At 39.8% G+C, this 72089-nt stretch overlaps 2 protein-coding genes across 5 annotated transcripts in view; one reads left to right on the forward strand and one right to left on the reverse strand.

Moving 5' to 3' along the window:
• Positions 1–16721: 16721 nt before the first annotated feature.
• LOC147619971 (uncharacterized) lies at positions 16722–40501 on the forward strand. 4 transcript variants are annotated; one of them, XM_086772073.1, is made up of 9 exons: positions 16722–17278; positions 17376–17851; positions 18006–18373; positions 18486–18551; positions 18645–18707; positions 18834–18935; positions 39509–39574; positions 39655–39724; positions 39889–40501. In XM_086772073.1, the coding sequence occupies exons 1-9, from the start codon at positions 16923–16925 to the stop codon at positions 40269–40271; spliced, it is 1950 nt and encodes a 649-aa protein (XP_086628199.1). In that variant the 5' UTR covers positions 16722–16922; the 3' UTR covers positions 40272–40501. The 4 variants fall into 4 exon arrangements, 3 of the variants coding, with proteins under 3 accessions (XP_086628199.1, XP_086628202.1, XP_086628200.1); XR_015261701.1 differs by having other exon boundaries at positions 16723–17278; positions 39390–39574; positions 39889–40271; XM_086772076.1 differs by lacking the exon at positions 39509–39574 and adding an exon at positions 39390–39481 and having other exon boundaries at positions 16723–17278.
• A 30284-nt stretch (positions 40502–70785) lies between these two features.
• Positions 70786–72089, reverse strand: part of LOC147619972 (phenylcoumaran benzylic ether reductase IRL1-like) — a 2515-nt gene continuing 1211 nt past the window's right edge. The window contains exons 4-5 of the mRNA XM_086772077.1: positions 72005–72089; positions 70786–71104 (exon numbers count right to left, since the gene is read on the reverse strand). The exon at positions 72005–72089 is cut by the window's right edge and continues 119 nt beyond it. Coding sequence (XP_086628203.1) covers positions 70941–71104; positions 72005–72089 — 249 coding nt within the window. The 3' untranslated portion in view covers positions 70786–70940. The remainder of the gene's footprint in view (positions 71105–72004) is intronic.

The raw sequence follows: 72089 nt of genomic DNA on the forward strand, positions 1-72089 counted from the left end.
CCACCACTGTGGATGAGAGTAGCCTCTCTATCTTAATTACAACAATTTGAGAGAGACAATATAGATATAATTTATCTAGTCAAATGGCTCACTGGTCATGAATATTAAATATATGACCATGAAGATAATGGATTTATCATTTGAAACTCTTATAGATATACACCATAGTAAGAAATTATTTATCTCAACCACTTATAATAGTGATTATGTTAATGGATTTGTGTACTGAAGTTCTCCTTAAGACAACATGATAAGATGTATCAAATCAAATAAAATCTCCAAGCATGTTTGTTATGTAATTTTGTGCAAGTTCAGAAGTTAAGAACTTTAACCATATACTTAGACTATATGTGGAAACTTGATGTTGTTGTGTTTGAGTAGTTTGTTAAGGGTAAGAGGATGTGATATCAAGATGACTAGTTTGTACACCTATAGTGAGCAAGAAGCTTAGTTTTGACCTTCTCATCATAGGGCTTACCTTTGTAGCTAATATTTTAATTTAATAGTTGTAGTGTCTCGTGGTATCTTCTTGACATTTTTGCTAAGATGTCTTTTTTTGCTTAGACAGCAAATGTTAAGGTTACCATGATAGAAACCTTGAGCTTGAAGTATATGCTTAGGCATACATCTTGCTTGTTTGGTGCTAGTAGATTGAACCTTTGGTTATGATTTTTTTTCAGTGTAGATTGTACTAGACCTTGGAGCACACCTTTGAGCCTTTAGTATCTAGATCCATCTGCTACCATTTGTATATCCTTGTTCTTTAACGAATCCTTAGGTATCAACCGTCATTAAGGTTGCAACTTGGTGGACTTCTTGATAGTCTTCCTAGATTTCATCTGAACTTTTCTTGATGATTTCTTAGAAATCCATCTCATAGTAACCTTGAGCCATTATTAAGATCTTGAGTTAGTGTTGTTTGTGTTGGGTGAATTAGTGCTCTACTTTGGAGAGGTTGTGTTAGAACATTGCTTACATTGTTGTTGCAAAGGGTTTAGATTATAGAGGCCTTGATGTTGTCAAACTTTTCTTTCTATTGTGTTTTGTGTAGATAGGGAATGGTTGTTTTGATGACAAGGATTATGCTTTGTTTAAGAAAATTAGTTATGGTTGATGCAAGGATATTCTTAACCATCAAAAGTTGTTAATGCAGAGGTTGGGTCGAGATAGAATGGTTATCATTGGTGAGGTTGGGTCTTTTTAAAATTATGTTGATAACATCTTTGTTTAAGAAAATTAGTTATGGGTTATGCAAGGATATTCTTCACCATCAAAAGTTGTTACTATAGAGGTTTGGTCTTGAGATAGAATGGCTATCATTGGTGATGTTGAGTTTTTTAAAATTATGTTTTCATATAACAACTTGGTAATTATCTTGGCATCAAATTCACATGCTACTTTAGCTTTAAAGTGAAGTAACCAGTTCCTACAATGATATAGCAAGCTTGTGTTTCTTGTAGTAGGGCTAATGGGTCCTACAAATTTTTGTTAAGGTACTATAGATCATTGATACTTATCACAACTCTTCACACAAATTCAGATGCATCTCCAAATAATGTTGGCCATCATAATTTTGCTTATAGCACTTTTCACCTTTGGTTTCTACACCATAATATATGCCTACTATCCCATAGTGTACTTGTTCTTAAACATTAACAAATTCATATTTCCACACATCATCTTTTTCCAATTTTTACAATTGCCTGGTAAGGAGCAGCTTGTTTACTTAAGTGCCTCATGCAATCTTTATTTAATGGCCTATCCTTGATGTAGAAAGTTAGATATTTCTTCACTCCATTCATGAACTAAATCATTTTTGAACAAAGAAGTGTCTAAGAAATCATATTCTCCCCGTGTACTAGTTTACCATTTGGAATTCTTGACATATAATCACCCAAGCACATGTGGACCTTTTTTCACTATAATAATAAAGCCAAATTCCACCAAAAGAAGTAACCAGCACATAATCCGACTAGTTGTACAAGGTTCATTTACAAAAACATAAATCAATTTTTTGAACAAAAAAGATAAATCATCTTCTACTCACATAGATGGTTCACCATTTGGAATTCTTGACATATAATCAGCCACACAAGCACATGTGTGGACCTTTTTTCACTATAACAATGAAGTTAAATTGCACCAAAATAAGTAACCAACACGTAATGTAACTAGTTATACAAGGTTTATTTACAAGAACACAAATCGATTTTGAACAAAGAAGTGTGTGATTTAAATCGTCTTCTACTCACGTAGAATTCTTGATAGTCCATTGTGTATCTCAAATGTTTCGACAAATTTTAACCATTGAGTATCTACCATTGTGCTTCTTAAATAATTATTCCTTTTAGCTTTATAGCATTTATGATTTAACCATAGCTTGAATACTTGTTCCTTTTAGCTGGATAGCACTTATGCTTCGGCCATAGCTTGGAAAATTGTTCCCTTTAGATTGATTGCATTTACGTATCAACAATCACTTTTAAATTTTAATGAACTTTTTGATGATGAATCAGATGATTCACTGTCAAAAGAATAGATGTATGTGATGTAAGCTTTATTAGCATCATAATTCATTTCTACACTCATCATGTTCATAGAAACATATGGCATCTTCACCTCTCCTTCCATGTCTACTATGAGTACTTGGTATCAACCTTGGGCATAACATTGATTGAGGCTATGGTGTATAAAAACTTGCATTTTTCTATTAGTGGGTGAGTACTTATGTTTATTCGCTACCGTAGAGTTAGCCAATTGAATGAATAATGGTAAGCCAACGAGCTTACCCACCATTGATATGGTTGGCTACTGGTGATTAAGGAGCTTGTAGGCTTGTTTGGCTTCTTTTATGGGAGGCTCTTGTGGCACTCTACCTTTTTTTGCAGACGGTTCTTGTGGCTACCTTATTGTTATTTTTTTCTCCTTGTGCAAGAAACAAGTTCTTGTGTCTACTCTCGTTTTTAAGAGAGTAGGTTCTTATGTCTGCCATGATGACCTCCTTTAACAGTGACTACCACAGTGAGTTGACAACAATTTGAGTTGTGCTATTAAGTGTTATGAGAACTCTAGGGTGGCAGTAGGTAAATGTTGATGCTAAAGCTTTGATTGGTAGCTCTTTAGATATTGATGCATCAAATGAGGTAGCTTGTTACATATCCTTATTATTCATAGTAAAAATAGGTTCTTGTGGCTTCTTTGCTTTTGGGACATGGTTCTTGTGGTCTGCTTGTTGTTGCTTTATCCTCGCTACACCATTTAAGACGTGGGTGTGCGTCCTCTTGGTACAAAAGTTTGTTGGCGAGGCTATTCTTTTCTTGATTACTTTGGGTGTACTACACAAATGGTGGAATTACAATCGTAATACCCTTAAGCATTGAGTAGGCATGTAGGCACCCATTTTATGGACTTTGCAATGTGGGGGTTGGTGCCTTTGTTGTCAAGGTTTCTTCCTTTGTGCAAGTTGAGGGGATCTTGTGAATTTCTTTAGAATCCTCACATTTTTATTACCTTCGTAGAATCCTTGTGCTTGTAATAATTTCTTTGGAACCCATGATTGATGAGTTAGAAAAAGAACTTGTCGAGATCTTTAGGGTTTTTGTTGTGGAAGAGGTTGACGAGTACTCCACTTTTTTGGCACTTGAGATTTAGATTGTGAGTGTTATTGTGAGCATTGCCTAGGCTAGTGAGGTAGCTAAATTGGATTGTTACCCTCATAATAAGCTTGAACTACTAATGACTGCTTTTTTACCCACCTTTTGAAACCATGAAGATACCTTAAGCTCCTAATAATTATTTTTTTACTCACCTTTTGATACCATGAACATACGTTAACATTGACTTATGTGGTGGATATATCCTCTTTTGGGGAATTGAAGGTTTGATACCTTTCTTGGCATTAGCTTGCAATGGTGGATATACCCTCTTTTATTGAATTAAAGGTTTGGTACCTTTCTTCGCATAGCTTGTAATAACAACATCTTTTGGATTGGGCAGCATCGATGATAAGGCTTGGGTCTTCATGAGAGGGGTTGTCTAAGGGGTGAGGTCACTTTGATGGATTTACCTTTGTCAACCTACTGCAGTGAATGACCTTTATTGTTGTCGTCATTGATGACTTAGGCTTGTTTTCAAGAGGGGTTGCTGATAATGAGGTATTTGTGATAGAAAATATTAACTCCTTTGGCAAGGTTGGTCAAAGAGAGGTTCTTAGAGTAGAAACTTCTTCATAAGGTACTTCCAACATAGAGGGTAGGTCTTTATTATCAATGGCAGTTTTCTCAAACAAAGAATTTATTGATGTTGAAGGTTGGGGAGGGTTACCCTTGGCAAATTAAGATTCAATATGTGGTGTTAGTGTCAATAGTGTATAAGAAGGCACATATTCTAGAGTGGCTTACCACCCCGCCGTGACGTTATGAGATGATAGAGGTGGAAGCTTATTTTTTTGATGGTGAGGATGGAGCTGAAAGGATAGAGGCTTTATCAAAAAGAGATTTGGATGGAGAAGGCAAGTTTTCAAGTTAGGTGCTTAGAATTGTAGCCTTTTTTATGCTCAGCATCATATAGGCCCTTTAGAACGAGCTTTGGATGGAGAAGGCAAGTTTTCAAGTTGAGGTGCTTAGGCTTGTAGCCTTTTTTACACTCAACATCGTATAGGTCCTTCAGTATCAAATCCTCTTAGTTGCAAAACTGTATTACGATTTCCATGTTATGGACCTTTAAGGTGATTCTATTACTAATGAAAGTAATGTTTATCAATGATCCATTCCCATCCCAGAACTAAGTCTACTTTTTCCAACACCACTTTAATCATGCAAAAAATTGTAATTAAGGGGGATAGTTTGCATATAGATTATTTGTTCAAAAAGTACCCCAAACATGGCATATGTGAAAGGAGTCCACTCAAGATAAGCTTGTAATGCAAGCTGACCTAATAACTCCTAGAGTTCAAGGGTCATGAGATTAAGTTCATGCAATGGATTAAGTTGAGCTTAAATTATGTTAATATTTCCAAATGTTTTAAATCCAACATTAAATCTTAAGAGATTCAAATTAGGGTCAATTTCAGGCACTAGGGTGTCAACCTCCATGGGTTTAGGTGATAAAGATTCCATTTCTAGCAATGGCTCCTCTTCTTGTAAGAGTAATGTGAATGTATTCACTGGGTGTTCTACGGTGATAGTTTGCATTGAATGGTCAATAGAGTAGCAAGAACTATTTACCCAAAATCCACCCTAGATGCTTTCATAAAGGTCATTTTAGGAGTAACCTGGAATTCCTATTCCATGTCAATCCCCTCGACGAGAATAGTGAAATAGCCCCAATTTCTAGGTACCTAAGGGAGTGATTGTAGGTAGCCCAAGGATACCTAAGTTTTTGTGGGTACAATCTTGTGTGACTGGCTTTAGGACTAATGTCACTACTTTTTCTTGTTCAACATTCTTTCCCACAGGGAAATCTAGCCAAACTTTGATAGGCTCCTCCAATGGAATCATGGATATCCTAGTTTCACCTTTAATTTTAGTTTCAATTTCCCATTCACCTTGATATTGAAGTATCAAATCTTCATTCCTTGAGTCATTGCCAAAGAGTTGGTCTAAGTCATGGTTCTCCTTGCTTTGGTTCTTAAATCATTCTCAACAGTACCCAATGTGGTGCTCAATGTGTACAATGGCACTAAAGGTCCCCTTATTGTGTTTTCTAAGACTTGTTTAGAAGCTTGTAAAGACCTTAGAGGCTCATGTGTAGCATTAGAATACCCTTTTATGTAGGCTTTAAGATCTACATACAAGTCACAATTAGATTAGAGGGATGTTAAGATGGAAGTTACCTCATCATAAGATGAGGTTACTTCTCCCACCATTATAGATTTGAAATGAGGTGTAATAATATCCTTCAACATAGACTTTATAGATTTTTAAATCTTATCCTCACTTGAACACTGAATTGCAAAATCATCTAAAGATTCTTCTTTTAGTCTTGCTATCCTTGTCATGGGTTAATGGCTCAGTTTGGTAGTAGATAGTGCCTCTTCCTTTTGAAAACAAAATTGGTATTCCTCTTCTTGTTGGTTTTGGGAAACTCTTTTGGTTATTTCAAGATTTGTTTTGATCTCAACTAGAGCTAGTCAACACCTCAATAAGTTTGAGCATGGTATCTTAAGCATGTTGTTTACTTAAGAGTTTGGTTCTTATCTTGTAGTGGTGGGTTGGGTCAGTGCTTTGATTTGACTTTGAGTTACACAAAGTGAGGTGCTGGATCTCATTTCTTCATATTTATTGGATCACTAGGAGGTTCCCATTGGTCTTTCCCATGTGACAAGAACGAATCTTCTTTTGAGAGCTTGTATAGCAAGTGTAGTAAGTGTCGCATACATTGGGTCCTCGGTCTTAGTGCTTGGGCATTGTGTTACTTTTACCTAGGTTTATGTTTTCTTCAAGCCTATTTCCCTTGTCTTGAGATTTAGACTTAACCTCTTGAGTTTGTGTAGCTTTTGCTTGCTTGGATTTAGGATGTTGTGAATCTTTTTTTTTAGTTCTTATTTCGAGACATTCTCCGCTACCCCTTGTGTAGAGTGTTCTTTTGCAAGTTTTTTGGCTTTTGCTCACACTTTGGCTTGCAACTGTGTGAGCACATTGGGTGGAATCATGGACAAGTGTCCATTTTGCACATTGAGAGTTGGGTATTGTAAGATAGTTGGGTACTACCCGAGGAGAGATGCTTGCAATAAAGCATCTCTCCTCGGGAAATCTATGAACAAGTGATTGATGGCACATTATTCACACATGGGTTATACAGTGTCAAGAACTTCAGGTTGCATTCTAGATTGGATAGTCTACAACCTTGTGCAATCCACGATAATAGAAGCAGTGCAATATTTATTTAACTACTTTCTTAGCAGTTTCTATTCCTAGGTTTTGTATCTATTTGAGTCAAGGAGACTAAATATGTGCATGGGGCTCCTTGGTTTTGAGATGATGGTTATGCACTTGTTACATGTGAATACATACATTGCAAGGTATCATGGCCAAGAACCTTACAATGACTAGAATATATAAAGAGTGGCTTAGGGTATGTGCAATGTGGATTGGGTTGGTGGTGTATATAATGTGCACAAAACATTAGGTTTACAAGAGAAATGGGATATAAAGATTGTTTGCAATTTAACTCATCTCCTTTCTTATAGTGACTTTCTAAGTTTTTAAGTAAGGCATTATAGAATTCTACAATGGACATCTTAGAAATTAATGTCTCTTTACTCCTTGCCTTCAAGCTGCCTTCATATCAAAGGTATGTTCCATCATATTATCATCCAAACCAATTGCTTCTTTGCAACATTCATCAAAAGAACTTGGTTGAGACTATGATCGGATTTCGCAAAGTGTTTTTCTTTAACCCCACGAGGAAACATCACTTTATTTGTGCATCATTAAGTTTCTCCTAGTTTGCACAATATAAGTTTATGGTTTTAATGCTTAGAATGTAATCCCATACAGTTTCCTCAGCTCTCCTCTCTATTATATACAAGTTTTACACCACTCTACCTATGACCTTGTCTCGATAATCCATAGATAAAGGTGATCTTCTTAGAGTTTTAAAATTTGCCCAATGTGATGAACCACCTACTTGCCTTGCCCACCACTAAGCATAGATTGAGTGCACGCACCTTGGTAGGAAAATCCGTATTTCTAAAAGCTTCATGTTGTTACTCAAACGTTTGCATGAATTGAACAAGATCAGTAGATCCATCATATTTGCCCATGAGCTTAGAAATTTATATGGACATGACTCTAGATGGCTCCTTTGGGTCATGTGTAGATCTTTTGGTTAAAGCACCATGCAATCCTTGTGTAAACCCCCCTTCCTAGATTGTTCAATATTTATAGAGTTTAGGTATCAAGGGGTTACGAGGTTTATGGGGTACCATCTCTAAGCATTTACAAAAAAGTCAAACCCATTGTTGCATTTGGCATAGGACCAAACACTGTGGGGATTGGAGTCACCAAGGGTTTCAAAGATGGTGGCACAGTTGGAGGCATAAGATTGCTCCAATACATGCTAGCAAATATGACTGGGGGTTGTACTTGAGGCATGGACCTCAAGGTCATCTATTGGATTAAGTTCTGATATTGGCACGTTCAACCCAACCTAAGTTAACCATTTCAGCCACCACCGTTCTCCTTTTTTGGTTCTTTGATTTCTTTTTCTTTTTTTTTTTGAGTTTCCTTATAGCCCAAAACGACCTTTGTATGCTTTGTCTATTCTCTTATATGTTCGTTAGGGTCCATTTGCATGGATTTTCCTTTAGTGTTAGGGCATGTGAACACCCTCTTATGGAATATTGTTTTAAGAGGAACAAAAACACTTGCACTGCTCTGAAAACATTGTTACATGTCCGTCTCACTGTACCACGCATACTCAGCAAAGGTCACAGTGAAGAGGACGACACACAACTCAAGTCAAAGACAAGTGATTGCAAAACACAAACTACAAGGCATACTCAGCAAAGGTCACAGTGAAGAGGACGACACACAACTCAAGTCAAAGACAAGTGATTGCAAAACACAAACTACCACGCATACTCAAGTCAAAGACAAGTGATTGCAAAACACAAACTACCACGTATACTCAGCAAAGGTCACAGTGAAGAGGACGACACACAACTCAAGTCAAAGACAAGTGATTGCAAAACACAAATTACAAGGCATGAAGAAAGATATCAAGGAACGTCCAGGAGCTATGTCCTTTAGGATGAGTCGAGAGACTAGGTATGCCTGCCCAACAACGGTGGCATCCTCTATTTCTGGAAGATGCCCTCAGCATAGCGGTGTTAGGTAGTTGGAGTGTCAATGCGGTGTCTCCAATGCTAATGCATTGTGGCAGCAGCCTTTGGTAGAATCTCCTATCCTTGGGAGATGCCGTTGGAGTAATAATACGATGGCGACCTTTGGTTGTTGAAGTGTTAGTGTGGTGCCTTCAATGCTGATGTTGCTTTGTCTGGTTCCTTTGAGTTGACCCACTATGAGCACCCTTGGTGGGCTAATAGGTAATGGGTGCTCTTTTTGATGCACTTTTGGATTAGGTAGATGTGATAATTCCTTAATCACCTTTTAATTACTTTTGTACCAAGCTTAGAAATAGGCTGGCATCCAATGAATATTTGTAATTCTTTCTACACTCTCGTTCTCTCTCTCACAACGTCATTATGTTGTCATTAATCCTAATCTCTTGTGATTAGTTAACCTCTTCTCCTTAACCTAATGTTGCCTTCACCATGAGTTCAATCATCATGTTTGATCCACCATGAGAACCAACATGGTATTAGAGCTAGACCTATAGTCATTATGCTTACATTAATCCCTTCACTTCATTTACACTAATTATAATTAGTGACTAATGTCTTTCTTCTCTTTTTTACCTTATGGACATCTCCCTCTCCTACCCCACAACCCATTAGAGCTTTGATTGCTCTTCACACAAGCAACCAAAGCTCAAACCTCTCCTAGGCTAACTTCCCACTTTAAAGGCACACATCCGAGTGCGCTCAATGGTGGTGAAAACACTTCAAAGCAGCTAGGAACGAGTATTTACAGTCGCTTTTAATTTTGGGGGAAATCTCTCATTTGTTGGTCTTGGTGCAAATTGGCTTGGATGCAGCTACCCCCAAGGGATTTCAACCATTGCGAATCCACCTGCATCATTAGAATTTCGAATAATGGTCGGTGGCACTCAAATAGAAGCATTATTAGTAAAGTTAATATTAACCTTAATTATAAGGGGTTACTCTTGTGTATATGAGCTTGTGTGTGTGAGCTTAAATCTTATCAGTGGGAGCTGCTATTACTTGGTTTATGCTTACTTTACAAAAGCCCCATCATTTGGCGCTTTGATTTCACTCTCCAACTTGACCCATTCTTTGTAGTGCAAATAAAAAATTGCCTTCACTAATCAGCACTAATCCTAGTAGTATTTATTGACTTGAGGGATCATCCTTAACCATTGGGGACTTGCTATAGCTTGCCAAAGCTTCATATCGAACTTGATTTTCCCTTCAACGGTGCTTTATAAATCAAGGTATTTTTTGCACACTTAATTGAAAATTACTTTCACTAATACCTTGATTGGTGCTAATGATTTTAGATTTTTGAGAATTTTATGTTTATACCTACATATTTAAATGTTTCTAAACCTCTGTAAAGCTTCAAATCATATTTTCCCTTTGATTTGAGTGGTCAATTTGTTAATCCAAAATATGATATTAATCTGCACAAGCATTGCTTGGGACAATAGGATTTTTGAGCTTGTATGCATCATGTAACTCATAAATCAAATTTATAAGGGCAAGACACTGATCATCATTGATAAGGCTTAAGACCCCCTTATGAATATTTATTGTCTTATCATCTGAAAGGCATGTGCATCATCATTATGTAAGGCTTCATGAACATATTGAGAAAATGATTTATCTTTATGTGCATGGATTTTAAAACAAAATGAAATCAAGGATGAAGAGGACCAATAGCTACCTTTACATCAAGATCTACATTGACATGAAGAAGATCAAGAGCTACATCGACAAGATCAAGATCAAGAAGGAAGCATAAGAAGCAGAGACGTCAATAGAGGTCAACTTTGCTCAAGATGACTGAGCTTTTTAGACCAGCTAGAACCAACCCACCTGTGGTGGTCACTCCTCTATCTTAAGTGAAGTGTAATCATAACTAGATGTCTAGTAGTGTCATCATAACTGGCATTGTAAAACTCCTTGAGTGAGACCTATGGGCTCTTGGTTGGTCATCATAACTAGCATTGTAAATAGTAACTAGAGCTAGCATTAATATCATAGTAGCCATGGATATTTTGTCGAGAGAGGGTGTTTAAATAATACACCAAAATATCATGTGACGTTGGGAATATGGATATAGTTCTATGGTCTAAAGGAATGATTTGGCACAAGTTTTCTAGGCACGACCACACCTCCAGGATAGCATGTGTGGAAAGGGTCTTAGGTTACACTCCATTCTAGGCAATGGGTGCTCTTTTTAATGCAATTTCGGATTAGGTAGATGTGATTATCCCTTAATTATCTTTTAATTACTTTTGTACCAAGTCTATAAATAGGTTAGCATATTTAATGAATACTTACAAGTCTTTCTACACTCTAATTCTCTCTCCCACATTGTCATTATGTTATCATTAATTCTAATCTCATGTGATTAGTCTTAACTTCTTTTACTTAGCCTAATGTTGCCTTCACCATGAGTTCAATCATGATGTTTGATCCACCATGAAAATCAACAAACTCCATCCCTGAATCCAATGCCAAACCCTAATTTTGTTCCATATGGAGACACATGTTACAAAGTGTGGATTCAAAGATACCTTTAAGGATTATCCGAAACAGAGTGAGAATCACACAGTGGTCTAATCATCAACTAATTTGACAAGCCTTAACTTGTTAAGTGTACAAGGCATATTTATTTGTATACTCCCTTAAACATGCCTTTAAGGATTCTAATAGAGTGACAATCACCCCAATGGCCTAAGGATCAACCACTTCAACAAGCTTTAACTTGTTAAGCATACAAGGTGGACTTATTTATACATCCCCTCTTAATGCCATCACAAGGCTGTAAAACAAGTCAAGGGCAGCTAAGAAGTAGAAAGATCAAGCTTCAACCTCAAAACCAACAGCCAAGGAGCTTTCAGGCACAAGCCCCACAAGCTTCTAGCCCCTGAAAAGGCTAAAGGACCGGAACCTAAAGTCCAAAAGAAGAAAACATCGAAGAGCATGCAAACACACAAAGCACGATGTCGTGACCATCAAAAATGGTTCGGATGAGAGCTCCAAAGTTGCCTCCCTCGTGGAGACAATGAGTAATATCTCGCTTAAACTAGCTCTTCTGAAATAGAAGAAACCATTGACTATGCAAACTTCCAAAGAAACACAAGGAGTATCCCAACCCTGTGTTGGAGAAAGAGAGAATGAAACAAGCCCAAGACCTTGTGAGGAAGGTAGAAGCTGAACTAGAGCCAGTACTAGAGAAGGTAGTTGAGTACAAACCACTAACCTTGCCTAAGCGTATCCTTGACCACATTCCAATACACAAGGCACACCTTCCGCCCATTGCCCATGCACATCACTTGCATCCTTCACTACACCACAAAGGCCAATCTCTAATTGCCTCTATCTAAGCAAAGAGAGCTCTTCCTTCACCCCTCAATAGAAGCAAGGAGCATTACCATGTGACAATGGAGCCAGGACGTCGCGAATGAGCCAGTGTGCCACGTCAGAGAGTTGCATTGCGCTCAAAGGCAAGATCCAATGACACATGATTCAATAAGACTAAGGTAAGCTCTTGGCTTAAACAAATAACATTGACGATATGCTAAAGTCACGGAGCAATCTCTAGCACACAAGAAGCAACGAATAAAAAGTGAAGCCCAACGTCTTTGATACCATATTGAGGATATCTTAAGCTGCGATACAAGCTAGGTGCACACGTGTGTTAGACAAGGAGGGTTTACCTATTCTATAGTTTGGGGTGTCATGAGAATAAGGACAAACAATGAAGAAAAGCATGGGAATCTTCGCATGTGGCTTGTTTTTTATGACTTTGATAGATTAACCACCATTTCTTTAAGAAAGTGTAATGTGAAGAGATCCATAATTACTATGCTAAAAAATTTGTGCTTAGAGGCATAGTAAATTTACATATCCATAGAGTACAACCCATGCCAGGAGGACGTGTGAAAATATGGCATAGTAGACAATATGAGAAGTCTCTTGACCACTGTGCAATAGAGACAACACGAGAAGTCTTGACCATCATGAAGTAGAGACAGTACCATGGCTTGTACAAAGCACTCTGCCCTACCATGGCTTGTACAAAGCTCTCTCAATGTATCTCTCTATGCATAGTAATTGAGGCTTGTTACCTAGGCATTATAAGAAGGCTTTACAAATACTACCAAGGTTTCCATCCATGTGGTAGTAGCAAGAAAAACCCACAGATTTGAAAGCTTGGAAAATAGTGTTTATTTGGTTAGCTTATACACTTGTAGTTTTGCCACCTAGTTGCATACACAATAATCTATTCGAATCATGCAATATATAATAGAAAAAGTGCTTTATCGTGTTTGGTACAATGAATTGTTCAATACAAAGAAGGGAAACAGAGCTTCCAGAGGAAGTTGTAGTTCTCTGATGTGAGCAATGAACAGGTTTTAGAAGATGTAGTAGGGCCATGTGTTGTATTCCTTCATGGATGGGTTTAGTGGGTACAAACTAGGTGGTAATCCACCCAGTCGACTAGCTCAAAGGCTACCTTTGTCACTTAGTGGGGCACCTATGTCTATGTGATGTTTCCCTTTGGTTTATACTATGCTTCAACCTCTCTTCAACGCACAACTATAAAGATTTTTCAGGAATATCTCAATGACTTTCTCTGCATTTTCTTTTCTAAATTCAGTGGGGGTAAAAGGACATACCAATGGTGGTGATGCTTGAGGAGCACACATCACTTACTTTGGTCTTCAGCAAGTGCATAACTTCAGGTATCCAACTTCCCCCATAGCCAGTTTGATGATGTTATTGATGGAGTGGGCATTTGCTTAGATTGCCGAGCATCAGTGCTTGCTGAGTTGGCAACTCTCTCTTATTCAGGAAGTAGCATGAGTTAGGGAAATGTTGAGGAAAGCATGTTCATGGAGTCTTTCAAAATGTCAAGGAAAGTCATTTGAGTAGGGGAAAAGTTGAAGGAAGTAGTTGCATTGTTGAAAAGTGTCCAAAGAGAGTGGAAAAGTGTCAGAGATATGAAGAAAGCAAAAGGGAAAGAGAAGAATAAATCCAAAGCAATGTGACATAGTTTTTGAAATAGTAAATCACCAAAAGAGGGCCAAAACTTCAAAATGTGAATAACTTACGCTTCTACACTTGTAGAAGTGCCATGTCACTTCTTTGTTCTTAACACTTCTTTGAAGTCATCAACACTTTTTCATCCCATAGGAGTCAACAGTTCTTCCCCCATACATGTAATTGTTCGTAAAATTACTCAACACATCAGCATAAAAGTGACTTCTTTGCTCGTAGAAGTGCCACATCAATTCTATGAACATAGAAGTTATAGCCCACACTTCTGCATCTGATAGAAAAATGCATATTTTAATCCCCTCTACTGAGAAAAAAACTCAAAACCTGTACTTCTTTGTTCTAGAAGTCAGTGATTCTTTGCTAGTAGAAGTATACTTCTAAACCCATAGAAGTATACACCTATGGAATCTATCCATATAAAAAAACAAGCACACTTCTACATCCATAGAAGTTGTCCCTATAAAACCCCCCCAACCCCATTTGATCTTTGTGGAAACTTGAAGAGTACTAAAACTTTAGCAAATTTTTTATTGAGTTCCAACGCATAAAGATATTTGCTAGCCCCCCAAAACTACTTTTCCTAAAAATTTGTCAAAATTTGCCTCCCCTTGCTTCCCACATCAGATAGATTTTAATTGGGCATAAAATAAATCTCTAAGTAGTATATTGTTGGAAAATTGTATTACAACCAAATTTTTCCCAAAATAAATGGTGAATTATAAAATTTGGCATCTTATTCTTTACTTAGCATTTTGAAATTAATGGTTTGATGAGGAATGTAAATTCCATGAAGGTGGCTGTATAAGAATAATGCATACTTTGTTAATCCTTTTTATAGACTTACATTGCTTGTATAAGGATAGACTTTTGACTAACATGGTATAGAGGTTTATATTTTCACATAGGATTGTGGTACTTTTGGAGTCTAATTTCTCTTTACGTACTTACTTATTACTTATGCTTCACAAACTTTGATGCTTGAACCCCACACAATGTGATGCATAAACCTCATGGTAATCATGATATAAAGGGGCAGCAATGTTTAATGCACTATACATGTTGATGCATTTCGATGCACGTTAACAAATGCATGACATGGTGTATATAGTACAAAGGACTAGAAGTGTATAACTTTAAAGTGCATGCAACACTTGAATTTATTTGAGTCTAGGTAGCCATATCTGAGATCAATAAGTTGAGACAACAATCACATGTGGAGACAAGGTTATAACACATGTCTTCCCATAAGGTTGCACAGTGGTTCCAACTTATGGTTTTTTCTAGATGATGGTAGGTATAGATTCTCCCCATCAACTCTATAGAGATGGATTGGTGAAAGACTCGACAAATAAATCTTCTAAGTCATATTTGTTTACTTCTACAATGTTTACTCATTAAGCTAATTTCACCAATGCTCATATGTCTTTACAAACAAGACAAGTGTGATCTTTTGTAAAAGGTTTTAAAATTAATCTAATTGGTCATCTCAATCCCAAGGGGATGTCTATGCAAATGGGAGGGTAAATCTAACACACGCACACACACACGCACATGCACATGCGCGCGCGCGCGCGCACACACACACACACACACACACACACAAAAGAAGTGTTACTGTAGTTAAGACACTTAACTTCATTAATGACCAAAGTTGGTTAACATGTTGTTGTGTAAAGATTCTGTGAGAGGCTTGTTCTTCTATATTCAAGTCTAAAAGCATCCATCTCATTGTGTGAGAGGCTTCTATATTCAAGAGTCATAACATCCATCTCATTGTGTGAGAGGTTTCTATATTCAAGAGTCAGAGCATCCATCTCGTTCTTGATAATTACGCTTGAAATTCTATCCTTTGTTTCTTTATTGAGCAAAATCTCATTCTCTGAGAGGCTTCTATATTCAAGAGTCAGAGCATCCATCTCGTTTTTGACAATTACTCTCGAAATTCTCTCCTTTGTTTTTGTGTTGATGAGCAAAATTGTAAGTACATTGTTATTTATTATATGGCTATGTGACAATTTCCTCTACTTTACTTCTTAGAGCAACGAAAGTGCTATCCTCCACTTTCATCCTTGTTTATTATGTCTTCATGAGCAAAAATACAAGTACATTGTTATTTAGTGTATGGCTATGTAAAAATTTCCTCTACTTTACTCCTCCGAGCAACGAAAGTGCTATCCTCCACTTTCATTAATGAAAATGCTCATCCATCATAGAAAAAGTGTTATCGCAGTGCTGTAGTCAAAACGATTAACTTCATCAACAATTGTTATGTAAGGATTTTGTGAGAGGCATCTTCTTGATTGGAGCATTCATGGCCTTGTTAAAGGAACTATTTAATATGGATCTATCACTTTAAGAGGTGTACAATCCATGTTGTTCTTTAAGGATTTTGTGAGACCATCTTCCATAGTCAATGATTGGAGCATTTGCAGCCTTGTTAAAGGCTATTTAACATGGATCTATTACTTCGAGAGGTGTACCATCTATATTCGATAACCTAATTACTATTTTTTTGGGGGGGGGGGTCATGACAGGGTTGTTACTTAATCCCAGCCCTTAGGGGATGGGAGGAGTGGGGGTGAGCCCATTCGGAATTGACAAACCACTACACACACACCCCCCGCCCCCCGGCCCCCTGCGCGCACCTCGGCGCGAGATAGAGCTCGAAGGGCCTACTCTCTCATCTCCTCCAACTTACTAGTTTGTGTGGGTACCTACTATATTGAGAAGTGGATCTACCAAGCATTCTTCCCCGGACATCTCCAAAAAGGTGGAGAAATTCTTGGAGTGAGTACAACTCCTAGGCATTTGCAAACATGCCACCTAGTTGATTTAGAGTCTATCTCCACCTTGTCTGAACACGAATGCCGCAAAGAAAGCACCATTGTGGTGCCCTTATCTAAGGCCTTATTAGCCATCGTTCTGCATGAGCATCCTCACATGGGAGTTAACGGTGGTGGCCGTCGTAACGGCCCGCCAAATTTTGAAATGCACCTTGGTATGATATGTGAAAGTTCATTAGCAGCATCAGAAGCTGCAGGTAAGGATGTCCTCTTGGGCGGATGAGCTCGACATCGACGACTCAGACATACTGGGAGCTTTCAAGCACGGGGAATCCTCCCAGCGACGCTCGCAGCCACGGCCTGCCGCAGGTCCTCCTCCTCCTCCTCCTCTTCTCTCTCCTCCTGCAATCTTCTCTTCTGCAGATCCACAGCACTCCATAGCTGCATCAGGCGTTCTCAAGCGTTTCCAAAAGCCCCGCCCCTCGCAGAATCCGCCTGCCCTGCTTGAAGAGCTCGACGATTCCGCTAGAAAGCGGAAACAAAGGTTCGATCCACTGCCTTCTCTGGCCCTTAAAGCAGTCTGCAGGGAAAACCCTAGCTCGAGAATCACGACTCGCAGGCAAAGTTCTAATCCCAACCCTAAGTCCTAAATTGAACCCTGACCTCGTACACTCTACCCACGGCGAAAGCCCTAACCTTGAAAATGTTACTTGCAGGGAAAATTCTACCTTGGGATTTCATGCTGGCCGCGTAGAAAACCCTAGCCTCGAACACTCTCCCTGTAGAGAGAGCCCTAATTTGGAAAATGCCACGTGCATTGAAAACCCCAACGTGGAAGATGATGAGGCCTGCGTTGAAGCTTTTGCAAGCAGAGATGTTAACACGCTGGGAGAAGAACACTGCGATTCACTTTCTATTCCAGCCTGTAGAGAAACTTTCAACTTTGATCTGGGAAACGCTGAGTTTTGCATCACTGACAGAGATGAGGAAGCAATGTCTCTTTCTGAGGTGCTGAGAGATGAACCTCACCATGCACATGTGGGCCACGGTGCGGCATCATTGATGCCAGCAACAGCAAGTCAGATCCTCAAGCGAGCATCTGATGATCTGTTGCAGCAAAAGAAAGCTGGCCTTTTGTGGCTACAGAAAAGTGGTCGTGATGAGATGGCCCCTAGCTCCAAGCAAATAGCAGGTATGTCTTGGTGTCATTAACAATCTAGAGAATTCGGTTGACCTGAGTTTCCATGGCTCATCTATGTTCACAGGAGCTTTCCAGTGTGTTCTCATGGTCAACCTACCTTTGCAGTTCCGTTAAGCATGCTCACATGGTTTCTCTATCTTTGCAGGTGTTTCTCAGCAAGCTCACAACCTCGAGGTTATGAATCAAGCATTTCGGAACACTCCAGACAGGCCTTCAGGAGTGCAGTCTTCAGTACACAGGATGTCCTCTCCAGCAGGTCCAACGGACTTGGTCCATGGAGAGAAATCGGAATGCTCAGAGTCTCGAGGTGCAAGGTCACTTCACAAAGACCTGCCTTACCAGATACCAGGTCCTGCAGGTGTGGTTCAAAGGGGTTTAGGCCAGAAAACACATCTGTCTTTTGGAAACAACAGGATGAGAAACGATAATCCAGCATTGTGCCGGGCATCTGTCCTTGATGATGCAGATTTTCAGAGTGGGGCTTGGCTTAGTGCCATGAACTACCTTGGGAAGGTTTACTTCATGATTCAGAAGCTTCTATTATGTCTCATATCTAGTGCATTCAGAAACATTCTAAACATTTCTCCATGTGATTGACCAATGTCTTTCCTTTTGTATAGGGCAGTCTTCTTCCTCAGTGTCAACTGTAAATTCTGTTAAGACATCCAGAACAGAAAATCGGATACCCAAGGTAATTGCACAGGTGGCAGATATCAAGTCAGATTTATTGTATTAAGGATGGTCTTTTGTAAAGCTGATTGTTGCTGTTTTCAACCTTTTGTAGCTTGTAGCTGTCATCAAAACTTGCATTTCCAATGGCTGTGGGGATGTGACAATCAATTTAAAGGTGAGTGTTTTGAATCAGAGTCAGTAAATGCAGCCATTTTTCACTGGTAAGTTGAAATTTGAACTTTTGATATCTTCTAGCAGAAGTTAGCATTTCTTGAAGGTGGTTTTTCTTATGCCATTGCAGGATCGGTCTGATACTATTAGCGGTACTGTGAATAGAAGGGTGATGACGGAGACTGAGTTTGGAAGGCTTATAGAGCCTGGAGCTGTAATCTTGTTACACCAGGTGTGAATGTGCTCAAATTTTGCTCTCCTTTTGATTTGGTAGTAAAGGGAAAGTTTGTCTAAGACATAGTTGTGTGATCATATCATCGTGCTAATTACTAATAGCTGATACAAATGCTGGAAAAGCAGCTTTACCCTTGAGACGACTCACAGCGATTCCTTTTCTTACAAGCTTGAAAAGCTTAAAAGGCGCTACTCTTGTGCAAGATGTTCATTTAGTGTATTGAACAATTTTGTCATTTGATAATGCCCAGCCACGAGTAAGACAGAATTGTAATATGCATCCCTAGGAGCATGGCCCTCCCCCTCGCACTGAATTAAAGCATGAGCAAATGTCACAAGGGACTTCAGCTTGCTGCATTCCACACATCGATGCTCATACACATTGAGTGCGTCATGATTTAAGCTTCTCATAGCTTGCCACTGTGATTTGGAAAGTTGTGTGAGAATAACATGCAGGACAATTAAGCCTGTGTGAGAGGGTTAAGTGTTAGTTGCACAAGGATTGCCTTTTGCCTAATGTCTCCTTAACGTCCTGCTAGGCACACCACGATCCCCCCCGCCCCCCCCAAACACCCCCCCAAAAAAACAAAAATAAAACTTCCACACACATACACACTCCCCACAATGATTACTTTTCCACCTACCATTGCTTTTGGGAAGGCCCTCCCTTCTCCTCTCATATGAACACCCTAAACCTCATGTGACCCAAGATTGAACCATGTCGAGTGTCCTATCCCCTACAAGGCCTGTAATGGCATGCTAATATTACTTGTGAGATGCTTCCTAGAACCGACCACATGTGAACATGCCACTTCTGCATTTTGAAGCAACAAAGCATCAAGAGCAACCAAAAGAGCAAGGTTTCCAAAATTTTGAACACATGCGTTTCTCATGGAGCAGCAAAGATGACGGGAACTTGTTGAGGAACAAAAGACAGAGGAAGCCAAATGCAAAGATGTTGAACGCCGGGCAAAATGCGTGGCGTTGGAGTATCTCAACATAAGCTCGATTGGGAAGCCGTGCAACTCCAACTGCATCAGTAGTTATTGGCAACCTTACAGGCCAACATTTTCCAAGTTGGCACTTGGTCCTAGAGCCTCTTAGCTATATATGTGTGATGACATCATCCACGATGAGGTCATTAGTGATGTTGTTCATGATGATGTCATCCATGATGACATTAACCTATGATGTCATCCATGCATGTTACCTTGATGATGTCACCCATGACATCATCCTAGATAATAATGAGTCAAAAGAGATGGTTCTTATGAACCTACAAAAAGACATTGTACTTGCATCTTTCAATCAGTCAAGAGCATGTGAGTTTGTGCAAAATTTGTCGTGCCATCTCCCTTTTTCTCAATCTCACTTTCTTTCTCTCTTGCTCACTTTCTCTTTCCATCTTCATCGTTGAGCAATAGCTAACGTGCAACCCTAATCGTGATCTTGCCAACACCATCCACCACTGTCATTCGAGCTCAACTAAAGTTCAGTAAGGACCTCAAAGCTAGGTTTTTTCCACCCCACTACATGATCAATTTGGAGGATGCATTTTACAAACTCTCCCGAAGAGCGGGCGAAAGCTATAATCTGTGTCTATCGCACAAAGAAGGGACAACAATTCATTGTCCTTTTTGACATGGGCAACTATGAGGACGCCATCTCTCCGCAGTTGGTGTAACATGCGGAAGCTTATAGATTAGGATTATACTTTGATAAATACTTTCAGCCCCTTTGTTCTTGACGATGAATAGCACAATGTAATGAAATTAAGAGTGTAGAGAGAGAAGCGAGACAAATACATAGGATTGGGTTCCAAACATAGTTGCAAAGAAATGAGTTTCATTCAAATTTTATGAAATGAAATGTTTCATAAACGTTTCTTTTGAATGAAACTCGTTTCTTTTCCTCACTCCTATTATGAGTACGATTTGGGCGTTTTTTAATCCAAAGAGCTCATTTTTCAAAAAAACGTCTATTTGCGCTTGTGAAAACCAACGAAGAAGCCATTGCATTGCAAAAACAAGTCCCTTCCAGCTCCTCCCACACTTCTTAACTTCCGTGCTTGCCATCTCTCACGTTGGTTGTGTTGAATTGTGTAAAAATTTGTGGATAGAGACAACTAAAGAATAAATTAATCAAAGCAACATAAATCAAAACATCATACAAAGTAATCAAAGCACCATAAAGTAATCGAAGCATCCCAAATCAAAAATCATAAACCCATAATTATAAGATAGAAAACTTTGATGTTCACGATATTGAAATTGAATTGTCAAAATACAAAAGAAGCATCATAGTGTCAATAGAAATCTTGGGTGGATTGCTAACATCTTTGACACCGTGTGTAGCTTAGTGAAGTTTGTTACCAAGAGATCCAAGGTCTTGGCAATGTATTGTGCCGATAGTGACCTTGAGCTTTTGAAGCGCTTATAAACCAGGTTTGCATATATGTCATTGTGGTTGAGAGGGTAGTGAGAGTCCCGACTGGGACTTATGCGCACAGTGGTCTGTCGAGAGTGGATGAGCTGTGAGAGATCATGAGCACCCGAGCAGTTGCTTTTGCACGCAAAGTGATGAAAGAAGGTTGGTGGAAGGAGGTAGAAGCTTTGGTGAGCGCTCTTCAACCAATCTACAGGGTTCTTCGCATCATTGACATGGGGGCAACACTCTTGGATTCTTTCACGAGTTCATGGACCGGATTGGAGAAGCTTTTAACCGATGCACTCTCTTGACATACGAGAGGTACTCAACATGTGGAGTTTCAGCTTCCAACTAGTTTTTCTTGTTGTAACTTGTATCTTAGGCTTTAGCTAAGAGCTTTGATTATTCATGGCTAATTTTCAGGGTTGAGGACATTCGAGGGGTTTGGAATGACCGGTGTGAAAAGATGCAGGGGAGAAGAGAGCTTGAGCTCTTGCAAGCACACACACTCACACAAATCCTAGAAGAAGAGAACACACAAGATGAGAGGTTGAAAATTCTTCTTCTTCTTCACACAACAAAAGAGGTCTACAAAGAAGATAAAGTGACTAACACACATAATAGAGTATATACAAGCGGTCTATAATGTAAATACGCTAAGTGGAGTGGGTAGGTGTGGACTAGTCGGTGTAGTCCAGCTGTAGAATCTTTGGCAGAGATATGTCGGTGCTAGCTACCAAACCCGCCAGTGATGTAAATGTCGAACGAACATGCAGGCGCCTCGTGAGTGTCAGCTCATGTTGAGCTTGACATCTTAACACTCCTCCTCAAGCTCAACTCCAGCTCATGAACTCTAAGCATATCTCGAAATCTGCAGAGCTTCTCAGCTCCCAAGGTCTTTGTGAAGATGTTAGCGACCTGATCTTGTGTGCTGACGTAGGCCAAGTCGATGTCGCCTGCCAAGACTCTCTTCTTGATAAAAATGTAATGTACCTCAATGTGTTTCGTTTGTGCGTGGAAAATTGGGTTCCTAGCCATTTGTAAATTGCTAAGATTGTTACAATATATGACAACCTTTCTCCACATGCAACCCCAAATCAACAAGTAGCTTGCGTAACCAAGCTACCACACACGTTGCCACCGCAACTTCTCTGTACTTGACAAGGCAACTGTGGGCTGCTTCTTGTTGCTCCATGTCACAACAGCACTCCCCAATGAAAACATAAATCCACTGGTAGATCTCTTGTCTGAGATGTTACCTGTCCAATTTGCATCTTTGTATCCATATAGCTCCAATGGTACACTTGTTGCATAAAACAATGCATAATCAACAGTGGTCCTCAAATACTGAAGTGTGCGTCACACACTGTCAAGATGTGATTTGCGCGGAACTTGCATAAATTGGCTCTCTAAGCCAACATCGTAACTCAAATTTGGCCTGTTGATCGTGACATAGATCAAACTCTCCACAATCTTCTTGTATATGATGGAATCCTCCAACACATAACCTATATCTATACTAAGCTTGCCATTTTGATCTAATGGTACCGAGATTGACTTAAAATCAGCCATCCCATACTTGGACAACATGTCTAATACATACTGTCTCTATGAAAGCCAAATACCCTCACGTGTGCGAATGATCTCAATTCTCAAAAAGTAGCGCAGATCTCCCAAATCCTTCATCTCAAACTTCCTTTTGAGAAGACTTTTCACATTCTTAATCTCATCCAAGTTGTCACCCCAACAATAAGATCATCTACATAGATGGTGATGATCATAATACCCTTATCACTCTTGTGCTGTAACATGCAGCGGAAGTCTTCGTATTGGAGGATCCTATCACACATGCTCACACCGCCTTTTGTATCTTGAGTTTCGTGAGTTTAGCAATCCACTTTAAGACTTCAAACTTTAAAGAGATATGAGAGAGAGAGATGAGAACTGTACACTGTATAGGGTCCCGAATTACCCATTGAAGGGCATCCTATCCCGTTATCGAGATAGTATTTGCTTTATTATCTTTAAAGAGACTGACGGTGTGACTGACGATATGCCAAACGCAAGACCTATGAAGACCAAGAGTTGGGCTGAACTGTGCACTGCTGTAGAAGCACCAAAGATGTCCAATCTCGAGCCTATGCACTTTTTCCAATGGAATGAGGGAGGGATGCAAAGCTAGGGCTGAGAGAGGGGCTGTTTGGGATTGTTCTAGACTGAGTATGAATGCTGTAAATGAATATGAATGCTGCGTTTTACCTTCACCAAGTGGCTGGAGCAAAACGATGAATAGATGAATGTTGAAAACTGTATGGATGCAGAAAACGCAAGGTTGAATGCTGGCTGAATGTTGAAACTACTGCGTTTTGCTGATGTAGGGGTTGAATGCTCATGCGTTGATGCGCCGAGGGTTGTAGGAGGAAAACGCTGAGAGAATAGGGCTGAAACTGCATTCGCTTATGCTCCTAGTGCTGAGGATGACAAGCGCTTGAATGCTCCTTTGCTGAATATGATGAATGAATGAATGATTATGCAAGAACTCTATTTATATGGACACAAGGAGCCAGTTGGCTGGCTATTGAGCTGGCCGACTGCTCATGTCCAACATAAATGCCTAAATGATGTGTAAAAAGCTGAAAATGATGGAAAAAATACCAGAAAAATCCTAGTAAATATCTTGATAAATACTAGATGATATATGGGGTGTTTTCCATTATTCTAGATGCAATGGATGAGTGATGTGCAATATGTAGAATGCTTTCTGATGCAAACCTTAAGGTTTCTACTGACTGTATATGCATGAATGCATCTCTTTAAGTGGGTTAAGGGACTTAGACTGATTGATTGACTTGCTATGGATGAGAATGATCTACGTAGCTCATGCTTGACTTATCGTGGATTGAGGATTACAATGGGGTCGCGGCATACGACAAATATCATCCAACTGGGTTCTAATAATGTAGAGATGTTGCATTGCTAATGGTGAGCCAGTTTGTCACCATGCACTACAGTGCAGAGTGCATGTGACATTCCCTCCTGCTTAGCTTGGCGGCAGGTTCATGGCTTCCAAGTAGTCCGCCAACAACTGGGGGTACTCTTGAAAGAACTTCTCATCTAGCCATACGGCTTCGTGAGGACCTCGATCTCGGAATTTCGTATAGAACTGACGTATCCGTCGACCGGAACCATGCTTCCAACGATGAAGAAGGATCTGCTCGGGCTCGATGATTTTTGCTTCGTCTACCATGTTTGGCTGCTGTTCATCTGAAACATCAAACACTTTTGGACCAACATATGGTTTTAGCCAAGAAACATGGAAAACATCATGCATTGTCCAACTGGTAGGTAACCTTAACTTCATGGAGACATCACTTAACTTTTTGACTATTGGAAAAGGTCCAAAACTACGGAATGAAAGCTTGGGACAACGTTTGTCCACTTGTTTCAATCTTTGTTTCATGATACGCAGATAGACCCTATCCCCTTTCTTGAAGTGGATATCTCGTCTAAACTAACTTGCCTATCTATGAACTGAATAATGGCTAGGTTCAAAATTGAGGGCCAAACTGGGTTGAGTACCGAACTCTACGGAATTGACATACTGATCTTCTATGCTATCTAAGTCTTTTCGAGAGATGTTGAGAATGGTAGACTCCTGACTGGTCTGGATGCTCTACTACTGGATTATGTTGACTAAGGATGTACTTGATCATTTCTCCAACCTGGTGGAAGAGCTGACCTTGTCTAGTGTGTTGATCACTCCATTGGGTACTTGGCATCATCTCGGGAGCCACTTAAGTGCTTGGTGGGCTGTGATGACTGGGAAAATGCGTCCATAAGGAACATGTTTCAAATGTTTAAGAACTGACAGATGTTCTAGCTTGCCCTTGAAAGCCTTGGAAAGACAAGAGGGAAACTTGCTAGGAGGTCATCACCCATGGGGACCTGGAGAAGGAAACAATCAGGGGGAGCTAGAGTGCTCCTGCAAATAGTACAAGGACACCGATTGGCCTCAAAATGCAGTGGTGTCCCTTGTGGTATTTCTTTACTTGATCAAATATGAGTACAAAGTACAACTTGTAGAATCCTCTACCAATAGGATCCCTCAAAGCTTTTCACCCAAGACTTCCAAATAAGAACTCTCGTTATTACAGCAAAGCATTCCATAGAGAAGGCACACCTGTACAACACCTTCCTGCTTGAAAAGGTCTTCTCCATCATGGATCCCATAAACCCTTTCCCAAACAGTAGTAGGGTTGAACCAAACCATATGTCCTTCCCTATCATCATAGCTTGCATGTAACCTCGAGAAAACTATAACCTGTTCACATGAATCCAAAGACATGCTTTCCACCTGAAACCAAAGACCTGTATATGATAAACCAAAGACGTGTATCCGATAAACCAAAGACCTGTATCGCATAAACCATAGGTCTGTATCCTCGATACCAAAGTCCTGTATCTTCTCGAAAAACCAATGTCATGTTTCCATGACAGATAAACCCACATATGCACCATCCAATCACGGTGCCAAAAACCTAGAGAGAGAAAGATAGAGGACGTGTCAAGCAATCCCTGAATACACATAAGTCCAAGATGAAGAGCAACAACACATCTTTGCCAAGAACATCATCTCGTAAACAAAACCTGCTTGCGAAGAGAGAGAGAGAGAGAGAGAGAGAGAGAGAGAGAGAGAGAGAGAAACCCCTTGGCTGTTAGCCCCTCGGTGCCTCCTTTAGCTCACCTCCTTCCAAGAGAGAGAGAGAGTCAAGCGTGCTGTTCACCCCCTGCGTCTCTGTGGTGGCCGCCTGCAGTTCTCCTGGCTGTAGAGAGTCTCCCGCCTTGCGCCCGTTGCTGGCTTAAGCCCATACGTGCAACCACTTGGCGTAGAGAGCCTCCACCTGATACCCGCCTGGTTGCTTTGACTGGCTGCAGCCCACCTGGCGCTCGTAGCGGACTGTAGCCCGCTTGCCTGTAGCCCATGTGCGCAGCAACACCCTGTAGCCCATGTGTGCAGCAGTAGCCCTGTACACAACAGCCGCCTGTAGCCATGTACGCAACAGCCCTGTAGCCCTGTACACAATAGTCGCCTGTAGCCATGTACACAGCAACGCCCTGTAGCCATGTGCGCAACAGCCGCCTATAGCCATGTACGCAGCAGCGCCCTGTAGCCATGTGCGCAACAGCCGCTTGTAGCCATGTGTGCAGCAGCCTGCTGTGGCCCATGCGCAGCAGTGCCCTGGTCACTTGCCTGGTGGCCGCCTGGTAGCCGCTTGGTAGCCACACACAGCAGCACCCGACTCCACACGGCGACCACCTCAAGGGGATGCGCCCTTGTATATTCCATGCGCCACCCTTCACCTTTTTAAAAGAGGTGATTTGCTTTTTCTCAAAAACGCCAAAAGCAAAGATTAAAAACGCATGCTTTTAAAAATGAAATATTTTTATCATCAAAGGTTATTAAACCTTATGAACAATAAAATCCCTTTTGTCCCCTTTCACACTTGCGCTGGCCACCATATATGGGTTTTCTTTTCATATCCAACTTGATGCCGTTCACACTGGCCATCCCGTGCCTGTGCCCACCTGCTTGTTGTCCCCAGAGGGAAAAACACGGGGTCATAACAGGTACACCTCTACATCATTCCAGAGGGTTACACATATGTGTGGGACATGCACCGACTTCGTGTGTGGGACATGCACACTTGACCATGACCCTCTACAGTGGACCCTTGGCTAACTTGTCTCGAACAAGGACCTACAATGAGCCAATTACCACTCTAAGTTTTGCACCCGCTGTACAGATATGGCATCCAAGTGTGGGATGCACGTGATAGTTGGCTACAAAGATGGGTTGTACCTTGTAGTCACACAATTTAGTCGTGGATGCGTTCACACTTGGTCTAAACCATCAACACTGGTGAAGGTGTCCTGCCACCAATCAAGAATGGGCACATATTCTCGAAACCATTGGATGCCGAGAATCATGTAATAGCCCAAAAGTGCTGAAACAATGAAATCTCGTTGAAATGGGGTCTTTTGAACATGAAACTCAAACTGTTGAGATTTGTGAGTAATGAGTGTGCGAATCTAAGCTTGTCATAGTTCGTTGGGGATAGGAACATTTTTGGAATCCTACTAATTTTGCATGTACAGGCCCATCGAGCAATAAAAAAAGGACATGAGTGTGCGGTGGTCTATGTCCGCGCCCAATAGCCTATTGTTCAACTAGCAACACTCTTAGAGAAAAAGTTGGTAGGTTTCCTTCCATGGTTCTTAGAGATCATGTTGAGGGATGACCTCCCACCCATTCGTCCTGAGGATCATTGCATTGAGTTGGTCCTCGAGGTAGAGCCGCCTAGTAAGTTTCCCTATCACCTATCTAAGGCATTGGAGGGTGAACTCGAGCAAAAATTATATCAAATACTCCGGGTTGGATTTATCCGCTTATCATTCTCACCGTTTGCTGCACCCATCTTATTCTTGCAAAAGAAAGACAAGACTGCATGTCTATGTGTGGACTAGAGTGTACTGAATAATCTCACCATCAAAAATAAGTTCCCAATACCTAGGATTGAGTACATTCTGGAGCGTCTCAATGGTGCTAAGTAATAGACCTCAAGAGTGTCTAGCATTTGGTTCGGATTTTTACGACCGACATTCCAAAGATGGCTTTTTGGACAGAACGTAGCCATTATGAGTTTGTGGTGATGTCACTCTGTCTCACCAATGCACTAGCGACGTTCAATAAAATGATACCTTGGGTATTCATAGAGCTAATTGGAAAGCATATATTCATCTTCTTGGATGATATACTTATCTTTTTTGCCACTATGGAGTAGCATGAGCGGGATGTGGAGGAGTCTTGCAACTTTTGTGGAACAATGAGCTCTGCATAAATGAGAAGAAGAGCGCATTTGGCCTAATAGAGGTCTATTATTTGGGATACATGATCAACGCTTCCGGTATTCATCTTGACCTAAAAAGGTGTAGGCTATAGTGGATTGGGATGGATGTTCCTAAGAGTGCTCAAGAGATTAGATTATTTGTGGGTCTTTGCTAGGCCTACAGTACCCATATGGATAAGTTTTTTTAACCTTGTGGCACCTTTCATAGATTAGCTCAAGGGCGTGAAGGTGTGCCAACAAAAAGTGTTCGTTAACGGGTTTGAGATCTTCCATGCATTAAAGAAAGTGGCCTTAGAAGCATCAGTTCTTAATTTGGCATCGTGGGATGACCCATTTGAGGTTATCACTGATGCTAGCAATCTTGCCATCGGTGTTGTTTTACAGCAAGAGGGCAAGCTCGTGGCTTATTACAACCTCGAGCTGAATAACGTCGAAAAGAATTATTCTGTGTATGACAAGGAGCTATTAGGGGTGATCACGGCTCTCAAGCATTGGAAACCTTTCCTTTATGGGAGGGAATTCACCATGAAGATTGATCACCAGTCACTTAAATGGTTTGGAGGCATGATTGAATATGTCCGTGACAAGAATAACCTTGTTGTTGATGTATGTGGAGTCGGTAGAATTTGGGACTCCATACAATATGGCCCTTAGTTCGGAACTGGGTCATTTTACAGTTCTAGATGGCTAGTTGATGTATGCCGATTCGGTAGAATTCGGGACTCCATACAATTTGGCTCTCAGTTTAGAACCGGGTCATTTTAAAGTTCAAGATGGCTAGTTGTTCTACAAAAATTGGCTATGTTACTAACAGAGAAAAGACATGCACTTCTTCATGATGCCCATGATTCTCTTATTGGGGGTCATCGTAGTATCAACAATACCTTGGAGAAGTTGGAGCGGTTGTTTTATTGACCAAAGATGAGAAGGGATGCCTACCAATATGTCTAGGCATGCCATAGATTTGCCAAATAGTGAAGGTTCCACACTCAAAGCAAGCCAAGTTTTGCATGCTCCTTCCGTGCAAGCAGACGGCCACAATAGAAGATATTGCTCGTCTGTTTATTTGACTTTGGTATCCCGTTTGTGGTTTACCACGGACAATTACTTCAGACAGAGATCCCAAGTTTATTCACATTTTTGGAGAGCATTATTTGAGAACTTTGGGACTAAGATGGAGTTGTCTAGTGTATTTCATCCACAGACAGAAATATATAACCAGCTAGCCTTTGATGTTATTGCCACGACAAGCGGTCGAAATGGGGACAATTTCTTCCTTTGGTGCAGCCTATCCTAAATGGCACTCATTCATCTAGTATTGGTAGGATTCCATACGAGGCAACATTTGTCGCCATTTCTCGTCTCTTCTTACGAGGATGATGTTGCCATCGTTGGAGGCCAACAAAACTACAGAAACATTTTTAGAGGTTATTAAGTCCGTGAAGGAGCGCCTAGCCAAAGCACATGAAGCATACACCAGGCAAGCCAACAAGTCTAGACGAGACGCCAATTTCAAGGAGGGAGATCGGGTATTTCTTCGAATCATGAAGCAACAGTTAAAGCAAGTGGACAAGCGTTGTCCCAAGCTCTCTTTTTGAAGCTTTGCCCTGTTTCCTATTGTAAAGAAGATCAGTGATGTCTCCATGAAGTTGAAGTTGGTGGACTATGCATGATGTCTTCTATATCTCATGGTTGAATCCTTATATTGGACCATCCTTGCAAGAGGTTTTGGATGAGTAGCAGCCTGAAGTGGTCGACAAAGGAGAAGTTATCGATCATGAACAGATTCTCCTCCACAAATGAACGCATGGTTTCGGTCAAACACCAAGTTCAGAGACCAAGGCACTCACAAAGACGTTGCCCTCGATGTGGAATTCTTCCACGAGTACCCAGAGATATTGGTGGACTACTTGGAGGCCATACAACTACCGCCAAGCTAAGCAAAGGGAATGTCACATGCACCCATGCACTGAGGTGCCATGTGACACAATGGCTCATCATCAGTGCAATATTTACTTGCACATTATTAGTACCTTTTTTAAGATTATTTATCATACGCCGTGACCCCATTGTGAGTCCTAGTCCAGGGACATGTTACGTAGGTCTTTCCAAGCCTTAGGTGTTAAGAGTTTGATACTTAACCCACTTGGAGAACCTTCAATTCATTTAGGTCATCCTAGCATAGGAGTCCATAGCAAGCCAGGTTCATCAATGCTAAGCATTGATGGTGTCCTAGATGAATGTGCATAGTACAAGGAGAGTAACACATGACATGGAAGAAGTTCCCAAGAGCTTGGTTGGTGGTGTTCCACAACACCCAAGGGGAATGATAGCCCTATGAGTCGGATGCCACTTGGGGCACATCAATAAAGGCTTTCAGGAAAACGGCTCCAAGGAATGATGATCATCCAAGGGGTGGAGTGAGGATGCTAGACTCAATACTTAGGAAAAGAATACCAATGAAAAGTTTTCAAGGACAAGGCATGAAGACCTTATGTATCCTAAGTTTGTGAGTCTTTAGCAATCCACTTTATCACTTCAAGCTTTAAGAGATGAGAGAGAGAGATAGAGATTTGTACACCTTATTGGGTCCCAGATTACCCACTGAAGGGCCCCCTCCTATTGCTAGGATTATTTGCTTTTATTACTTTGAAGAGAATGACTGCATGACTGACTTTGGGGCTGTAGGTAAGCCAAATGCAAGACCTTTGGAAGACCAAGAGTCAGCTGACTGTACATTGTTGTAGAAGCACCAATGACGACCAATCTCGATGCCAATGGACTCTACCAAGGGGTTGTAGGAAGGCCGCAAGATTGAGGCTGAGAGATGGCTGAATTGGGACTGTTTCTATGGTTGTGAATATGCAAGAGGATGACTGAATATGCTGCGTTTTCCTTCACCCAGGAGATGGAGAAAACGATGAATGAATGCTGAATTCTGTTAGGCTGAGAAGGGCTGAAGCGCTTCTTCACAAGGCTGCGTTTCTGTTGGCCAAATGCTTGTATGCTTCAATCGATGTGATGAAATCTTAAATGAATGAGATGATGCAAAACGCTTGCTGTTTATATGCATATATGGGCTGGTCGGTTGGCTATAGAGCTAGTTGGTTGAGATAAATATGCTACACAACTTGATAATGTGATATATGTTGAATATTATGCGAAATAATGTTGGCCGATTGGATATTAAATTTTGCCGATTGGATGATAATAATGAATAAATGTGGCTTATGCAATGGTTCACGTGCACATGAGATGAATGCTATGCAAATGCAGACCATGAACTAATACAAACCCTAAGGCTTCTACTGACTTATACATGCATGAATGATTCTCTTTAAGTGGGTTAAGAGACTTGATTGACTGACTGACACTACGTAGCTTGTGCCTGACATACGCCTGATTGGGGCTTACAATGGGGGCCATGACATATGACAAAATCATATCCTAAAAGGTCCTACTGCTGTACAATGATGCACTGATGATGAGCCATCTTGTCACCATGCACTACAGTGTAGAGTGTGTGTGATATTCCCTCTTGCTTAGCTTGGCGGCAAGTTCATGGCTTCCAAGTAGTCCGCCAATAATTGGGGGTACTCTTGAAAGAACTCCTCGTCTAGCTAAATAGCTTCGTGGGTACCTTGATCTCAGAACTTCGTGTAGAACTGATGGAGTCTTCGACCGAAACCATGCTTCCAACGATGAAGAAGGATTTGCCCAAGCTCAATGACTTTTGCTTCGTCAACTCACGCTTGGCTGCTGTTCATCTGAAACATCAAAAACTTCTAGTCCAACATATGATTTTAGCCAAGAAACATGGAAAACATCATGTATCATCCAACTGTTAGGCAACTTTAACTTCGTGGAGACATCATTGAGCTTGTTAACTATAGGAAAAGGTCCAAAACTACGGAAAGAAAGCTTGGGATAAAGTTTGCTCACTTGTTTCAATCTCTTGTTTCATGATACGCAAATAGACTCAATTCCCTTTCTTGAAGTGAACATCTCGTCTAGACTTATGTTCTTGTATACTGTAAGCTTCATGGGCTTTGGTTAAGCGGTCTTTAACTGACTCAATAATTTCGGAGAATGATTTTGTCGTTACGTTAGCCTCTAGAGATGGAGATACTATTTTCGTCAAAGGAGGAGAGAAACGGTGACGAAAGGTTGCCTCATACGGAGTACGTCCGACACTGGATGAACGAGTATCGTTTAAGATGGCTTTGACTAGATAATGTTTCTATTTTGATTGTTGGTCATGACAGTATGACTTGAGAACATCGAAGGCCAACTGGCTATAGATTTCTGTCTAGCTGTCTGTATGTGGATGAAATGCACTAGACAACTGTAACTTGGTCCCAAAGTTCTCGAATAATGCCCTCCAAAAATGCGAGGTGAACTTGGAATCCTTGTCTGATGTGATGGTGCTAGGCAAACCATAAATGGGGTACCATGTTTGAGAAAAAAGGCGGGCTATGTTCTCGGTTGTGGCCGTATGCTTGCAAGAGATAAGCATGCAGAACTTACTAAAGCGATCCACAATGGTGAAACACTGAGTGTTGTGAGATCCAATGGATGTTGGTAGAGGCCCTACAAAGTGCATAGAAATGTCGATGAAAGGTCTGTCGAGGATAGGCAAAGGTTGAAGTAAACCAATCTTTTTCGTATGTGGAACCTTGACTTTTTGACAAATCTTACAAGCTTGAACATGTGAATAAACATCACACCTCATTTTTGGCCAATAAAAGGACCTTTCCAATTTCTATAGGGCACTGTTGATACCTTGATGGCCTCAAGGAGTCATGGGCATCATGGAGAAGAGCGGCTTGCCTTTCTCGAATAACACAGAGGCGGTTCTTGTAGAACAACCAACCGTTCTGCATTGAATAGTGGTTAGGCTCAGAATTGAGGACCAAACTATATTGAGTACCAAACTTTGCGGAATCGACATACTGATCTTTCATGCTATCCAAGTTTTTTCCAGAGATTTCGAGAATGGTAGACTCTTGCATGGTTTGGATGTTGGTCTTTGACTAAGAGCATCTGCAAGGGATGTACTCGATCATTCCTCTAAATTGTTGGAAGATCCAACTCCATTTGGCTTGCCAATCACTCCGTTGGGCACTTGGCATCGTTTGGAGCCACTATGTGCTTGGTGGTTTGTTTTGACTGTGAAAACTTATCCATAAAGAAAAGGCTTCCAATGTTTGAGCGTTGTGTGATCACACCCAAAAGCTCTCTGTCATAAACCGAATAATTCCTTTTGGTAACATTCAACTTTCAACTGTAGTACGCCACTAGTCTACTGTCTTGTTGAAGAACAACGCCTATGGCTACATTGCTGGCATTGGTAATGACCTCGAAAGATTTATCCCAAGATGCTAACTTCAAAACATGCGCTTTTGAGGTTGCTTTATGGAGTGCATGGAATGCATCAAGCGCCTTGCTTGTAATTGCAACTTTTTGTCGATGGGTTTTCACCCCCTTGAGCAAGTCGGTGAGAGGTGCTGCAAGGTTGGAAAACTGGTGAACATGCGTACTGTAGGCTTGGCAAAGACCTATGAATGAACGGATCTCTTGGGCGGTCTTAGTTGAATCTTTGAGAGGTCCAATCGAATCTTGGAGGAACCGATGATGTAGCTTAAGTATTGAATCTCTGTAATGTCGAAGATAGACTTTTTGGTGTTGATGTAGAGCCCATTATCTCACAAAAGTTTCAAGACTTTCTCCACATTCTTCTCATGCTGCTCAGCAGTGGCTGAGAATATAAGTATGTCATCAAGAAATATGAAAACACAATTACCAATGAGTAATGCGAAAATCCTACACATCATTTTATTGAAGGTTGTTGGTGCATTGGTAAGCCCAAACGGCATGACTACGAACTTGTAGTGACCACGCTCTGTCCGAAAAGCTGTTTTTGGAATGTGAGCTTCAAGAATGCGGACTTGATGGTAACCACTCTTGAGATCGATCTTAATTAAGAATTTTGCACTGTCTAAACGCTCCAAAATGTACTCAATCTTGGACATAAGAAACTTATTCTTGATGGTGAGTTTGTTTAATGCCATGTAATGTACACAAAGGCGTGCAAAACTTGTTCTTTCTTTTGGACAAATAGGATGGGTGCAACAAATGGTGAGGAAGATGGCCGATCCACGGCTCGAAGAAGCTTAGATAACCTCTTTTCTAGCTCGCCTTCGAAAGTCTTGAAAAGGCGATAAGGAAACTTGCTAGGAGGTTTTGTCCCAGGACCAAATCAATATGATGATCCTCAGGACGAGAGGGTGGGAGATCGTCCCTAAGCATAATGTCTTGGTGTCGAGACATGTCTGCCAACTGTGGGATTGAAGATGAAGATGAGACAACCACGCTATTGAAGATAATGTCCTGGTGTTGAGACATGTCTGCTAACTGCAGGATTGAAGATGAAGATGAGACAGCTGCAATCGATGAGATAGAAGCTGACTGAGCAAGAACATAAATCAATGCTCCTTCTGCTCCCTGGATGTTAAGAATGCTCTTATCCCCACGAATCGTGATAGGCTCAGGAAAACCTTTACAAATAGTAAAGGTGTCTTGTCCCCAATCGGGAATGGGTTCATACTAGCGAAACCATTGGATTCCTAAAATCATGTCACATCTCAAAAGAGGCGAGACAATGAAATCTCACTGGAATGAGGCCTTTTGAACTTGAAAAGGAAACATTTGTGTCTTTTGAGATATATGGGTGTGGAGACCATGTGTAAGCCCGTCCACATCCAAATGATAGGGTACTAATGTACAACTCATTTTGGTAGCCAATTGGAGAGAGATGGTGTCCACAGAACTGTCCATGTCGAAAAGGATTGCAAACTGGTGGCCCATAAGCTCGGATCAAGCTTTTTTGTGCAGCATTTCCCTCACCCTCGTGTTGAGCATCAAATACCACGGATGGCATAGGATGCATAGAAGGTAAGAGCAGAACTTCGTTGGTGGTAGTAGGCGGTGTTGGAGGAGCGGGAGATGCTGTGGCAATTGTGAAAGAAGACTGCTTGGAGGCTTGCTTCGTTTGCCATTTTTGACAATCCTTCTTATCATGCTCAATGGTATGACAGTAGAAACATTGGTTTTTTGATTGGTATGTCCTTTGCTCCTCTGGAGGAAGATAACCTCTAGTGATGCTTGCTTTAGCTTTTTTCCTCAGGGGTTGGATTCCTTATCCTTCTTACCTCTTGAACTAGAGCTAGAATTGTTGTACTTCTTAGCACCTTTCGAAGATGGATTACCCTTCCTCGGTTGCGAAGCAGATTGTTGCAGAGACTTGGTACTAGACTGTGGTTGTTTTGGCTTATCTTTCTTCATTTTGAGCGAGAGTCAAAGCCCGGTCATGTGTGTTGGGTTCAAAGTTGCGAATTGTGAACCAAATGTTAGAATCCAATCCACGAATGAATTGATCCTTCTTGGCCCATTGAGATAACGTGCTAAAGTGATAACCTTATTAGAAAACTGAAGCACGGGTCGTTCTGTTTGAGTCTATAGGTTGGTCATATATTGGGGAGGGAGAAATCTGTTCTTTAGGTCATGGACAAAGGTGTCCCAGTGAAAAGCTGTGACACTTGTGGTCGTGTGTGTATGTAAACTAGACCAATGTTGCCACCAAGTGACTGCCTCACCGGTAAGGTGGGGAGCCGCTATGTGGACTTTATCTTGCGGATCTGTCAGCTGCCAAAGGAAAATATGCATTAAACTGATGAATAAATTGATTGATAGCTGAATGATCACACTTAATGTCATACTTACTAAAGCTTGGCTGAGTCCGGATGATGGTCGTTGATGTTGCGGGAGTTTGGCTGGTGGCACCTATGGGCGGAGAGAATGAAGAGAGGGTATACTGAAATTGCAGTTGCATGGCCTTCCTTTCCCGCTTGTGTTCGAGTAACATTCGCTCACGATCGAGCTCTCGTTGGTGCTCCCAAGTTGCGAGGTCAACCTTGATGCCGATCTTCTTCAAGCTTGCGTTGAGCTTCCTCATAGTCCAGTCTGTTTGCTTTTTCTTGTAGCTTTCTTGTTGCTTCAACTTTTTCTTTTCGTCGTCTGGCCTCATCTTCTCATCTTTGTTGTTCCATCTGAAAAAAGAGAGAGATGAAGTCGGAGGTAGCTAGTGGAGTGGGTTTTGCTCCGCGAGTTGGATACGCTCCATGAGAAGTTGGTTTTGAGCTCGGAGTAGAGCTATGGTAGCTGCTGTTGGTGGAAGAGCATGGTCTCCTTCGAGGGAGACGTCTTCTTGCTGATGTGTACTCTCCTCTGTAGACATTTTTTTGGATTCGGTGGAGTATGCCCATCCAAGGATGCTCTCACGCTAGGATGCTTTGTGTTTGGACAAGCTGGATCTAATACCAATGTAACATGCAACGGAATTATGCGTAGATGAAGAATCCTGTCACACAGTCTCACACCGCCTTCTGTATCTTGAGTTTCGTGAGTTTTTAGCAATCCACTTTATCACTTCAAGCTTTAAGAGAGAAATGAAATGAAATGAAATGATATATTAACGTCTTCAAAAGGCCAAAATGACCTATGAGACCAAAAAGGTTACAACAATTGGTGGATCTGATACAATGTCTGTGTAAGGAAAGCTAAAAACAACTAAACAACTAACTGAAACTGAAACAACTATGAGGAAAAGTACGGTACCAGGAACGCCTAATGGATAACATCTAGGAGGAAAACTCCAGCAACAAAGGTAAGCATCATACACATCACTATCCAAAGATGTCTCTCATCGGTCGATGGCGGATATCCTCAATGTCCTCCATGGTGAGTACTCTGACTGGACGTCTCCCATGCCGTGCTAGTATGATCCTGATCCTCTGTTGTAGTCTCCGCCGGTGTCGAGATGGGCCTCTCATCTTGGGGCGCCTGGACCGCCTCAGAGAGAGAGAGAGAGAGAGAGAGATTTGTACACCTTATTGGATCCCAAATTACCCATTGAAGGGCCCCCTCCTATTGCTAGGAGTATTTGCTTTTATTTCTTTAAAGAGAATGACTGCATGACTGACTTTGGGGCTGTAGATAAGCCCAAATGCAAGACCTTCAGAAAACCAAGAGTCGGGCTGACTGTACATTGCTGTAGGAGCACCAATGATGACCAGTCTCGATGCCAATGCTCTCTTCCAAGGGGCTGTAGGAAGGCTGCAAAACTGAGGATGAGAGATGGCTGAATTGGGACTGTTTCTATGGCTGTGAATATGCAAGACAATGACTGAATATGGTGTGTTTTCCTTCACCTGGGAGGATGGAGAAAACAATGATGAAAGTTAGTTGCATTGGTGGCATCTGCTTTCTCACTTCACCTTTCAGATTATCCCCCTCGAAGGGGAATATGGTTGCACATGCCCTCAGCTACTAGAGACATCGCCCTCTAGTGGAGTCTTATGCCATTGCGTACTTTCTCCCCACAAATGATAAGTCTGCATAGGATGTGGCACATCGGGGTAGTTGCATTTAGGGCATTGCTTCAAAATACACTATTTGGGATGGATAGTTGTACTGCGCAATTGTCCTTGTGTGGTCAAGGACGTGTATTTCTACCAAGTGCTTCCTGAGGAGGCACATGATGCCCTTGTAGCAGCCCACTTTGGTGTGGGCCAATCTTGGAGATGGTCATAAGAGGACTTTGGCCTTTTATTGAGGGTGAAGATAAGATGTTTGAAGATAAGGATGCAGCTAAAAAGGCTTTGAAATTAAGGGATCAAAGAGCATTTGGCCTAATAGGCTTTGGCCTCTCTGATAATTTTATCCATCATGTAGTAGATTTCCTGACATCCAAAGAGGCCTATGAGGCGATGGATAAGCTCTTCGGAGCTCAAGGTAAGAACTCTAAAGTTTCACTGCAGATACAGTTCTATGGACTGATCCTACAACTACATGAGAGCTTTGATGCTCATGTGAACAAAATGAAGCCCCTCATGAACTAGCTTGTTGCACTCAAATCGAAAGTGGAGGAAGATGTGGTCGTAGCTTTGTTGATAAAGTCGATGCTAGATGAGCTTTACGGGAACCTCATTGCCACCTTGAAGAGCTTGCTCAGTCTTACCTTGGAAGCAGTCATAACCTCCTTAAAGGAAGAGAAGAAGAAGATGACGAACAAAGAAGCAGGGAGGAAAGGCTCCTTCACCAAGAATAACTACAAAGGTATCAAGTGTTCCCTTTGTGGTATGAACAACCATGCAGAGATTCGAGAAGGGTTGTTGCTCAAAGAAGCGGTGCAAACATTGTGGGAAAAACAACCACAATGAAAAGTATCGCTTCCACAAAAAGGAAGATGCCAACATCATTGAGGAGATAGAGCTTTCCATAGAGGAAGCAAACTATTGTAATGATGAATGGGGTCAAGTTTGTGTTGTTTTCAGTTGTGCTGTGTGTTGTGAGTCTGTGACTTGATCCTCTGTGTGCTCTCTACCATTTGGATCTCATAATTGGCCTGTGAAACTAGAGCCATGTGATTTATTCTTGACTAGGAAAATTGGCATAAGAAACCATGAGCCTAGATTTATCCTGGACGCAATATGAGGTAATCCCTTGAGGGGGGGATTGTTGGGAATGAAGGTCTTGTGTTTGTGCATGTGAACCATCTCTTAGAGGGGTCACTTGTGTGTTTGTGTATGTGTGTGTGAACCATCCCACAATAGTATTTAGATATTTGTGTGTGATGTGACATAAGCAATGATGTCAAGAGAAGAACCTTTGGGCCTTTAAAGGTCTTGTACTTTCATTGAAATAAACACACAACTATCCCATCATTGACTCGTGCAAGTCTCTCTCTCTCTAGAGTGTATTCTAACACTCGCTCTTTAAGCTTTCATTGTCTATGCTTTAGCTTCAGCCATGTTTGTTTATCAACTTCCATAGCCTGCAGCTCAAGCTTCACTATATACGACAGGTCTCACATGAAGTAGAATGTTCATAAGTATATTTGATTTTGAAAGGTCTGCCTTATGCTTGTCTTGCACCTTTCTGACACTCTGGGCCACTGTTGGCACTGATGATGGTAATGAGACGGGTATTGCTAGAAAACAGCTTACTTGGTTCGGTCAGCAGATTGTGCATGAAGACTTGTTTTTTTGTTGTTGCAGTTAGACAGAATTGCTGTCTACATGCCTGAGTCATCATCGAAATTTTCCTGTGCTTATCAGAGTTCTCTTGGTTTGCTTTTTATCACTTTATGGTAACAAATCCTTACTTATCTGAACAGGTTGCTGTTTTCAGTCCAACACCATATGCTCACTACTTGAACATCACAATAAATAATGTGGAACAGGTGGCTTCCCATTTCTCCACAATCATTTTGATGTTGATTGAAAGTCACTGTGAAGCACTGATATGTGGGAAACTTTACAGGTTTTTGGTAAAGGAGTCCAGTTTTCGAAAGGAGAATGTTCACATGCAGCCATCAAAACAGGCTTCACAGGTATCACTTCTCATATGAACACTATTGAAGATGTGCGTTGCGGAACAGTCTACCTGTAGTTTGTGAACTACTTTGAGAACTGAGTGGCATGCATTTGGCTTGTCTTTCACTTCTCATCTTTGGAGTATCTGCGTAAACAATTGACAGTCATTTCAATGTGACAGGAGCAGGCCAAATAAATATTATGGACAATCATTCATCCCAGTTTGAGCCAAGGAGGGTGGGTTTGTGTGAACAACAGACGTCAGGGAAGCAAACAACCTTGAGAGGCAGTCAGCATTTGGAGGAAGATGACATAGAAGTTCTGCCTGCCCCATTAGGTCACATTCATACAGTAGGAGAACCATTACCTAACGAGGTAGAACTGCATTTGTCGCGATCTAGGCAGGTCCATCCTCCCACTCAACTTAACCCTGTACCCATGAACCTTGACACTAGAAAGCAGAGTGATGCCATCTGTTCAGCCCCCCTAAATGATGGTTATGACCAGCTTCTGGATGATACAGACCTTCTCCAATGCCTGCAAATAAATTCTGCAGTTCTTTGATTGATGTTGTTTTGAGTTGAAATTGTGATATGGGTAGTAGCAGAGTGATCCTGCTTCACTCACAAAGCCAAAGATAGCCTGAAAACAACCTATGGCGCAGAATAAGAGTTGTATATAGGATGGACAATTTCGGATGCGTCTTATGCATCTCTAATCCCCCAATGAATAGGTAGTTGTTTTTTGTATAAAGCATTGACATGCCTGATGAAAGAAAAGCGCATGTTTGAGTCATTTTGATTAGAAATAGTTGCATCTTTTTATACAAACATCAATGTCTATGAGGGTGAGTTTTGGGGACAATGTGTTCTTCAACTACTCTAAAGTGGGCTTTCATAAGAAACATTGTTGGTGCAACATATCTATGCCAGTACACCTAGTTACACCTGGGTGTCCCCATGGTCACATACGTTGGCAGGCCCTTGCCTAGGTGGCTAGCTACCAGAAAAAAGATCAATGAGCTCAAACCCCTAAACCTATCTATGTATAATGTGTGTTGTGTTTTAGACTTAACAATCCTATAGCCTTTGGGTTGCTTTTGATTTTAAGATTACACATTAGAACATGATGTCTAAAAAATTGATTGTAACATCAATACATGATCAATCACTTTTCTAAAAAGGAGCCACATGGAAGTCTAGAAAACTAAACCAATTTGTTCACCAATCAAGTTACGGCAATAAGTTGGTTTTGCAAAAAGTAATTGTTGCAATTACTTGCTCATTAGAAAGTGAATTTCTAATAAGATTAGACCTTTGTTTTATGGGAGCTATTGTGTCAAAGTAAGTATGATTAGAGCATTTTGATCTTTGTTAATAATGTGTTGTGGCCATTTTCTTTGATATACTCTAGTTTTTAAGATTAAGTTCGTAATCAAAGATAGTGATTAGTGCTTGAATTAGAAATTGTCATTTTCTTCCAAACACCCTAATTTCTTTAGATTTTAAGTTGGTATCAGAGCCCCCAGCATTGGTCTTAACAAATGAGTAAGGTTATAATTGTGATTAGTGCTTGAATTAGGAATTAATTTTTGTGGTTTAGATATAAGGGATTTTTCTTTGCTATTTTTGGATGCATTAGGATTAGACCTAGAAACAGAGAGCTTCTCCATTGTGATTCTCAGAAAGGTCATGGTAGTAGAGACAATTTCTTGTGTGAAGAACTGTTGGAAAAACATCAAGGAAAGAAAGTCATATAACCTATGAAAGAATTATACAATGGAAAGACCATTTCAGTCTTGATCTAAATCTATGGTCCGGAAACAAAAACATACCTGAAAACATCCTACTAATCTATTGCAATGTCAAGAATAAAGTATAATCACCTTCGTTAAAAGACATCTAATATTGGATACTTTTTCTAGCTTTGGCGAAGATTTTTGAAAATCCTTGATGAACATTCTACCTTTATGACTTGCCTTCTTTCTGAGTTGCTTTGACCTTGGCTATTGTATATTATTTTGGTTGTGAGTGTGTGTGTGAGAGAGAGAGAGAGAGAGGTGGCATCGATTCATCAACAACTCATCTTGAGTAGTCCAACGAGTAGATGACCCACCCTTGAGCAAGAAACTAGATAAGAGGAAAAACTCGTGGTTAAGCTAAAGAAGAAAGAAGGAAAGAAGTACTTCTGTAGCTACATAAGTGCCCTCTCCCATACCCTCTCTAAAACCTCTTCCCCGCCTCTTTGAATCTCTTCCCAGCCTCTCTTGGGAATCGTGAGGAAAGAAGTGCACTTTGGGAAGAAGGAAACACATTAAATAATTGGTGGAGCTATTCAACTTGAGTAGCAAAACATCTGTGATACAATTAGCTTTTAAATAAGCTCAAGGTAACCCATTCTTCAAATCTTCTCCTAGTGGTGCAGTTGTGAAATGACACATGTGAGTAGGAAAACAGTAGCTTAATATCTGTGCAAAAGCCCCTCCAACCATCTATGTGAGCTTTGTGCTATCCATTACCTACTGATAGCACTAATTCACTATAGCTCGATTAGCCAACATCTGCTATTAGAGTTTGTTAAGCTCTATTAATGATAATCACAATTTGATAGATGTGTCATCCACATATTCTTTTGTGTTTGAATATTAAACCTTAAAGAGTTGAAGGCTTGATGTAAAAGCCCTCAACTAAGCTTGTATTCACATGAAAAAGGCTCCATTCACACACAGGAAAATCGTCATAGCATTACATGACACATCATGACTTGACTATGTAGGTCCACGAGCAACCTTAAACAAATATCTGTAGGTGGCATCTCCTTTAGAATCTCATCAACGGTCCCAAAAAGTTTGGCCATAGTTGGTGCCACCATCCACATGGTGTAGATTAGCCCATAAAAAACTACTACAACCATCTAGATTCCCTACCTCCCATGGCCATTTGGGTTTACAAACAAGAGAGGAAAGAACTACGGAGAAGATCAATCTTACCCCTTAGTACATCAAGTGTGAGAGAGAGAGAGAGAGAGAGGGCTGTGGCATCTATTTCATTAACAACTCATCTTGAGTAAACCAGAGAGTAGACAACCCACCCTTGAGCAAGAAACTAGATAAGAAGAATAACTTGTGGTTAAGCTAAAGAAGAAAGAAGGAGAGAAGTAGCTCTTCTATAGCTACATAAGTGCCTACTCCCATACCCTCTCTAAAACCTCTTCCCCACCTCTTGAAATCTCTTCCCAGCCTCTCTTGGGAATCGTGAAGAAAGAAGTAGACTTTGGGCAGCAGTAGGCAACACATAAAATAATCGGTCACTTGAGTAGCAAAACATATGTGATACAATTAGCTTTAAATAAGCTCAAGGTAACCCATTCTTCAAATCTTCTCCTAGTGGTGTAGTTGTGAATGACACATTTGAGTAGGAAAACAATAGCTTAATATCTATGCAAAATCCCCTCCAACCACCACCTATGTGAGCTTTGTGCTATCCGTTACCTGCCGGTAGCACTAACTTGTTGTAGATGGATTATCCAACCTCTCCTATTAGAGTTTGTCAAGCTCTATTTAACAATAATCGCAATTTGATAGACCTCACCAAAGTAGCAACCTTAAACAAATATCTATAGGTTGCTATCTCATTGACGTTCCCAATGAGCTTGGTGCCTCATCCACATATTCTTTTGTGTTTTAATATTAAACCTTAAAGGGTTGAAGACTTGATGTGAAGGGCCTCAACTAAGCTTGTATTCACATGAAAAAGGCTCCATTCACACACATGAAAGTCGTCATAGCATTACACGACACGTCATGACTTGACTACATAGGTCCATGCCCATAGTTGGTGTCACCATCCACGTGGTGTAGATTTAGCCCATAAAAACATACTACAACCATCTAGATTCCCCACATCCCATGGCCATTTGGGTTTACAGAGCAAGAGAGGAAAGAACTACGGGGAAGCTTTAACCCTTCTTCCTTTTATTAGAGAGAGAGAGAGAGAGAGAGAGAGAGAGAGAGAGAGAGAGAGAGAGAGAGAGAGAGAGAGTCTCACAAGAACTAACACCATAATCCACTCACATGCATTCAAAAGAAGAAGAGCAACAAGTGATGCAAGCTATCACCACAAGAGCACAAGAGAACTCATTTATATTAAAGGGATTGAATCTTTTCTCACTATTCAAAATGTCTTATATACAAAGCCTTATATTTACAATGGACGACCACTCATGGAATGTCCAGGGTGCCCAAAACTAAATGTATGTACAAAGAGTTTAAGAGTGAATGTATGTACAAAGAGTTTAAGAGTGGAATCACACATAAGCTCGTAAGCACGTAGGCTTGTATAATTCCTAAGATTAATTACAATACTTAGCATGGATATAGACATCAAAAGGTATGCGCATGTATAAAGGCAATGTTAACTATTTAAACACTTTATGACCAATCACACCCAATGTAAACATCCAAATTACAATACTTAGCATGGATGTAGACATCAAAGGGTGTGCGCATGTACAAAGGCAATGTTAACTATTTAAACACTTTAAGACCAATCGCACCCAATGTAAACAACCAAACTACACTAACTTGTAGAATCTTGCCTTTGGCACCAAGGCACATAGGAGTGACTCTTTGTGATTTGACTAGATAGAAGATATTGTGATTTGAGTAGACAGAGGATATTGTGTTCTTACTTCAAGCAACATTTCTAGTATCATTGGTTATTTTTAAAAAAATTTAGTTATTTCTTATGTGAATGTTTTCTCCTAGTAGGGAGCTTGTAATATGATTAGTTGCAATCACTTACATAGCTCTATCCTAACGTGCTCCATTCTTCTTGCCAACTATGAGCAAGTTGAATCCTAATTATCCCTCGGTATCTACTCCCAACCATGATAGGCTATTTCTAAACTGTGTTAATTTTTCTCCTTTTTGTATATTAAATACTTACCCCTTCCTCCATAGGGATAAGTAAGAAGACCTAACGTGGCAGGTTGAGCTTGAGGTGAAATTCACTTCTATAATCTTGAGCCTAGTGTAGATAAAAATATAACTTTGTTATAGCTTCTTGCATCATATACATATACAAGAAGGGGCTATTTGTATATTGAGTACTTACCCCCCCTCCTCCCCCCTAGGGATAAGCAAGAAGACCTAATGGGTTGAGCTTAAGGTGAAAGTCACTTCTACAATCTTGAGCCTAGTGTAGCTAAAAATATAACTTACCCCCCCACCACCCCCCCTCCTCCCTAGGGATAAGTAACAAGACCCAACACGTCGATCTTGAGGTGAAAGTCACTTCTATAGTCATGAGCCTAGTGAAACTTCTTTATAGGTTCTTGCATAGATGCAAGCTTAATATTTTGTATGTTTAAGCACTCTAAGGTTTATTGCTTTTTTCTTTTAATATTTCTCACCCTACTTGAGGAATTTGGGTTTGTACATTATGCAAGTTATTTTATCGTACTTGGAATTTGGATTCTCCCACTTGCTTCCTCATGCTTTCTAAAGTACTTAATTATAAAAAATGGCTCCAAATAAGAAGACCAACAATGGCTTGCTGAATTTGCTACAATAAAGAGAGTCATGGGCAAGGTGGTGGAAGAACAATAGGAATTCGGGGGGGGGGGGGGGGGGGGGTTGCTCAATGAGAGGTAAATAATGGCTCCAAATAAGAAGTATGGTAATGGCTTGTTGAATATGCTACATTATTTGAGAGAGTCATGGGAAATGTATATAGGGGTTTTTGGGTGCTCAATGAGAGGGAAACAGATAGGGGTCAAGTATCCAGCCAAAGGACCATGCAATTGACCTATTCGTTTCTCATCCTCCAAAGAAGATTCATAACAGTCCACATGCCTCTGAGCTTGTAAGGTTGTACTTTTATTATCTCTTTACAATTATAGAAGCAATTAATGTACCTAGAAACGAGAGGGGACCCTTGAGAGGGTTGGTAATTGGGACCCAATGACAATGTTCTTCTCTCCTTCTTCCCCTTTCTCTTCTCTATTTTTGATTTTCAGCTAGCTTTGTGATGTTGCACATGTGATTAACTATGATCTTTCCAATTACATTGAAAGGTATGTGTAATGTATTGGAAGAATGGGACATTCTATGAGGATGGGGATGGCCATTGGATTCTTCACTAATAAGAACATTGCACTTTAAAGCCTCTATTTCAGCAAATGGAGAAATCCAAGAAAGAAGTCTTATAATGGCTTATTGAATATACTATAATCGAGAATCATGGGCAAGGTGGTGGAAAAACAAATGGTAGATAGGGGATTTCGGGGACTGAATCAAAGAAGGCAAAACAATGGGCAGCACGGTGGTGGAAAAACAAATGGTAGATAGGGGATTTTGGGGACTGAATCAAAGAAGGCAAACAATGGGCAGCATGTAGGGGTGACGTATCCAACCAAACGGCCAGTCTCAAAGCAACCAACTAAGTCTATTCTCATCCCAAAGAAGGTCCATAACAATCCACAAGTTTGGGACAACTTGTAAGTTCTTTCATTATCTCTTTGCAATATACAAAAAATACTCTTGGCAACAAGTGGGGATCCTTGAGAGGGTTCGTTGGGACCCAATGGCAATGTTCTTCTCTACTTGTTTCCCTTTCTCTCTTCTTTTCAGCACGCTAGCTATGTAATGTTGCACATGTGATTAACTATGATCTTTTCAATGAAATTGGAAGGTATATACATCGCATTAGAAGGATGGTGCATGCTAGGAGGATGGGGATGGCCACAGGATTCTTGTAAGGTCATCTATTTACTTCTCTTATATGGGTTCTTTTCTCTAGCCACATATATTATGCTTGAAGTCTTCTTAAGGTATTCCTTTTCTAACTTCATTGGGATCACTCCCAAGTTTTGTTAGGAGATTACGACTCAATAAAAAAGTCATTCATCTCAAATTTGGAGTAGAGTCCTTTCACGTACAAGGAGGGTCCTTGCAATGCTTCCAGTAAAATGTGATGTATTTGACACCCTGTGGTTCAGGGCAGAACCACATCCATTGTCTAATGAGACCATTAGGGTGCTTGCGATAGCCTTCAAAGGAAGGTGCAAGCACACCAATCTATTTATTGGGTTTTTTTCTCGATGAAAATCTTTAAGTCTTATGGTCATTATTTAATGCACAGTTATGCACATAGAACACGACTCTTCTTTTTTTTCTTAGAATTCTCAAGAAACCAATCCTAAATTTGGTTTCTCTCTCTTGATTAGATTCATTCCTTCTTATCTGTGAGATGGCAATCCTTCTTTGTTCCATTTTAACTAAATATTCCTAGTCCTTACTCCTTACAACCTCTAATTCTATGTCTCTACCTAAGAAGCATCTTAAACATTCCTAGTCCTTACTCCTTACACCTCTAATTCTATGTCTCTATCTAAGGAGTATCTAATTTGAATGTTCTGGGTTATCTAGCCCATTCGAAATCTTGCCAAAAATCCATTTTTTAACCTTTATAGGCCTATCTCAATAAGCTTGGGTGATTCCTCTCTCTCTCTCTCTCTCTCTCTCTACATCTTTAACCCTATCTTCTCTCTCTACACATGGGTTATCCCTAATTCATAACTTTTATCCAATCTTCCTAATTTAGCCCAACCTTCCACATACTAATTAAAATTTAACCTAAGCTTGGATACACCTCAACTAGAGCACCTAGGTTAATTTTCTCTCTATGGGAATTATTTAGCCTAAGATTGTTATAAATTATATTAAGGTCTCTACAAGGTTATAAGGTCAATTCTAGACCTTTGAGATCTCTACTTTTGGGGGATGTGCAGAGATAAAGAGTCTATTAATTGAATTTAATCTAAACTTAATTTATCATGGATAGCTGATTAAAATATAAAAAAATGAGAGAAATTATAATTTAATAAAGGATCTATTTGTACATTGAAAAATATCTTGTAAGGGAGGTGATGTACCCTGTGTGCAGATACTTGAAGCTTCCTCCTCCAAAAGGGTCCACAAGTTTTTTTGAGGGCCCCAATGTGCTTGTACAATCTCCAGTTAACACCCTTCTAATCTTAATTGAGTACTTTACAACCTAGATAATGCAAACATATGACCAAAGAACAAGTGCATCATTGAAATCTTTGCAAAAAGTACTCTCCTCCTTCAAGAGGAAAATCATGGATTTCTCTACATGATGCCCTAATTAACTCAAGGTTGGTAGCCCACCCCATGTAATTCAACCTTAGACTTTATGCATCCACTCATTTTTCCATGAACTCAACCAGTCCCACATGCATCTACTCATACATCAAGTTAACTTCTACATTTATGCATGGCTAAAGTTATTATCAGTCAACATGCTTATCTTATTTATTTTACTCTCCACTCCATATTCTAATCTTAGACTTTATATTTTCACCTATTCAACCTAGTTTAATTAAAATGTGCACTTTTCTTTATTTACAAAATTTACCAAGGCTAATGCTCACACACCTTAGCATATTTTATGTGATTAATAATAATTATTTAAATTTTAATAAAAATATAATTCATAAAATTAATTTTATTTTAATAGCTTTCTAACTCCAATGTGCAGAGGTGCATATATGTACATGGGAAAGCCCCAAATAATTTATGCAAAGGGCAACTTGGCCATTAATCTTAGATTTTTTTTCTTAATTTCGTAATCAGCCTTTCGTCCACACTAGACCTATGGAGTTGGTGTGAACTCATGCACCCATACTTGCAATTTTCAATTTACTCACACATTAGCAAACGATTGATCTTTTTCTACTTAAACCAAATTCATAGGCTAGCCCTTCCAATCTCATAGGTCTAGCATTTCGTCCACACTAGACCTATGAAACCGGTGTCAACTCATACACCCATAATTGCGATTTTCACTTTACTATCTCAAAAACACGTTCACACATGCACTCCTTTTAAAACAATCCTTTCATAAATGAAAAACATAACATCATACAATTCTTTTCATATCATAAATAGTTTCAAATATCCATATCACATATAATAGGGTAACACATCAGTGTCCCATCATTAACATAAAACTCCTCACACCACGACTGTGATCCTCAGATCAGGATGACATGCACCAATGAGTCAAAGCACTCGGACCATCGTGATGAGAGAGGAGCCCTACGAGTCTCACATCTACCTCAACACAAGTGTCATAATCCTAGGATGTGCTTCTATCAGTCGTCACCCATAGAAGCATAAACGCTCCTAGTACTGATGTTAGGAGCCACGTATGTCTAGTACTAGCATGCATACCCCTTTCACCACACAGGCACTTCCCTACCCCTTTCACTCTCAAGTCACTTCCTTGTCCATTACACCAATCATGCTAGGACCACACCCACATTCGGTCGTGAGGTATCAAGGTCTCAAATGACCGCCTTTGTATGATGCACCCCGTGGATGAGACCCACATGGTAATCCATAAACATATGTAGTACCTTCACAGGATTCCACAACATATAAAAAATAATGTAAACCATCGCAAGCTTGACAAGACATCACAGCTCTCTAGTTGAAACTTTGAGCAAGTCGAATTCCTTTAGCCACACATATCTTGGCGAGGTCTTCTCAAGATATTTCTTTTCTAACTTCCTTGGGTTTACTCTCGAGTTCTGTTAGGAGATTATGACTCCTTAGGTAAAAAGTCATTCATCTCAGACTTAGAGTAGAGTCCTTTCACATACAAGGAGGGTCCTTCCAAGGTTATCTATTTACTTCACATATAAGGAGGGTTTTTTTCTTGATGAAAATCTTTAAGAGTCTTATGGCCATTCTTTTTTGCACACTTATGCAGGGTCTTCTTATGCACATAGAACCACGGTCCTCTTATTTTCTTAGAATTCTCAAGAATATCTTGACCAATCCCACTCGTTCCTTCTTCTTATTGGTGAAATGACAGTCCTTCTATTATCTTAAGGACTTTGTCCCTTTTTAACTGAACATTCCTCGTCCTTCGTCCTTACAATATCTATCTAAGTACTTTGTCCCTTTTTAAATGAACATTCCTAATCCTTACTCCTTATAACTTCTATCTAAATGGAGTATCTAATTTGTGCACACTATTATGTATATAGGACTTGATTTTGCCAAATTTAAGATATGATTTTGCACTTATTTGGTCAGATGATGTGCTTCTAAACCCTTGATTTTATGGTTCAAATTAGACTTTCTCTCTCTAAAAGTGTATCATCATTTCAAGAGACTTTTCCAATTCTATCCTACTTCCCTCAAAATTAACATTTATGTATTTGAATTTAATCCTAAGGTTTTTGAGAGTAGCATTACCCCTAGCTCATCCATGCACATCTAAGGTATGAGGATAAGAATTCTCTCTCTATAACACTTTTAGATATTCTCTCTCTAGAGTTCTAACCTACCTTTGTATTTCCCTCCCTAGAGTTTTAGCCTACCTTTGCACCTTAAATTTCTATAAAAACAAAATCTAATTTTCAATTAAATCAATCCTTAAATACTTCCAATAAGCTTGGGTGATTCCCCATCTCTTTACTACTTTCCCTCTCTACACCTTTAACTCTACCTTCTCTCTTATCCGTAATTCATAACTTGTATCTATCTAGTCTTCCTAATTCAACCTAACCTTCCACACATATGAATTAAAATTTAACCTAAGCTTGGATACATCTCAACTAGAGCACCTAGGTTAATTTTCTCTCTCCAAGAATTACTTAGTCTAATGCTTCTCATAAATTATTTAAATATTAAAATTTCCTAGGTCTTGAGATACTATAGTGCCCGGCGATGCAATAGCAACGGAAGGGTCAGTGGCAATTGGCGGAGCAGTCAACCCACAACGCACGACATGAGCACCACCTCGGTGTCACACATGTAGAGGCGGTGGACACTGTACACTGTAACCACCTTGGAGCCGTTGCCAAGATCAAGAAGGCACAACTTAAAAGAGTGATCAACTACTGCAGAAAAGAGAGAGATGGTGGATGAGGAGAGTGTGCTGGTGTGTACGTGTGTAGACTCATGGTTTGTGTACTATAGTGTAGCCTTGTAAGCTTGCAATGTTAAGTAACTGTCATATCATGGAGCTTGTAATGTGTCAGAGTCTTACAAATGTCTTATGTCCCACTTTGTAATACTTTTGGAATGGAACAAAAGGCACACTTGTTATTACTCTTCCTTTTCGTGTCAATTGTTACTCTGTAGAGTGAATGATTATGTTGTAGTTCTACTTGTGTACATGCTAAGTGAGAGCTGAGTGAGGAAGGGAGTGATGCATATTACTACACTCAAGCCTACCCATGAGAGAGAAGACCGGAGCATTCCCCGCAACCACTTTAGAATTGGTGTTTGAACCCTGAACCTATGGTGGGAGTCTTCATGTCTCCCACGACATTACCTGACTAGTCTGCCACACCAAACTGTTGTCTTGCCATTCCACTAATAGGAAAATTAGCGAGAAACACCTAGTGATCCTGTTGGGAAACACACAACAAACCTCTTGGTGTAGCAATCTGCACCATTAGAGGTAAGGGTAAGAGGGCTTTGAAGCAAACACATGGTGAAATCATAGTATGGAGGGAACCTTCTGGAAACCTCAACATGAAGAGCTGCTCATCGCACAATCTAGCCACATTCAAGTATGCCGTTCTCATATGTAAGAAGCCAGAAGAGGTGAAAAGTAATGCCTCCCAAAAGACCCTCTAGGAAGCACGCAGCTGGGAGTACTTCACATTGTCAAGAACATAGTGTGGAAATATTTGCTAACCCGCGCGAGCAAGAGGAAGCTTCAAAACTTAGATACAATTCAGACCAAAAGAAAGAGAGGCAGCACACACTCTTGGTTTGGAAAACCCAGGAAGGGAGGAGCAACCAAACCAACAAGAACAACCACAGGTAAACCCCCGGAGAAGGTTCAAGGGAGCCATGGCGTCACTAGCCAAAAATTTCCTAGTGTTTTTAGGCGATAAAGGGGAAGATGCAGACCTGCGTGTGAGGAGGTTTGAGCAATATTGGAAAGTGGCCAGACCTCAGGATTTAGAAGAACCAGAGCTAAGTGAAAATTGCGGAGATGCCTTCATGAATACCTTCAAGGACAAAGCAACAAAGTGGGTGTCAAGATATCAGGACAACCACTTCCAGACCTATGAAGAAGTCATGATTGCCTTTCTGGAAAGATTTCGCACGATCAAATCTGGCAACTCAACTCTGTGATCAAATGAGAGAGCTTCGTCTTCAAGAGGACATGGATGTGGAAGCTTATGCAATGAAGCTATTGAGCTTATTGTTGCTGACTAGTTTGTCCAAGGGCTTAAGTTGGACATTCATGCAGCGGTCGGCACAAAGCAAGCAAAAACTGAAGAAGAATTTGAGAAATTGGTGGAGTTAGCCAAAAGGGCAGAAAAAAGAAGTTGAGAAAGGAGACAAAAGAGAAAGCCCAGGAAGAGCGTCACCACTGAAGAGGTCGATTTAAGTGACTCTTCACAAGACACTCCGATGGCAGTAGCAAAAAAGAAAGACAAAAAGAAGAAGTCCGGAAAGGTATATGCAATTTTCAGAGAATTAATGAAGTAGGTAAAGTAGCCGGTATACAAGAAATGAAAAAGGGTAAAGGAGCAGATTTCTAGAAAAATGTGTTCTGCTCACAATGCAAATAAGAAGGCCACCTCAAAGAGGAATGCACAATACCTCCAACTTGTTTAATATGTAACATGTACAACCACAGTACATGGAATTGTAGGTACAACATGAAAAATAGAGCTCCCATGGCGAATAACATAGAGAGCGGAAAGAAGACCTCCTGGAAGGGGAAGGTTTGGGAATAGACTCTTGCAGAAATTTTTCTATAAGAGAAGAAGCCAAGGAAGTTACGGAGGAGGAACCACTAACTTCACATGCTATTATTGTTAACAGCCCAGATATACCAAAGTAGAATGTGCCATGAAGAAAAAGCATAACTAAGAAGGACAAGCGAAATCGATCCAGCTCAAGGAGAATCCACCAAATGCCAACATGATGTAGAAAGAAGACATGTAATTGGAGGTGCACGACATCCTAGCAGTAACAAGGGCTAATAAAACGAATCTAAGGTGGTCATAACTCTGATGATTGATGGTCAAGACTCACCAAAAAGCCACAAAAAGGCAGTTGTGGATTGGGAACAGTAGGAAAAAGTGAGAATCCAAACTACAAAGGAAATAGAAAAAAGGCAAGGCAAGCAAAAGAAGGATGGCCCAAAAGAAATGCCTGTAGATATTCCAGAAACAAGTGGAAGTAAGCATACAGAGCACTTCAACAAGGAATACTGGGAAGAGAACTAGAGAGACGCTGACTGGTTGCAATCAAATGTAATGTCATTGCTGCGCTGGTGGATAGACAAGTTCAGCTAAAGTAACTACTAGACTTATGCCCAAGGTTTAAAGCCAAGATCTTATTAGCAAGCATTGAAGGACATAGCAAAGAATTAAAGCACATGGTAGGAGGAAGAGACCCCGAAATGTGGCAATATGCAAGAAGAAGAATCGCCATCATCTAGAGATGACGAAGTGCCTAAAGTCACAATTCAACTCAACAATGTTCTCATTAATGATGCAATACTGGATGGAGGATTTGGGGTGAATGTGGTCACAGAAGAAATCGCATTAGGTTTAGGCCTCAAGTGGGAACCCATTCAATTCAACATAAGAATGGCTGACAACAGAATAGTGGTGCCAAAGGGAATTATAAAAAATGTATCAATGAGAATCAAACAAGTAGACTTCAAGGTGAATCTAGTGGTGATCACGATAGAAAATCACACTGGGTCTACCAAGTATTACTAGGAAGACCCTGGTTAAGACATGGTACGATGAAGCAAGACAGGAGCAGAAACAAAATTACGATCAGAAAGGGTAAGCAAAAGGTGTATGTTGATCTCACGCGGATACTAAGAGACCACTAAAACCTACCTAGAGGCCAGTCCATGCTGAAACATACATGTCAAAAGGTTTTGATGATGATGAAGAAACCAAAATACTCCATGAACAACCAAGCTTAGTACCATTGTACATGGTAAATGTGGAGGAAGCAATAAGGCAACCCACTAAAACAAAGGCCGGAAATGCGAAGTGGTTAAGGATCAATCAATGAAATAAAAAGCAAATTAGGGAAAAAAGCTCAATGCTAAGCAAGACCCTGTAGGAAAAAGCCATGGAAGAAATTAAGTGGGCTCGGAACTCGGAACAAGAAGAAGAAATCCAAGAGATCCGAGATTGGGTAAAGAAGCAAAAAGGAAACCAAGGAAACAATGCAGCTAAGGTGAGTCCGGACAAATTACAGGAAGTAAATCTAGGGGAAGGAAGAGAAGAAAAGAATGTAAAGATCAGCCTAGAACTGGAGGATGAAATCAAACAAGAGCTAATATCACTGCTAAAGGAGTATCAAGAGGTCTTTGCTTGGTCAAATGAAGACATGGATGGCATTGACCCTAAGTTCTTCTGGCACAGCATCAATTTGAAAGAAGGAGCCATACTAGTCAGGCAACAAAGGTAAAGAATGAACCCAAATTATGCAAAACAAGTAAAAGAAGAAATTGATAAGCTATTGAGGGTAGGTTTCATTATACCCGTAGAAAAATCTGCATGGATATCTCTGATTGTAGTAGTCCCCAAAAAGAGCATGAAGATCAGAATATGTGTGGATTATCTCAAACTAAATGCAACAACCAATTTAGATCCTTTTTCGCTCCCTTTCACGGACTCCCTGCTTGATGAGGTTTCCGGAAAAGAGATGGATTCCTTCTTAGATGGTTTCAGTGGATATAATCCTCTAGAAAGGGGAAACAAACAGAAGGTGAAGACCAGAGTCTAATACAGGCACTAAAGTCCACCACCTGCTGGAAGGCGGAACATTGGGAGAAGGAAGCAAAGAAGTTGGTGCAAAGGAACAAGTTATTGAGCAGAAGTTGCAAGAGGCCACGCCCACAAAAGTGTATGCAGATATATTAAGAGATACTCTTCAGGAAAGGGACAAGGCAAGAGACCAAGCAGAAGTTGGAAAGAAGGACAAAATTTGAAATGGATGCCATCAAGGATTTGAATGCACTAGAACTCAAATTGCAACAATGCATGGAAAATGAAAACTAGCTTCAGAAGGAAGGACCTAGAGACTGGGAAAGTTACAAAGCTGCCCTTGAGGTGCAAATAGAAGAAGTGTGACAAGTAGCCGAAAAAGTGCAGCAGACCTAGAAAACAAGGCTACAATGGAAATTAGAGCTGAAGGAAGCACAGGAGGAAATTTCCAGGCTCCAAGCAGAGAATGCAAAGGTAAGAGCAGATACGGAGCTGAGTATTGAAAACCCACACATGTTGCCCAATGTGCCCAGAAAGGAAAGAGGTTAACTACTGGTTGAGGTTCGAAAGCTACAGGATGCCAAAACCAAGCTTTACTTAAAGAAAATGAATGCCTGAAAGATCGACTGGTCAATAGTTCCTCAGCTCCATGGGCCAGCATAGACAACCCATTCTTTGAGGCATGTCATGTAATGTTTTTTGAATTACTGAAGGTAGATATATAGTTGCCGCAGTACTTAAAAATTGCAGAAAGAATAAAGTCTATACTTACCCGGAAACCTCTTCCCCTGGAGCACTGGTGCACCCAATTTTTATTCTCAGAGACACCCCGACGGAAAGAGAATGCTTCTACCTAGAATGCAACCACCCGCAAGGATTAACACATAGGAATGGAGTACCAGAGAAGTAGTATCAAAAAGAGAAAAAAGCCCTTCTTTAGATAATCCAGAAGAGTATGAGGAGGCCGCCCAGGTTGAGTGGAGACCAATACCAATGGCAGAAAAGAAGATTCTGGGGCAAAATCCACTCAAACCAGTGGTGAGACTTTTTTTTATAAAAAGACATCACAAGCAACCAACATGCGTTTGGGCTGTTTAGAAGAACATGTAGAGAAGATGAAAAAGATTCAAAAAAGCGCCACCTACTCTCACAAAATTTACATTCCGGACCACAGTCCCCCAGAGATGTTCTTCAAGTTCAAGCAAAAATTTATCAAGGGAACTAGTCTGAAAGCAAAAGCTCTATCACCGGGCGTGCTAGGTGTTGCACCTAGAGGTGCAATAGTAGCGGAAGGGTCACTGGAAGTTGGCCACTAGAGCATGTTCCCATGCTCCCATGTTCAGGGTAGCCTCCTAGTATATGCACATAACAGTTTTCACCTTTTTCTAGCTTCCCTTCTATTTTTTTTAAACTTGCTTTTGGGAGTCAAATTTTCCACTGTCCTTGACATGTGGACCTAATTGTGGTTTTGTTTGGGCTTTTCCAAATAAACAAAGGCCAACCTCGTCTCGTGACCCACATAAACATGCCATGATAGCCAAACCCTCATTTATAGCTAATATCACCCACTTCCTGTAGTGCACCCCACGCCCCACCAGAACCTTTATTTGCAATTTACCTCTGAGTGACAATTAGCATTTGGGGGATTGGAACACCTCATCTAACAACTAAACCCTTGGCTTCTTGATTCACCACCACAATGGCTAGAAATTCTTGAGAGCACTACTTGACTATGCACACTTCTTTTGAGCCGAATTCTCTAGATTTATGGAAGCATAATTTTCACACACTCTTGGTTGACAGTAGATGTTTCCTTAGGGATAATTCTCGACCAAGATAATTTTCACACACTTCTTCTGAGCTGAATTCTCTAGATTTATGGAGGTATAATTTTCACACACTCTTGGTTGAGAGTAAATGTTTCCTTAGGGATCGATACACCTTGGGTTAGGGAGAATTATTGGCAACAACATTCAACTAGATCATTTAACCGCTTATGGGATTTGTTATAAGGAGAAATCTCTCAACACACTCACTTATCATTCAAACAAGGATTAAACGACGTGTAAATAAATCAACCAATGCAAAAGCATATGAAAGCACATAAAAGTATTCAGAAATCAACACAAGACAAAGCATTGGGTGTAATCTCTCTCTCTCTCTCTCTCTCTCTCTCTCTCTCTTCAAGCTGAGTGGTTGCACTTCCCAAACACGGATATTTTTTATATTTCTTACAAATTAGCCCGAGGAGCCATAAATAGTTTTCCTTACAAAATTGGGCTTATCTTTCTAAAAATAACCATAAGTCTTATAAGCAGAAATAATTGCATTTTCATAACACATCTTTACAAAATGGGTAGCAAACATAACAATAAAATGTTAGCACATGGCCAACTAACTAAAGTAAGTTTGCATGATATTACATATGATAAAATGTGGTATGCACAACCCTGCACCACCCATACAACATCCTAGTCAGCTCTGTGTAGTGCTCATCACCTTCTACTCAATAATGCTAATCGTGTTAGTTACATACAATCAATCGAACTCCTGAAAATTAATTGAGCTCCTCACAATCAGTTCCAACATAATAGCATATTATAGGCACAAATATAAACACCAATAACACTAGCTTAGTATGTAACATGGAATCACTTGTAAAGTTAATAACACTAGCATGGCCCCAAATGTGCATACAATAATAACACTAGCATGTTAATATTTGATATGGAATCACCCATAATCCTAACTATCGGCATGGTGCAATGGTATTTCAGGCATCCTTGATCTATCCTACAAGGATCTAGCTAACATCCCTCTTGCTTGAGTTGGCAATTGTCTTAAATTGCATGTTTGCTTATATGACTGAATGAGGTATGGACAAGTGCAAAAATATCACGAAGGCATCCATTGAGCATCTTCAATAGGATGTTTCATATTCAAAATATATAATCACCAATTTTATTATCAATTATTCCACAAATAAATCTATAGGAATATGGTCAAGTATAGAATCGGTGTATGTATACAAACATCATAATCGTCGAACATCATAACATACATTGTCCCATACTAGTATGACATTAAGAAAAAGGGAAACAACAAAGATCAAATTTTATTTCAATGTGCAGGGACAATAAGTAACGTATACTCATCGTCGGTGATCGTCTTGAGAACACTGTAACATATACTATCCCATACTAGTATAACATCAAGAAAAAGGGCAACAACAAAGATCAAAGTTTATTTCAATGTGAAAGGATAATAAGTAACATATACTTAGTGGGTGGCCATGTGCATCATTGTCTATTCACACTGTCTATTCATACTTTAAGTAGTGTTGTTTTGAGCCTCGATAGTAAATGATACACATATGGATTTTCTTCTACAAACCATCATGACTGTTTAAGTTTGTGTTTTGTAAGTTTCTAGATTAGGATTTTCAACACTTAGGAAGTATTAGTACTCTAATATCTATTTTGATCTGAGAGCCAAAGGTTACTTACTATGGTCAATCCACATTTTCTCTTGAAAAGATCATTTATATATATCTCGTGGGGTTTCTAGTGTGTTTCTAGTCATCATTATATAGACAGGTTTCTAGTGTGTTTCTAGTCATCATTATATAGACACACATATAAGCAATACACACTACCAACATGGGGTTACCTAAAGGACCATGTAGAATGATCAGCCATCATTTTTAACTATATAAAAGACCCCTTGCTCTTGAGAAATCCATAATTTTTTTCTTAAAGGAAGAGATTACTTTTTGCATAGATTTCACAGTTACACTTGTTCTTTGGTCATATGTTTGCTGCTTTACCTAGGATGTTAGTCAATTGGGCTCAAAAGGGTGTAAATTGAGGATTATACAAGAACATTGGGATCCTCACAAAAGCTTGTAGAATTTTATGGAGGAGGAAGCTTTAATTGTCTACTCCAAAGGTATAGCATCTCCCTTACAAGCTAATTTTCTACTCACAAGATACAACACCTCCCTTACAAGCTAATTTTCAAGGTACAAATAGACCCTTTATTCAAACATTATAATTTCTCTCATTCATTCGTATTAATTGTCTATTCCATGATAAATTAAGTACATATTAAATTAAATTAAGTGTAAAGATTAAGAATCTATTAAATTAAATTAAGTGTAAAGATTAAGAATCTGTTAAATTAAATTAATATATTCTTATCTTGGAAAAAACCAAGTGTTGCCACACCACCTATGATGTGTCATGATAGCAGACCATGTATGAAATAGATGGTTGGCTAACATATGTGCCCAAATTGCTTTCTAGAGCCGCTAGCACCCATAGAGACACACATTTGCATGGGCCTACGGAAGCTCCAGTATGCTAAGGTAGGTCCCCACCCTGCCTACCCTCTAGGCTTCCACAAAAGATAAGCTTGGGGGAGTTAAAGATAGGAGTGGTCCCTTTGCTATATATGCCCTTTCATCTTCCACACTACCTTTGCATGTGGGATTACTTGGCCTCCCTTTTCCCATCTTGCAATCCCCACTACCCATGAGAGATTTGCACCCCTAACACCCCCCCTCCAATCTAGCAGGGAGAGAAGTGGCTCGAGACCATGAACATGGGCTCTGATATCATCTTAGAAACCAAGAGTTGCCACACCACTCATGATGTGTCATGATACCACACCACATATGACATAAATGGCCGGCTAACATATGTGCCCAATGTGCTTTCTAAAGCCCTAGCACCCTTGGAGGCACACACATCTGCATGGGCATATGGAGGTTTCGGTATGCTAAGAGGCAAGTCTCCACTCTTCCAAGCTTAGGGGAGTTGAAGATAGGAGGGGTCTCTTTAGGGGAGTTGAAGATAGGAGGGGTCTCTTTGGAACTATATATACCCTTTCAGCTTCCACATTACCTTTGCATGTGGGATTACTTGGCCTCCATTTTCCCATCTTGCAATCCCCACACTACCCATACGAGATTTGCACCAACATCTTAATCTTTGCATGTCCCCCAAAAATAGAGATCTCTAAGGTCTAGAATTGACCTTATAACCTTAGGTAAATTTAAATATGTACATAACCTTGTGGAGACCTCAATATATTTTCTTGTTACATAACACCATGGAAAAAATCAAAAAGTAGGTGTTTCTCGCTAATTTCCCTATTAGTAGCGAAATGGCAAGACAGCAGTCTGGTGTGGCAGACTAGTCAGGTAATGCCGTGGGAGACATGAAGACTCCTGCCAAAGGTTCAACATTCAAACACCAATTCTAAAGTGGTTGGGGGAATGCTCCGGACTTCTCTCTCATGGGCAGGTTTGAGTGCAGTGAATATGCATCACTCCCTTCCTCACTCAGCTCTCACTTAGCATGTACGGATGAGCAAAACTACAACATAATCATTGACTACAGAGTAATAGTTGACACGAAAAGGAAGAGTAATAACAAGTGTGCCTTTTGTTCCATTCCAAAAGTATTACAAAGTGACACATAACAAGCTCCATGACATGACAGTCAATTAACATTGCAAGCTTGCAAGGCTACACTACAGTACACAAATCATGAGTCTACACATGCACATGCCAGCACACTCTCCTCATCCACCATCTCTCTCTTTTCTGCAGTAGTTGATCACTCTTTTAAGTTGTGCCTTCTTGATCTTGGCAATAGCTCCAAGGTGGTTAAAGTCCACCGCCTCTACACGTGTGACATCGAGGTGGTGCTCATGTCGTGCGTTGTGGGTTGACTGCTCCGGATTACGTCTAACCTTGGGTTGAGGTTAGGGTCAGGAAACCAAGGGTTACACATGGAAATGGAGAGTCAAGAGTCACTTGAGGGCCTTCCTATATAATAGGGGCATGGGGCATTCTCAAGGCATGTTCTCTTGTGTAGAGCATTGTGTCTTCTCTCTTGCCATTTCAAGCTAGATCTAAGTGTTGTTGGAGTGAAGTCATATCTCTTGGTGGTATGGGACACTAAGGTAACATATGTGATACTTCATTGTATTTATGTGTGCACCCTTGGGCTCGAGGGTGGTTGGATGGATGAGTATATGCCTGGTTCATGCATGTTTATGCATGGTTATTAGCTAGAGAGATCTTTAGGGTTTTAATAGTGGTATTAGAGCAGTCTCTTAATTTTTTATGCTTTTCTCTTCTTATTTTTCTCTCATTATTAAAAAAAAGCATTTTTAAGTAAAATTTAAACATTTACTAGGCAAAAAAATGTTATTTTTTTGGTTTGTTTTGGTGGTCGATGCGTTGGAAATGTCAATATGGTGGTTGGAAGGCGGTGCTTCTCAACTTGGATGACATATCAATGTTTTGCAAGGAAATTCCGTGAGTGAAAATGCTATTTTTCTTTATTTTTATGGTTAAAGCATTTACAGATTTTTTAAACCAAAATATCGCACATGAGAATGTGGATATTTTGCTAAAAAAGGATTCCCCCGCATCTCAAATAAATTTAGAAAATTTTTCCTAATTTTCAGGACATTGTTTGAGCATTTTATGGTGTAAAAAGCATTTTTTACAAGTTTCCCGCGTAGGCATGCTATCAAATCTCTGTCGATTTTCTACTGAAATGCAATAGGGGATAGCATATCGGTGCATCGGGTTCTCTCCCATGTGCGTGGAATTTTTTCCATCTCTCAAATTCGAATTTTCTTTCATATGCTTCTCCCCCGTGTGAACACCTCTTAGGTGGGGTAGATTTGATTAATATTAAACATCATTAAGTCTTAATCATGATTAGTAAAGAAAATTATGATTAACACTTTAATCACACACAAAGAATGGTGAGTGGAGAAGAAGGGTTGAAGGAAGACAGAGTGGAATGGAGGATGAGTGGGGGAGTGAGCTTTGCTCCTCTCCCCCCTCTCTCTCTCAGTTGCACGCGCTACCGGGGGGGTGTGGGCACAGGCCGTAGGCACACAGGTCCCCCCCTAGACTTTCTTCAAAAAAAAAGTTTGGTTAAAAGCTTTAATAAAGCTTTATTACTTTTAATTAAAGCTTAATTAAAATTGGATTAAAGCTTTAAAAAGAGAAAAAAATCTTCTTATTCATGATATTTAAAAAATAAATCATGTTGAGCTCTTTGACCTTTGGGGTCCAATTGTTTTTAGACCTTTCAAATTTTGGTATTTTTTGTCTTTTCATTTTCCAGCAACCCTTGACTTTCCGTATTCCGGGATGACCTTTCGAGTTTCGAATTTTTTGACCGTTCGTATTCTAATGATTTCGGGGTGCATTAAAATTTTTTAAAAGTTTTTAAAAATTGGTGGAAAATTAGAAAAAGGTTATTTCAAATTTTTGGAATATCTAAGTTCAGTGTGATCGGCATGTGGTGCGTCCATTCAAGCGCCCGTGATCATTCAAATTCCTTTAAAAAATTCTTTTTTTGCCCAAAAAATAGTAAATTCATTAAAATTATAAATTTTAATTGGATTTGAGAGTGAAAAATTTCATGTTCGATGGGATTCTCGGGATAATTTTTTAATAATTACCAAAAATTAAAAAATTTTAGAAATTATTTTAGAAATCCTAGAAATTGGTATTTTTAAAATATCAATTATATTTTGACAAATTTTATTGCTAATTTCTTTTGGAAAAAATTAGATTTAGACTGCCATAAAATAGAATTTGGTGGATTTCAAAATTAGTTAGTTTTGAGGTCCTAGACAAATAGAAAAAATTAGAAAAAATAATGATAATTCTTTTTTCTCGAGAATTTAATATTTTCGGGGGTTATCTAGTGTTAAAGTATGTTTTTTATGTGCTGACATTAGATAGATGCGGATTATTCACGTATAATTAATGCGAGTATGCCTCATATTTGTAGTTTTTTCTGTTTAATTCTAGATGGTGTTTAATTCTAGATGGTGTTTTCATGATTTTTTTACAAAAAGCTCTTTTGGCGGCACCTCCTGCTCCTACCAAAGCGGTTGCTGCGTTGTTTGCACCAAAAGTGTATGGCAGTGAGAAAAAGGAGAAGAATCAAGAATGTGTAGATGCCTGGCTCAATAGGTGGACTACACATTTTACCTTTTATCCATTCACAGATCTGCAAAAGCTGCAAATGGCGCAGGGTTTATTGAAAGGAAAGGGATTAACTTGGTGGAAGGATCTCAAAGATGATTCCATTCCCACCACTTGGCAAAGTTTTAAGAAAGATTTTAAAAAAGAGTTTGTCCACAAGAGGATGAATTCGAAATAATTGCCAAGCTTGTTGAAAATAGCATGGGAAATCAGTCTTTTGACAATTATGTGCAAAAATTTAGACAATTGGCTGCTAAATCCAAATCTGATGATCATACCTTGTGTGGGATTTTCATCAATGGTCTAGCTGGTGATTATTAGTACGAGGTAAAGAAACGCAAGGTCAAAACGGCTGAGGATGCTATTCAGGCAGCTCAGGTTTTTCATAAGACTATGGTTGGCGCCAACACTTTAAACCCATCGTCTAATGAAAAGAAATCCACGTTCACGTTTTCAAATAGTGGACAAAAAAGAAAGTTGGTTTTCACACCAAAACTAAAAAATTCTGACAATGCCAGCAAGAAGCATAAATTTGTAAGCAAGGATAATATCACATGTTTCAAATGCAAGGAAAATGGACACACAAAGAAATTATGTCCTTTGAATGGAGCTACACCACCTTCGACGCTGCCTGGACAAAAGGCAGCACCGAAGAAGTTCATACCAAAGAAATCTGTACACATTACAGAACTTCAAGGTAAAAGTCAATATTACGCATCTTGAAGGAAGCCAATGTTTAGATTGTACTTTCAATAAAGACGTTTTTGGTCCGGACAAATTATTTCGTGTTTATGGATCAATAAATGGACATTAGGTTCATATTTTATTTGATCCTAGTAGTACTCACAATTTTATTGACAACATTGTGGTACAGAGGATGAAGCTGGAAACCACATAGAATGATCACATGTACAAGGTCAGGATGGCTAGAGGACAAGTCCAATTCTGGGACAAGAAGGTGTCAAAACTACCGTTAGACATCCAATTGTACTCTAATAGCTTGGGTCATGTAGACATAATTCTAGGGATGGAATGGTTTCATTAAAAAAATAAGGATTTTTCTGTTGATTGGGTCAAACATTTGATGTCTTTCCATCACAATGGAAACCTTGTTACTCTTAAGGGAAACATTGTTGTACCCTAGGAAACTTTTATTAATGAGCTTGAGTGAATGGAAAATCTTTTTAACTATGAACTTTTTCAAGTTGGTTATGGATCTAGTGTCTTCATGTGTTCATTTTGATGTAAACATTGTTTCTATGGATGTTTGGGAAAGTAAAGTGTTAAATTCCATTAAGAGTGAATTTCAGGATGTATTTCCTGTGATGAGTTACCTCATGGATTACCTCCTAAACGAGAGGTGGACCATAAAATCGGGCTAGTGCCGGGTGCAGAATCTGTTAGTATTCCTCCATATAGGCTTAGCCAGACTAAGGGAGATGAGGTAGCAAAGCAACTAGCTGAATACTTGAGGATGGGTCAAATTAGACAAAGTAAGTCTCCTTGGGGTGTTCCAGTTCTCCTGGTTTTAAGAAAAAAGATCAATGTACCTGGCGGATGTGTATTGATTACAAACGTCTTAACAAAGTTATAATTTAAAAAAAATATCCATTTCCTAGATCAGACAATCTTATTGATAGGTTGCAAGGAGCTAAGTATTTCACAAAGCTTTATTTGCGAGCTAGTTATCATCAGATCCGTATTGCAGAGGAAGATGTTCCTAAAACTGCTTTTAGGACATATTATGGCCATTATGAATTTTTAGTGTTACCCTTTGGTCTCACTAATGCACTAGCAACTTTCCAACAGATGATGAATGATATATTTCGAGATCTATTAGGAAAATGGGTGGTGGTTTTCTTAGATGATATTTTAATATACATTAAAACTTTGGCTGATCATGAGAATCATCTTAAAGAGGTTCTAGGAAGGCTCAAGAAGGAGAAACTATATTGTAAATTATCTAAGTGTGATTTCTTTAAAAAGGAATTGTTATACTTGGGACATAAGATCTCTCGAGATGGCTTAAGTATAGATTTGGATCACATCTAAAAGGTTTTGGAATGGCCAATTCCGCGTACGATCAAGAAGTTAAGATCTTTCTTAGGTTTCGTGGTATTTCTTCGAAAATCTATCAAGGATTATTTGAAGTTGACAGCGCCTTTTACCAACCTTCTTAAAGGTAAAAATAAGAAGTCTAATTCTCCGATTGAGTGGAATGAGAAGCTATAGGAAACTTTTGATACTTTGAATTACAAAGTTCGAGATGCTCTTGTGTTAGCCTTATCAGATCCTAGTAGGCCTTACATTGTAGAGACTGATTCTAGTGATTTTGCAGTAGGCGCAGCTTTGTTCCAGGATGGGAAGGCTGTGCCTTCGAGAGTAAGAAACTCAATGATGCACAGACTAGGTACCTAGTTCAGGAGAAAGAGTTGTATGCAATTATTTATGCTTTAAAGGCATGGAGATAGTATCTCTACAAGTCTCAATTTATGGTCTTGACAGATCATTAGTCTTTGTAGTTTATTTGTGATCAACCAGACTTGAAAGGTAGAAAGGCCAGATGGGCTGAATTGATGCAGGACTTTGATTTCATGATTAAATATAGAAAAGGTAGCTTGAATAGCATTGCTGATGCGTTGAGTCGAATTGGTGAAGTTAATGAACTTAGCTTCACAAAAATTACTTCTAACTTGTACGATTTACTCAAGGGAAAATGCAGTACATATATTTTCTTTGGAAAATATTAGAATTCGGCAAAATCAGGGTCCAACTTTGAGGTAGATCAAAACCTGGTGAATCAAGGAAAAGCCAACCAATTTTTTATTCGGAATGGTCTTTTATTCGGAATGGTCTTTTATTCCGAAATGATAAGGTTTGCATACCGAATGTGCCGGAAATTAAACCGAGGATCCTATTTGAGTGTCATAATGTACCAGTGGGGCAGGACATTCAGGCATACAAAGTACCTTGGCTTTGGTTAGAAGGACTTTTTATTGGCAAAAAATGAAGGATTTTGTTCAAAATTATGTGGTCAAATGTCATCAGTGTCAGATTAATAAGGTAGAGTGTCTTAAATCTGTTAGGTTATTATATCCTTTGGATATTCCGTCTCGAAAGTGGGAAAGTATTTCCATGGATTTCATTATGGGACTTCCACGTACCAGTAGGGGTCACGATGCCATTTGGGTAGTCATGGATAGATTGACAAAGATGGGTAGATTTTTACCCACAAACACAACAGTTAAAGCTTCGAAATTGGCTTACCAATTTGTCGAGCAACTGTTTAGACTGTAGGGTCTACCTTCTGATATTGTGGGCGATTGAGACTCTAAGTTCACAGTTCATTTTTAGCAGGAAGTTTTTCAAGAAATTGGAAATTACTTTGAGTATGAGTTCCTCTGATCACCTGCAGTCTGATGGGCAAACAGAGCATGTGAATCAGACTGTAGAGGATATGCTTTGTGCATGTCTTTGGAAAACCATCGAGTTAGGAAAAATATATTCCAATGATGGAATTTACCTATAACAGTTCTAAGCATTCGGCCATTGGTTATAGTCCGTTTATGCTTATGTATGGGTATCAACCTAGGGCACTTGTTGATGTCGGTCTTAAGGACATTGAGCTTGATGCATCGAGGGATTTCTTGCGAGATATGCAAGAAATGCTAACCCAAGCTCAGGATTCTATTAGGAGTGCTCAGGATAGAGCACGGTTTTATGCTGATAGGGGTCGCTTACCTCGGTCTTTTAAGCCTGGAGCGTTGGTTTATTTGAAAGTTCCTAAAGATTCTCAAACTTTTTCAATAAGAAAGTGCTCAAAATTATCTCCTAGATATTGTGGTCCATTTTGAGTTATACATCAGATTGGTATGGTTGTATATGAATTAAAACTACCTCCACATGTCAGAGTTCATCCAGTCTTTCATGTCAATAGACTGAAAGAGAAGCTGGGAGGTGAGGATAACACAGTTATTACTCCTCAAGAACTCGTTGAAATTGAAGATTTGTCTTATGTTCCACATGAACCTGAAAAGGTACTTGAATTCAGGGAAAGGAAACTTTGTAGTCGTCTAATCCCTGAGGTTAAAATTAGGTGGAAAGACAGGGAAATTGAGGATTCGACTTGGGAGTCAGTTGAGAACATTCAACATAGTTTTCCTTCTTTTCATTGCAAGAGTGCAATGTTTTGAGAGAGGGAAATTATGTTATGTGCACATTATATGCGTATATACTAGGAGGCTAACCCACCCTAGGCATGTGAACATGGGAGCATGGGAACATGCTCTAGTGGGGCAAGGGTTAGATCTAACCTTGGGTTGAGAGTTAGGGTCAAGCAACCAAGGGTCACACATGGAAATGCAGAGTTAAGAGTCACTTGAGGGCCCTTTTATATAATAGGGTCATGGCGCATTCTCAAGGGATGTTCTCTTGTGTAGAGCATTGTGTCTACTCTCTTGCCATTTCAAGCTAAAGCTAAGTGCTGCTAGAGTGAAGCCATATCTCTTAGTGGTATGGGACAATAAGCTAAGATATGTGATACTTCATTGTATTTATATGTGCACCCTTGGGCTCGAGGGTGGTTGGGTGGATGAGTATATGCTTGGTTCATGCATGGTTATAAGCTAGAGAGATCTTTAGGGTTTTAACAAAAACATCCCTTTTGCAAGTCGTCAGTGCATGAGATTATTTAGTCATTTATCTTAAAGAAAGTGGATTGAGCATGAGGCCACCTAAATTTCATGATACAGGGGGCTTGCCCAACCAGTGGTTGAAAAAAAGGCTTGTGTGAACTCAACTTCACACATCAGGTTGCCTGCTACAAGGCCAACCCTTTGCTCCACATGAACAAGTCCTTAGTTGAGCCACCTTAGTTTTCCAATCCCCAAATTCCAAGTGTTGAAGTGCATCCCTAAATGCTAGGTGTTAAATAGAGGTAAAGTGCATTCTGTCAGTTGAAGTTTGTTAAGGGGCTTGTTTTACACTATTGCCTACAAAATGGCTTTCAAACCTGAAAAGCATTGAATTATTGTGATAAGAGTTAAAAGTTTACTCATTATATTTTCACACAAGATGGAGCTTTCTATTGTAAAGTAGGTAACATAAGAGTTAAAAGTTGCTGGTTATTTTTTCACACAAGATGAAGCTTTGTATTATAAAGTAGGTAACATAAACTATTCACACAAGGCAAGAAACATGCACTTCTAGGATTTGGGGTGCTTGGTGTTAGGAGAATTGTTCACATGCAGTGGGGCCACGAGGGTTTTCTCAAGCATTTCCAATCATAGTGGTGGCCAATCTAACAACATAGATCTTGGCTATTGATGGTGACCTTGGTGAATTTATGAAAACTAGGATGCTTGAGTAACCGTATCTGCATGTACAAGTGCACGAGCATTTGGCATTAGCAGCTGTTTTCTTTTCCTCGAAGTCCTAATTTTTGTACCACGTCTTCTTCCTAGATAAGTCTTTCCCAAGTTTTGGTTTGCTATGTTACCTATAGCAAATGTTTGGCGGTTCTGATTAACATATCTCGAAGGCAAAGTTCAAAATTAACAAACATGCAACCATACAGTTTTACTTGAAGTGATCGAACAAACATGGATTTGGAAGCATACTTGGAAAGGGTGCTAGGGGCATGTCTGCTACTATCGATCAACTGCACACCTATGCTTATGATCGATGGAGATCTTGAAGTACCTCACAAAAAGGATATTTACAAATTGGTTAGCACATCTAAATCTGAGCTACACATCGTTGTTCAGTCATAAGAATTTTGTGCTTGTTTGTGTGAGTGAAAAAAAACCATACATAAAGATGGTGGGGAGTTGGCACAATCCTCCCCAAAATTCTATAAACATAAGGAAATGTGCCCTTCCCTCGTTTCCCAAATAACACTCTTGATATCGAAACTGGACCAAAGATACACTTTCAGTGTTGAAAGTGGACATTAGTTTGTTCTAGTATAAAAGAGAGAAAAATAAGAATACCTTTGTCAGTCTACGATACTAAAGTTGATGATGCGACGAAGCTCGTGTGATATTTTTCACATTCATTGATTAATGTAGACCTATAACCGCTACTGGTGCGCACGAGTTATCTTTGAGCTCGTAACCAAAGTCACAATCTGTAAAAAACATCCAAATCAGGAACAAAATTAATGGCTATCGAGGCAGCTTGATCAAATAGTTAAGCCTAAAGAGGGTATGCTGGAGGAGCTTCTTTCTCGGGATATTTTACTAGTCCTCTAAAATGATTATACCTAGGTAAACCTCTTGTATCTTGTGAGAGCCATATATCCTGTGAGAGCCATATATCCAAAAGCCTAGATTCTTACAAATCTCATCCCAATGAAGCTTTTGTCTTCACATCATGCATTTCGAACATCCTACCTATAAAAGCAACAATTTGTTGTTTTTTTATTCTTATTGATTACCTCTTTAAAAGGTTTTTAAAAAAGTAAAAAATCATAAAAACAAAAAAACAAAAACAATAAAAAAGAGGGCAATAAAGCTTAAGGTGCTGCTGCAGCTGCCTACCCACAACTAACGACCGTTTAAAGCCAAGCGACGAAGGGCCAGTTAAGCTCTTGTAAGTGCTGTGCACAATAAGGCCTGCCACAAAGAGGGACATGACTATTGTTTGCAATCAAGCCAAATCACGGCCATAGGTTGCAACACGAAATTCATAGTAGTGCTAGGAAACGGTAGGGTTCGTATCAGCGCAGAGATCAGAAGCAATGCTAGGAAGAGGGCCATCACCCGTCTAGCAACATACCAAGAAGGAGAGTCGCACTTAGCAACACTGCTTAAGCGCCACATGCCAACTGTGGTTGGGTAGTGCACCAAATAAAGCACTAGTGGTGCTACTTGGAGAAGCCCGTCAAGCAGCAGTTGGGCAAGCCAGCTGAGGTTGACAGAGGGTGATTATGGAGTGACCAAAAATAAAAAAATCATATATGCAAAGATGGCCAACTTGGTTAACGACGGACTAATTGAAGGGAGATGAGTTTGATGCTCGTGACCACGATAGCTCTCTCTCTCTCTCTCTCTCTCTCTCTCAAGATGGCGACAACAGATGCTCCCCTTGACGATGATAAGCAACTCTTCTTGCCTTCTCGTGGGATGTGAAGAGACCAAAGAGCTGTGTTCTATTTTTATTACCGTCCAACCCGTCTATTTTTTTAGCGTGCAACATGCTTTTAGTGTCCATACCAATTGCATACCAATTGTTAGAGTTGAATTTAAAATTCTTGCATGGCTGCTACTTTTTAATTTTTTACTATTTCACTTGGCCTTTTCATTTCCATAATCATAGTGTGTTACAATCTCTCTCTCTCTCTCTCTCTCTCTCTCACACACACACACACACACACACATTACTATATAGAATGGTAGTTGAAGTAGGCATGAATTTATTTTTTTCCCATTTCACACAAACAAAGGCATGTGCACACTCATTTCTTTCCTCATCTTACTGGAGTAACATCATTATAGCACGGTAGTTCAAGTATGCATGAATTTTATTTTTTTCCATCTCACATGACATAACTTGCTATGCTCACAAACAAGTACGCGCACACAATACTTTCCTTATCTTATTGGAGTATGATGTACTTTTCTTATTGGAGTATTATGTAGCTTGATAGTTGAAGTTAAGAGGTGCCCAACATCCAAGACACATTCAATGTATAGAGATTCTCTTTTTGTAGGAAAAGAGTCTAATGTTAAAAAAAAAGATAGAGCTACACATGTACATGATAGTTGAAGTTAAAGAGGTGCCCAACATCTTATGTAGCTTGATAGTTGAAGTTAAGAGGTGCCCAACATCCAAGACACATTCAATGTATAGAGATTCTCTTTTTGTAGGAAAAGAGTCTAATGTTAAAAAAAAAAGATAGAGCTACACATGTACATGATAGTTGAAGTTAAAGAGGTGCCCAACATCCAAGCCACATATTCAATGTATTTTGTTACTCTTTTATTGAAAAAAACTCTTTAAAAAAAAATAGAGCAAGACATGTGCCCACATTTAAAGTACATAGCAGATCTCTTTTCTTGAGAAAAATATGGCTATTATTCATTAAGATTCACCTTTTCATATGCACATTTCACTATTGGAAAAGTGATTACAATATATCGATATCGATATCGAGATATTGAAATATGAGACATGATTAAAAATATTAGACGTGCGTTATTTATATTTAAAAAAACGAAGGAGTTAAAAAAAAAGAAAGACAAGGAGTACTAAAAAAAAAACAAAAGAAAATTGGCTATTGAGTTTGTTCTATTACAAGGACAAAAGGCAAAAACTCACAAGTGACTTCATTTCTAATTTTTCCTAGGAAGAGGGTGTAAAGACTATTTATTTATGTTGTGTGGTAGATAGAAATAGTAATAATTTTAGACATATTTGTCAAGGTACTGGCTGGCGGTTGTGTAGTTGACATCAGGGTACAATTCCGAGGCCTCCACTCCCTCCTCCCCAATCTCAAAATTGTACTGATCCCCCTTCACAAATATGTTGTGAACGGTCGCCAACACAATGTTCTTTGGAATTGGAGATGCTGCATCCACCAAAATCATATCACATCACCAACAACAATATTAATAACCATTCCATACACTTAATGCACACCAAATTTAATCAGGCCCCAATTAATGATGCAACCTAAGGTTACAATATTCGCCCCAATTAATGATGTAGACCACCATATTAACTTAGCCCCAATTTAATTATGTAGACCAAGTATTCTGAGGTTAATATAATACTTTCTTGAATAGAACTACCCATCTAGGATAATTGGACCTCCAATTAACTTAGCCCCAATTTAATTATGTAGACCAAGTATTCTGAGGTTAATATAATACTTTCTTGAATAGAACTACCCATCTAGGATAATTGGACCTCCAATGCTATTTCCTTACAAGCTCAATGCAACAACCAAGCTCAAATTATTGATGTAGACTAACGTTAGTATTGTAGAGCTACCCACCTAGGACAATTGAACCTCCAATAATCAAGTCCACTAAGCTCAATGCAATACTTAAATAGGAGCTACCCATTTAGGACAACTGGACCTCCAATTCTCTAAACAACCAAGCTCAAACCCACTAGTCGCAATTGAGGGTGCAAGTAAAAATGTAGCCTAAGCATTCAATGCTCATGTGATGCACTCCCTCAATTATAGCACCCTTAATTATAGAGTTGCCTAAGCATTCAATGCTCATGTGATGCACTCCCTCACCCTTAATTATAGAGCGCACATGCTCATGTGATGCACTCCCTCACCCTTAATTATAGAGTTGCGCTTACAACTAACTTTAATAAACACTTTTGAGTGTGATAATGAATCAAATGGGAATTGCTTAATAAGTATTTTAACCTTTTGAACACTTAGTTAAACAAATTGTACTTTAAATGAGTGATAAATGAATCAAATGGGAATTGCTAAATACGAGCTTACTTTTAATTAGCTCGATCATGTCTTCCTCGCTCACATACTCTCTCTCCAAGGTTTTGCCAATCTTCTTCTCCCAGAGTGTCACCAG

The sequence above is a fragment of the Cibotium barometz genome, chromosome 32 (genome assembly GCF_041138505.1).
Source record: "Cibotium barometz isolate CiBa-2024 chromosome 32, ASM4113850v1, whole genome shotgun sequence".
NCBI lineage: Eukaryota > Viridiplantae > Streptophyta > Polypodiopsida > Cyatheales > Cibotiaceae > Cibotium > Cibotium barometz.

Bases quoted from the DNA above. Each gene is read 5' to 3' on its own strand.
- LOC147619971 (XM_086772073.1), top strand. From the start codon at position 16,923: ATGTCCTCTTGGGCGGATGAGCTCGACATCGACGACTCAGACATACTG. The intron at 17,852-18,005 runs GTATGTCTTGGT...CTATCTTTGCAG, and splicing joins TAGCTCCAAGCAAATAGCAG to GTGTTTCTCAGCAAGCTCAC. The intron at 18,708-18,833 runs GTGAGTGTTTTG...ATGCCATTGCAG, and splicing joins ATGTGACAATCAATTTAAAG to GATCGGTCTGATACTATTAG.